Consider the following 71,692-nt stretch of genomic DNA (forward strand, 5'->3'; position numbering starts at 1 on the left):
GAGGCCGAACTGAATACTGCTGTCGCTGAGAGGACTGCGTATGAGGATTTCATCTGCGGACGCGGGGGAATGAGCATATCTGAAGTTCAGAATCAAGTTGATGAACTGTGGGAGGAGCTTCATGTACTCCGGAGGAACAATGCGCTGGAGAGCTCGGCTTGCCAACAAGTTGTGAAATCATTGCGGCGCTGGGCTTCTCGGTACGACATCGTTCTTTCCCGGCGTCCTTCAATCGAGAGATTCCTTAGGCATTTCCCGCCAACAGATGCTCATACTCCAGCTCAAACCTCTGATCCACTTGCTCAAAATCCTACTCCAAATCAGCAACGAACTCAAGAGCAACCGGAAACGTCAAGACGAGAACGGACTCAGGAGCAACCGGAAACGTCAAGACAAGGACGGACTGAAGTTCGTAGAGGAGCTGTGATTATGAGTGAGCAAGATCAACAAATGCTTCGTGAAGAGACTCTTCGCCGCCGAGGTGCCAGTACTTCCCGGACTCAAGGAAGAGGCGGTAGGTTGATCAGAGCATCTCGTCGACCTGCTTATTCTTCAGCTGCCCGGAACGCCCGAACTCGGCTTCACGAGGATTTTGTGAATAGATGGCTCAACTTTAGCAACCATGGACAGTAGAATAGTCCTTTGTAATGGCGTAACGCCTTCTCGTAGGGCAGCAGAATTATATGCCGAACAAGATTTAATAAATGAAATCTTCATTTCGCTTCTATCACTGCGTATTTACAGCTCAGCGAAAAAATTTCATCGTGCTCGTCCTCGGTCTTATGAAGTAAACTTCTTTGACCGGACTCGTCCTCGGTCTTATGAAGTAAGCTTCTTTGACCGGACTCGTCTTTGGTTTTATGAAGTAAACTTCTTTGACCGGACTTGGTCCTCGGTCTTATGAAATAAACTTCTTTGACCGGACTCGTCTTTGGTCTTATGAAGTAAACTTCTTTGACCGGACTCGTCTTTGGTCTTATGAAGTAAATTTCTTTGACCGGACTAAGCTTGTGTCCTAATTTGGCGAGTTTTATCGCTCGGATCGGACTTTCCCTTGTCCTAATTTGGCGAGTTTTATCGCGTGGATCGGACTTTCCCTTGTCCTAATTCGGCGAGTTTTATCGCGTGGATCGGACTTTCCCTTGTCCTAATTCGGCGAGTTTTATCGCGTGGATCGGACTTTCCCTTTGTTGCAGTTCGTTTCAGACGGACTGCTTGTTTCTTAAGCTGAATTGTGGTCTTGTATCCTCCTTAGAAGCTTGGACTCACAATCGTTGGCTTATATATGTTCTAAAAAGGGGATCAGCCTTCGAAGAACAAAATACCTCAGTAACATTTGTAAGAGACGACACGCACATAGACAGACAAAACGCACATAGACAAACATGAAAAACAAGTAAAAAACAAAGAAAGCACATACCCCTAGGACCGAACTAGACACAAGACTGACTGACCGGACTGTCTGTTACAAATGGAACTTTTTGAGGTTGGAAATGTACCATGTTCGGGGTACTTGTTCTCCTGACATGTGAGTCAATTTGTAAGACCCTTTGCCGAGGACTTCTGACACCCGATATGGACCTTCCCATGTGGGTTCGAGTTTGCCCAGCTTTTCTGCTCGGCTTACTTCGTTGTTTCTCAAGACGAGATCTCCCACTTGAAATTGCAGCTTTTTCACCCTTTGGTTATAATACCGGGCTACTTGCTCCTTGTACTTGGCTGCTTTTATGCAGGCCAATTCTCTTCTTTCTTCGGCCAGATCTAGTTCGGCTCTCAGTCCGTCATCACTCATTTCTGAGGAGAAATTTAGAGTTCGGGGACTGGGTACGCCGATCTCAACCGGAATCACGGCGGGCGGGCGGCTTCTCAGGATTGAGACGTGGCCCCAATCGGTCTTGCACCGGAGTCCTTTGAATCCTTTCAAAAGGAGTTCGGCGAGGATGTCCCTGATCGCCAAAAGGAGTTCGGCGAGGATGTCCCTGATTGCTATGATCGGGCTTCCTCCCGTCTCCTCGGGATGAGCTGTCTAAAGACCGTTTGCGACGGTCTGCCTCATCGGCACGGGAGAACTGGTCCGCAATGTCCCACATCTCTTGAGCTGTTTGCGGACTGCATTCCACGAGCTTTCTGTAGAGAGCTCCGGGCAGGATTCCATTTTGGAATGCCGAAATGATAAGTAGATCATTGAGATCATCTACTTGTAGGCATTCCTTGTGGAACCTCGTCATAAAGTCGCTGATCTTTTCGTCGCGACCTTGACGTGTAGAAAGCAGCTGAGCCGAAGTGATTCGGGCTTCCGCTTTCTGAAAGAACCTCCTGTGGAAAGCATCCATTAGATCTCGGTAAGATCTAATGCTGCCTTGGGGGAGGCTATCGAACCACCTTCTTGCGTTCCCGATAAGCAGCTCGGGAAACAGCTTGCACATATGGACCTCATTGAGACCCTGGTTCGCCATGTTATACTGATAGCGTCCCAGGAAGTCATGAGGATTCACTAACCCGTCATAAGTCATCGACGGAGTTCGGTAGTTCTGTGGCAAGGGAGTTCGGGTGATATCGTCCGAGAACGGAGTCTTCAATGCTCCGTACATGGCGAACCCGACATCTCTTCGGTATGGAGGAGATGGAGTTCTCCTGTGATTCCGGTACCGAGGAGGAACAGGAACATGTCGGGGTTGAGGATTCTTCTTCTTGGATGACACGGCACTACTGCGGTAGTGACTTTCATGTCTGGATGAGGAGGGAGAATCCACCGTTTTCGTCTCCGGCTTTTGGCCCTTTTGCAGGAAAATTAAGAACTCTTCCTGCTTCTCGGCCAAAAACAACTTGACAGCCTCGTTCAAATCGGGCTGCTGGGAAGACTCGGTGCGATGAGTCTTTGAGCGGCTTGTTCCTTCTCCGTGAGAACTGGAAGTAGATTTCTCTCGAGGCTGTTTTCTAGACCTGCGGGCTGGACTAGCTTCCTTATGGTTATCACGGACGGAAGCACGGGTATTACGTGATCTGGTATGCATTTTTTTGGTGGAAGAGGATCAAAAACTCGCTTTTATCACAGATTTGGTTCTCTGTTTCCCACAGACGGCGCCAGTGATGGTTGGGCGAATTTTTGATGGTAGTAAATGCAGGTAAAAGAAAATATAGATCACGACACAAGGAATTACGTGGTTCGATTTACTGAGGTAAATCTACATCCACGGGAAGAAAGGAGGGCAAGATTGTATTGCTTGATCTGGTTTACAGCTTACAAATACAGACTTGCTATATGATATTTGATGTCTAGAGAGCTCTCTTTCTCTTCCCTAGTCTATCTGATCTAAGTTCTATTTATACATTGAACTAAGATCGTGGCTTGCATCACCACTAACTAGGTCGTGGCTTACATCATCACTAATTAGGTCGTGGCTTACATCATCACTAATTAGATCGTGGATGTCGTGGAGGTCATGAGATCCTACATGGGTCCACCACTAAATAGATCGTGTAGTGGAGGTCGTGGAGGTTCTGCATGAGTCCACTATCTCCCAGTTCGGTTGAAAACTGAGACCGAACTGCTGAACTATTGCCGAGCAGCTTTTGCCGATCTGAGAGTAGAGCTTGATTGGTTGGCTTTTACCGAGCTGTAGGCTGGGGCCGAACTCTTTGGTAATGCCGAACTGATACTCTTCCTTGGGCTTTGGGCTGATGGGCCGTCACTGCTATTGGGCTTGTTTAGTACGTACCCCATCAATCAGTTTTAACACAGAATTTTCGGCAATGTAGCTTATCCTACGTGGAAATTTGTATTCCGTACTAGAACATACTAGTATTTGTAATGTGTGTTTGATAGGTGGTTTTCCTCTTTCTTTAGTTCTGTAATAAATAAATAAATAAAAAATAATCGAAACTCAGAAATTTGTGTATATATATTTTGAAGGACAGTTGTCACTATAAGAACAGGAAACGTGGCAAGTTGTCACGGGGTTGGAAGCTGAGCTGGAAAACATGCAGAAAGACACGTATAAAAAGGCGCGTCCTTTTTAACAAATCTACATACTCCATGTTACTGTTACTTCCTTCCCCATAAATAATTGAAAGTTAAGAGTATTTAAATTTTACAAAAGGAAGAATTGAAGTTACGTTAATCCTTTCTTTCCATCTATCTATAGGTATGTAATGAGAGTCATGGATTGGAATTATTGTCATGTAAACCTACCAAGAAAGCAACTTGGAGTTGAATGTTGCTATAGTTGTAGCCTGGGACGGATCCAATTAAGGACAAGGGGTACAATTGCATCCCCAAAATTGTGAGTAGCCTAGTGGTAAAACTTTCATTTCCCTAGCGTTAGACCCGAGTTCAAATCCCCTTGTGCGCTATTTTTTAACTATGCATACTTATATTTATGATTTGTGTGATTGGCTATAATCAGTTAAGTAGCTAGTACTCCTATTATTTATGTTTCTAACTAATGTATCATTAAATATAATAATTTATTATTGTCTTTTTATTTATTTCAGTTTTTTTAAGTATGAATATATTATATAGGCCGTAATCATTCAAGTATTATTTATGTGTCTAACTAATATATATATTAAATATAATAGTAATATATTATTTGGCTTTTCATTAAACGGGGTTGGATATAATCTTTACTACTATTTACGTTTTTTAATTATGATCATATACGATGCATTCTGTTTTATTCAAAAATTTTAAAAACTTTTCCTGAACTTCTAAAATAAATTCTCCATTATATAATAATAATAATAATAATAATAATAATAATAATAATAATAATAATCTATTTCTCCATTATATAATAATAATAATAATAATCAATTTTTTAAATAGTGAAAATTTTCAAGTAATAAAACACAAAAAAATTATGTTTTATACTATATAATAATTTAACTCACTTGAAAATAAATAATTGAGGTAATAGAAAAAAATAATAATTAAGATAATAGGAAAAAACGTTTGAATATTAATTCTCTAACTTAATGTAATTATTTATCGCATAAAATTTCTTGATCCGTCACTGGTTGTAGCTGGATTGCCTTTTGTTTCTGTGGGATCTTGGACATGCTTCGCTGTGATGCTGCACTTTTGTCCAAATTTAATATAACTACTAGTATTACTGAAATATTGGAAAGAATACATCTTTGAAAGTCAAATAATTTACTGCATTTTCTAAATTGCTAACTATCATCTTATGTGGGCCAATTGAATGTTCTAAACTATTCCACCGTCCTCCAAGTTTCATTCCGGTTATTATATATGGACCCTCTTTTTATTGTGAATCCATATAAAATTATTTAATCTACTTCTAATTTTACTAAACTAAAACAAAAAATAAGCTATAATTTAGGATTCGAATCTAAGTCAATTTCATTATTTTTAAATTTAATAAATATTACTGAGATTGATTACTAACCTCTCTGCGTTCTTAGTTGAGTTTCTACATGCAACCCTCTTTCACTGTAGTATTAAAAGCCCCTAAATTTCACATTCTTCTTTAACATCTTGAACCTGAAATACATATACTACTCCAACTACTTAGCAAAAAGAACGTGTATGAATTCTAATGTACAATTAATTTATCCTTTGGTTAGGGTTCATCAATCTCTAATTACAACTAATTAACCCCCAGTTAGATTGGATGCACGGAATTGGAAATATGCCTCTTTCAGAATGTAAATATTTAAAAATTAAATTCAACCCAGAGGCCAAAACCGATTTTAACTATACAATTGGTATTCCATAGGCGAGGGATGGATGGATCTCTGGAATCTTCTCATTAGAACAAAAAATTCAGTCAACTGTTTCGGTGTTGTCATTTTATCAGAAATATTCCAAGTAATGTAACTTAAAATGTAGTTTAATCAATAGAAAAATCGTTTAAAATTGGTAATGATATAAGCCGACGTGGATTCACTGTCTTAACTAATCATCCCCAACTAATATACATAAGTTAATCAAGCAAACGGAGAAAATTATTTAGGACAGCACTTGGATCTATTAATGCTAACTAATAAGACCTTTTAATTAGATATTGACGGAGAAGTATATACACATATTAAATAATTTAAAATGAAAAAATGTAATTTTTGCCTGGGCAGAAGAGGACACGATCTAATGTGGGTCGCAGTCGCATACATGCATGCACGTGTGCTCCATCCATGAGTTGTCCATTGAGAAACTAGAATGTCCATCTCATATTTATTCAAAGTTCAAACCCATTGGCCCAAACATTTGCTGCATTCGTGTTTAATAGTATATTATTACTAATATTTTAGTCTTCTTTCCCACACCACCACACAAATTTTATAAAATAGTAGTAGTTGAGAAATATTAATGACTTTGTTGCATTAAATGTAGTTTGATACGATGGTATTTTGGGAAGCCTCACCAACCGGCAACCTCCATTTCCCAACAATAATGCAGTAAGACTTCATCTTCTTCTTCTACTTCAAATTCAATTTTAATATGGAAAGATTGTTTATTTTGTTTGGGATCTGATGGATCCGCGAATTTTTGATGTTAGCAAATGCTGGTTGATGAAGCTGCGAATTTTTGATGTTTGTAAATGCAGGAAATAAATGAAGATCAACACAGGGATTTTACGTGGTTCGATTTACTGATGTAAATCTACGTCCACGGGGAGAAATGGGGGCAGGTTTGTATTGCTTGATCTGCGAATTACAGCTTACAACACTGGCCTGCTTTATGATATTCTCTCTAGAGAGCTTTTTAGAATTTTACAGAAGCAGTTATCTATCTGACCTAGGTTCTATTTATACAGTGAACCAAGATCGTGGCATGCAGCATTTATTAGGTAGTGGATGTCGTGGAGATCGTGGCGACCTTGCATGGGTCCACTATCCTGCATGAGTTAATGACTGCTTGACACCACTAAATAGATCGTCGGTGTAGTGGAGGTGGAAATCTTGCATGAGTCCACTATCTCCTAGTTCGGTCGAATACTGAGACCGAACTGCTGAATTATTGCCGAGCAGCTTTTGCCGATCTGAGAGTAGAGCTTGATGCCGACCTGAGAGCAGAGCTTGATGAGTTGGCTTTCACCGAGCTGTAGGCTGGGGCCGAACTCTTTGGTTGTGCCGAACTGAACTCTTTAGTCACGCCGGACTGATACTCTTTAGTCATGCCGAACTGATACTCTGTCTTGGGCTTTACTGCTGTTGGGCTTGTTTAGTACGTACTCCATCACTACCCCCCCCGAAAAGAGAAGTGAATCACTTCGGCATTCTGGATAAAAGTATGGGGTAAGTTGATGTTTGTCCACGGTCTCATGAAGTGAACTCTTCTTTGACCGGACTTGGTTTGTGTCCTAATTTGGCGAGTTTTATCGCTCGGATCGAACTTTCCGTTGTCCTAATTTGGGGATCGGACTTTCCCTTGTCCTAATTTGGGGATCGGACTTTCCCTTGTCCTAATTCGGCGAGTTTTATCGCGTGGATCGGACTTTCCCTAGTCCTAATTCAGGCAAGTTTTATCGCGAGAATTGGACTTTTGTTGCAGTTCGTTTCAGACGAAGTGCTTGTTTAAGCTGAATTGTGGTCTTGTATCCTCTTTAGAAGCTTTGACGCACAATCGTGGGCTTGTTGCAGCTCGTTTCAGACGAACTGCTTGTTTAAGCTGAATTGTGGTCTTGTATCTTCTGTAGAAGCTTTGACTTACAATCGTTGGCTTGTTGCAGCTCGTTTCGGACGAACTGCTTGTTTAAGCTGAATTGTGGTCTTGTATCTTCTGTAGAAGCTTTGACTTACAATCGTTGGCTTGTTGCAGCTCGTTTCGGACGAACTGCTTGTTTAAGCTGAATTGTGGTCTTGTATCTTCTGTAGAAGCTTTGACTTACAATCGTTGGCTTGTTGCAGCTCGTTTCGGACGAACTGCTTGTTTAAGCTGAATTGTAGTCTTGTATCTTCTGTAGAAGCTTTGACTCACAATCGTTTAGCTTGTATATGTTCTAAGAAGGGGATCAGCCTTCGAAGAACAAGATGCCTCAGTAACATTTGTAAGAGACGACACGCACAGAGACAGACGAAACAGACAGACAAAAACGCACAGAGACAAAAAAAGACCAAGTAAGCCAAATAAAGCACAGAGACAAAAAACGCACATAACCTTAGGACCGAACTAGACACAAGACAGACTGACCGGACTGTCTCTTACAAATGGAACTTTTTGAGGTTGGAAATGTGCCATGTTCGGGGTACCTGTTCTCCTGACATGTGAGCCAATTTGTAAGACCCTTTGCCGAGGACTTCTGACACCCGATACGGACCTTCCCATGTGGGTTCGAGCTTGCCCAGCTTTTCTGCTCGGCTTACTTCGTTGTTTCTCAGGACGAGATCTCCCACTTGAATTTGCAGCTTCTTCACCCTTTGGTTGTAATACCGGGCTACTTGCTCCTTGTACTTGGCTGCTTTTATGCATGCCAATTCTCTTCTTTCTTCGGCAAGATCTAGCTCGGCTCTCAGTCCGTCGTCATTCATTTCTGAGGAGAAATTTAGAGTTCGGGGACTGGGTACGCCGATCTCCACCGGAATCACAGCTTCAGTGCCGTATACCAGACTGTACGGAGTTTCACCGTTGGAGGTTGTGGGTGTAGTTCGGTAGGACCATAGGACTTGAGGGAGATTTTCTACCCATTGTCCTTTGGCTTGTTCTAACCGAGCTTTTAACCCTTTCACCAGGATACGATTTGTTACCTCCGTTTGTCCGTTTGCTTGTGGATGAGAGACCGAAGTGAACCGCTGTTGAATATTCAGCTCTTGGCACCAATTCTTGAACGTCTTGTCGGTGAACTGAGTCCCGTTATCCGAGATGAGGATGTGGGGTATGCCAAATCGGCACACTATGTTCTTCCAGACGAAATCCAATGCCTTCGAACTCGTTATCGTAGCTAATGGTTCAGCTTCCACCCACTTCGTAAAGTAGTCCACGGCAACGATTAGGAATTTCATTTGCCGAGGAGCTTGAGGAAGTGGTCCCACTATGTCTATGCCCCATTGCATGAAAGGCCAAGGGCTCTGCATAGTGGATAGATCGGTTTGCGGCATCCTTGGGATATTTGCATGGATTTGGCACTTCGGGCAGGTCTTGACGAGCTGCACTGCTTCTTGTACCAAGGTTGGCCAATAATATCCCCATCTTAGAACTTTTTTAGCTAAAGCTCTAGCTCCGATGTGGCTGCCGCACGATCCTTCATGAACTTCTCTGAGGATGTAGTCCGTCTCTTCTGGTCCTACGCACCGCAATAACGGCTGGAGGTAAGACTTTCTAAAGAGGACTCCTTCATGAAGTTCGTACCGAAGTGCTCGGCACGTGATCTTCCGAGCTTCTCTCTTATCCTCGGGCAATTGTCCTTGATCCAGATACTGCAAGATCGGCGTCATCCAGTTCGGCGAGCTGAATACTGAATGCACCTCGGCTTCATCAATGCTTCGATGCATTAATTCTTCCGCCTTTGAGCTCGGATCTGAGGCCAACTTACTTAAGGTATCTGCTCGGCTATTTTCCGCTCTGGGAACGCGGATTATCCGAAAATAGGAGAAACTTCGGCTGATGCTTTGCGCTTTGTCCAAATACTTCTTCATTCTCTCGTCACGAGCTTCACTTGTACTCAACATGTGATTTACTATGACTTGTGAATCACAATGGACTTTGAGAGATTTGACGAGCAGACTTTGCGCTAACTGGAGTCCGGCAAGGAGGGCTTCGTACTCGGCTTCATTATTAGTAGTGGGGAATAGGAACCGAAGTGAGTAGGTTACCTCGTGTCCGTCGGGAGCGACGAGTAAAATACCAGCTCCACTTCCCATCTTGTTTGAAGCTCCATCTACGAATCCGCTCCAGCAGTCTGGCGGCTCTACTTCGGATTTCAAGGGCTGTGCTAGTTCGGTATTGGCAGACTTTTTCTGTTCGGCAATGACAGGGATTGCTTGATCGAACTTGGCCTCTGTAAGAAAATCTGCCAAGGCTTGTCCCTTGATGGCTTTCCGAGGTAGGTACTCGATTGAGTGTTCTCCCAACTCTATGGCCCATTTGGCGATTCTGCCTGATGCTTCTGGCTTGGTCAAAACTTGCCGAAGAGGCAGATCGGTTAAGACGCATACCTTGTGAGCATAGAAGTATGGCCGCAGTCTCCTTGCTGCATTTACTAACGCCAGAGCAATTTTTTCCAGAGGTTGATACCTTGTTTCTGGACCTCTTAATGCTCGGCTTGTAAAGTAGATGGGAAGCTGCTTTAGGCCTTCTTCTCGTACAAGCACCGCGCTGATGGTTTGATCTGATGCCGCTAAGTATAAAAATATTACTTCGGCTTCGGTTGGAGCAGAGAGAATAGGAAGCTCGGCTAGATAACTTTTGAGCTCGTCAAAGGCCTTTTTCTGCTCGGCTCCCCACTCGAACTTTGGTGCCTGACTCGTGCTAATTTAGTATTCAAAAGCGTCACCCGCAAGTGTACGAGTTAAGTAGCACGTGGTAAGCTAAATTATCGATCCACGGAGACTAAAAGCCGGTTTGAATACTATGATGTAACTTTGAACACTATCTAGACTAATAAAAGGGGTTTTTGGTTTTCTTAACTAAGATCAAAGAACAAATAAGCTAGTAAGACAATTAACTAAGAAAAATAAACAAACAAAGATAGGTTTTCACACAAATTGGGAAAGTATAGGGAAATGGATCCGTTAGAATGGATCAAGGATTTCATCTATGGGTCATGCTCATCTATTGGGCCTCAAATGCGGTTAGGAAAGTCGGGATAATCGGTTAGACCCCCTCTCGGGTGCATCTAACACGTGGGTCAATCTCTAGTGTAGGAGTCTCGTCCATACAATTCGAGATTGACTCCAAAGCACAACGGACCCAAGCCCTCTCTCTAGCTTATGCATCTCTCGATTACATATAATGCACGGAGTTGTTGATTACACATCTATCCTAATCTTGTATTTCTCAATAACATCAATTAGGTACAAGATTTATCTAATTGGTAGCTAAGCAATTAGATATTAAAAGACCAAGGTTCAACAAAACCAACAAAAGAGATAGATACGCATTCAACCATAGATTCAATCCATACAATCCATTCAAACTTCACCAAATCCCTACTAAAAGCTTAGCTACTCATAGTCAAAGCTAACATAAAAGCAAAAACAAGGAAAACAAAGCTACACATAATAGAAATGATACTAGAACTCCCTATGGTGGAATTGATGGTGGGGGGTCTCCTTCCTCCAATCTCTTGGAAATGGGAAGCTCCTTGACTTCAAATCCTCTCAAAACCTTACTTTCTTGCTAAGATTCGTGGTGTGGGAGTTAGGGTTTGGAAATGAGTGAGAACCATTTTATATCCGGAGTAAGAAAGAGGCAAAGGTGGCAACAGCGACAAATCGCCCGGTCGGGCGATCTGTAAGTCGGAATATGCCCGGTCGGGCGATCTGGGTAAATCGCGATGAGGCTTCAAACGCCCGGTCGGGCGTTTTGTTGGATGAAAAACGCCCGGTCGGGCGAACTTTCTGTTTTCTTCGGCTTGCGCCCGACCGGGCGTTTTTTATATGAAATTCGCCCGGTCGGGCGAACATTCTGTGGTCAGCCCGTTCGCTCCGTTTTGCCCGTTTTAGACCTGTTCTTGCATCAAAACTCCGACAAACTTGTTAACTCTAAAAAATAGCTGAAAAGTGGGTGAAACATATACTTTATACCTCAAAAGATTCAACAACATGTGTTAATCACCCATCTAAACATCCTAAACTATGAGTTTGTCAACTCCCCCAAACTTAAACATTTGTTAGTCCTCGAACAAGAAGAAAGAAACAAGATATACAAACTCATGCAAGGATGTGGAGTGTCATCATTGCCTCAATAGAAATAAAATACGACAAGTATCAATGGCCTCGGATGCATGTAAAGTATTATGAAATATAGCTTCAAGTTACTATCATGTACTCAACCTTGCCAATTTGCCCTCTCAAGGAGAAAATGCAATGTGCATTTTAGAAATTTCACTCACTCTCAAAGTATATAAACTCTTGACATAACTCTCAAATCATCAAAACATGCATAGTTTACCATAGGCTTGCTCGAAATTTACACTCTCCTCTACTATGGTGTGATTAAAGATATAAGGTCCGAAAGGTCTTTTCAATAGGTTGTAATGTAGGCTCTTTGGATAGGTGAGGCAATTTTCGGCTAAAGTGACTTTAATTCCCAATATCTTGCTCAACTTCACCAACTTTCTTCCCCAATCTAGCTAGTTCTAGGCTTCCCTAGACTCTTCTCATCTACCAACATTCCACTTTTGTTCTTCACCTCTTTTTCAACCTTCACACACCCTTTTCAATAAATGCCAATTATTAACTATTTCTCACTTTCAATTTTCTTTTCTTTTCTCTCTCTTTTTTTTTTTCTATTTCTTTTCTTTCTTTTTCTCCATGCTTTGCATGGTAACATCACTATTCTTTCTTTCTTTTTCTTTTGTTTTTCTACCTCAATAAGCTTCTATTTCATTTGCTAATTCCCCCTTTCAAACTTTCATTTCCTTTTGATTTTTCAAAAATAGAACACAAGAAATCCAACCCCATGGTTTGTCAAGGAAAGGTTATTGGCTCAAAGTGGGCTAACAAAGATTATTAACATGATAACGGGTAAAAGTAGAATTTGGCTAACAAGGATGGCCTAACGTCCTCCCTTATCTCTATGATCACTATGTAGACTCAAAGAAATCGCGAGCAAGTTCTAGAAACATACGACATGTTTGAGATAAATCACACATTTAGAAACAATATAGGCTCAATTCTCACAAGGTCATTTTGGCAAAAGACAAGGCACCATGTAATTCACTTTAGGCAATTTGAAATGAAAAATCACATGTTCTTTAGCCATATCAACAAGGTTTTCGAAAGTTTTTGCACAAAATCATCATTGGCAACTCCTCCATCATGTCTCACACTCGTTCAAATTTCAATTTTTCTCAACCCTACTATCATCCTAGCCAAGGGAGATAATTCAACACAAAAGGAAACAAGAAAAACAAACCTAAAAAGAAAAACAAAGACACAAACACAAGTGGAACAAGGAAACAAAACCACATAAGTTTACATGCCCACATATCATCATCAAATATCATCAAAAGAATAGGGGTACAGGCCGGGGTATCATTATCAAATAAAGAGGGAGAGAGGTAAAAGAGGGAATCCACTAGACACCCCCCAAACTTATTCCAAGCAAAGCTAGGATAAGTTTGAAAGAGAGTGGATCTCCCATGGACCTTCACTGCGGAGGAGGAGGCGGATGCTGCCACTGGCCACGGAATTCATCGAATCGGGCATTGATGTTGGCCCATTGTGCATTGTTGAAATCAGTGAATTGGGTCCAGTTGGTTTCGAACTGGTCCCATCGCGCTTCATTCTGGACCCAATATTCCTGCTGACGCAACTCCATCCGTGTCAACCTCTCATTGATCGAGCTGTAGTCCTCCTCTTGTCTCTCTTGTCGGCTTCGTGTCCTCTGCGTGCTTGTCCCGGCTTCATCTCCCCCTTGGTAGGTCGGTTGATCCTCACCTTCCTCCTCATTTTCTTCTTCATTCTGCTCGTCCCCCATCTCGATCTCGGGAAAGCCCATGTGGGGCGCTTCATCAACACTCGAGCTCGGGCTCACATCCCTAAATTGCAAGTTCCGCGGATTCACCGCCGTGACTTGTTCGTGGACCGCAGCCTTCATCTTCCAGTTTTCCTTGTGGAAAGGACCGTTCACATAGGTGTTGACGGTGTCCGGGAGGGGGTAATGATCTGCTGCCCTCTGTATCAAATATATCTGCCCTCGTTGGTCCACTCCGACCAGCCTTGTTCTTCTCAGAAAGCCGAAGTCCATCAAGTTGTCACCAATGTCGGCGACCAAGCCCCTCGTCGACACTCCCAGATGGAGTGCAATAGCTGACACAACTGCACCGACACAGAGTGTGCCGGTTTTCTTCTTCGAAGCCCTCTCAAGATGTTTGATCATGAAGTGGCCCAAATTCAAGGGAGCCTCCTTGTGCAAAATAGTCCATAACAGGAAGAGCTCGTCTCTCTGCACACTCCCATGCTCATGACGAGCGAAGGGGTAACATACACACGCCTTCTGGAGTAAGCGCAAGGCTGGGTTCCTAATGAGAGAACCCTTTGCCCTGTTGGCGGCGAAGTTGTCATCAACGGTAGTGATGGCCTTCCAGAAGTCATTCGCATTGTGACTGAAGTTAAACGGCTCTCTATACACCTCCCCTGAAAATCCAAAGATCTCCTTGAATTGTGCCATCGTCACTGTGTACTCAGCATTCCTCATACGAAACTTGATGGCAACTATCTCCCTCCTGTTCATGATTACCTCAAGGGTAGACAAGAACTCCAGTGTAAGCCTCTGATAGGAGGGGTTCCTCTGTGCCATGAAGAGCCCATTTAGTTGCCCCTCTTCACATAGCTCATTGAAGCACTGCTCAATGCCCAACCGTCGGATTGTGATAGGGCATGGATATCTAGCTACCCGGTAGGGTAGTTGTGAGAGTTCGGCCCATTTCTTCTTCTCTTCGGCATTCAAATTAACTCCAGAGTGGTTGGGCGCCATCGTTCACTACCTAAAAATTGAGAGTATTAGATCAATTCGACAAGAAACCACAAAGATGCATTAATGTAGACACTCTCCCCCAAACATACTCTATACTAAAAGAACTTCTCATTCATACATTTATCGAGACTAGAATCAACCCCCCATTGTGTCACACAATGTCTCTTCCACAACAATAAACCTCAATCATGCTTAACTCAAACATTCCACCAACATGCATCACTTATCTAACATTGCATCTATGTAGACATCAACAAATCAAAGCATGCTAGTTCCCCACACTCAATAACCACAAACCCATGAAGGAAATTGCACAATTCATGCTCAAAGCAACCATTCAAACCAAATTCATCCTCTAACTAGCAATTAGTCAAGAAATCTCCAAACAAACGAAAGACATGCTAGTTTCCAACCCTCGATTCACCAATAATCATCTAAACACCGACATAAGTAAGAGAAGAATGAAAAAAATCATACCTTTAGGGCTTAGAGTGATAGAAAACGGATTTCTCTCCTTTTTGCTTGTTCTTGAGTAAATCAACCGATTAATCGGTTCAACCCTTGAATTAGATGGATTGGGAGGATGGTATGTGTGTGAAATCAGTGTAAGTGGAAGATTTGAAGGTGGAGGGGCGAGAGAGAGTAGAGAGGAACGAGAGAGAAATGGGGGTAGGGTTTTGAAAGTGTAAAAACTGACCTGGTTTGCGTCTTTAAATCGCGCGAAGAAATCGCCCGGTCGGGCGATTTGCACTTTGAAAATCGCCCGGTCGGGCGAACTTTCTGGACAATCCCGATTTCATCAAACGCCCGGTCGGGCGATTTGCACTTTGCAAAACGCCCGGTCGGGCAAACTTTCTGGACAATCTCGATTTCTGTAAACGCCCGGTCGGGCGATTTGCACTTTGCAAAACGCCCGGTCGGGCGAACTTTCTGGATTCCAAGTCCATTTCGCCATTTCTCCAGTTTTTTGTCCGCTTTTCACCCATCAAAGCCTATCTCCTGTTCCACTTAAAACACACAAAACACACCAAAAACAAGAACAAAATAAAAACACACCAAAAACACAAAAGCTATAAATTTTACCTACTAGGGGTTGCCTCCCCCATAGCGCAATTGTTTAACGTCATTTGCCCGACGCTTTGCAAGCTCCACTACTCAATCAAGGCAACCACAAAGACCTCGTCTTGTTGCTCCTTGGTAAAGAACCTCTTGAGATTTTGACCATTTGCCTTGAACGTGCTTCCATCGGGTCCTTTGAGCTCCATTGTGCCATTGCTCATGACCTCCTTGATAGTGAAGGGTCCCGACCACTTAGATTTTAGCTTGCCCGGAAAGAGTCTCAACTTGTGGTTGAAAAGCAACACGGCATCCCCCTTGTGGAATTCACGCCTCTCAATCATCTTGTCGTGATACGTCTTCATCCTCTCCTTGTAGATTGAGGAATTAGCATAAGCTTCATTCCTAAATTCATCAAGTAAATTGAGGTGAAGCTTCCTTTCCTTGCCGGCCTTGGTGAAGTCCATGTTCATTTGCCTCACCGCCCAATATGATGAGTGCTTCAATTCAACCGGGAGATGGCATGATTTCCCAAAGACCAATTGATAAGGTGACATCCCGATTGGCGTCTTGTAAGCCGTCCTATACGCCCATAGAGCATCGTCAAGCTTGAGAGCCCAATCTCTACGGTTAGCATTGACACTCTTTTGCAATATTTGTTTGATCTCTCTATTGGCCAACTCGGTTTGACCATTAGCTTGTGGATGATAAGGAGTTGTCACCCGATGCTTCACTCCATGCCTTGCTAAGACCGCCTCTAGCCACCTATTGCGAAAATGAGACCCTCCATCACTTATGATAGCCCGAGGTGCGCCGAATCGCGTGAATATGTTCTTTTGAACGAATTTAATCACCACCTTTGAATCATTAGTTTGGGTAGGAATGGCTTCCACCCACCTTGATACATAGTCAACGGCTAGTAGAATGTATTGGAACCCACTAGATGGAGGAAAGGGCCCCATGAAGTCAATGCCCCACACATCAAACAACTCGACTTCAACAATTGTCGTCAATGGCATCTCCTTCTTCTTAGAAACACCCCCCATTCTCTGGCACTCGTTGCATCTTCTCACGTAGTCCTGGCAGTCTTTGGTGATGGTTGGCCAAAATAGACCACTTTGGAGCACTTTCATAGCAGTCCGGTTAGCTCCAAAATGCCCCCCACTAGGTGCGGTGTGGCAATGCATAATAACGGACTCCCACTCCTCTTGAGGGACACATCTTCTAATCACCATGTCGGCACATCTTCTAAAAAGACAAGGCTCGTCCCAAAAATAGAACTTCACGTCGTGGAAGAACTTCTTCTTTTGATAGTCCTCAAGTCCTTCGGGAATCACCTTAGCAACAAGATAGTTCACAATATTGGCATACCATGCCACTTGACCCTTGGCCACATAAAACAAATGCTCATCCGGGAATTCTTCATTGATGACCAACTTCAATTTTTCCTCTTCACTAGCATGCTCCAATCTTGAGAGATGATCCGCCACCACATTCTCACACCCTTTTCTATCTCGGATCTCCAAATCAAATTCTTGAAGGAGCAAGATCCACCTTATAAGCCTTGGTTTTGCATCTTGCTTAACAAATAGATGGCGGATGGCGGCATGGTCAGTAAAGACAATAGTTTTGGCCCCAATAAGGTAAGGGCGGAACTTGTCAAAAGAGTAGACCACCGCAAGCATTTCCTTCTCGGTAGTGGTGTAGTTAGCTTGAGCCGAATCCAATGTCCTACTAGCATAATATATCACCCGGAATATCTTGTCTCTCTTTTGTCCCAAAGCCGAGCCTACCGCCACATCACTTGCATCACACATGATCTCGAAAGGTTGAGACCAATCGGGGGAGATCAAGATTGGGGCACTCACCAACGCCGCCTTGAGCTTCTCAAATGCCTGCGCACATTCAAGAGTGAAATCAAATTTTACATCTTTAGCTAGTAAATGGCAAAGGGGTCTAGCAATATGTGAAAAATCTTTGATGAAACGCCTATAGAACCCCGCATGGCCTAGGAAGCTCCTCACGGCCTTCTCACTACAAGGATGTGGCAATTGCTCAATGGCAACTATCTTGGCTCTATCCACTTCAAGTCCTCCGGCTGAAATTTTGTGTCCCAACACGATCCCATCACGGACCATAAAATGACATTTCTCCCAATTGAGTACTAGATTGGTCTCCTCACATCTCTGCAAAACTTTGGTTAGATTATCCAAGCAACTATCAAATGTCATACCAAAAACAGAGAAGTCATCCATGAAAACCTCCATAATATTCTCAACCATATCATGAAAAATGGACATCATACATCTCTGAAAAGTAGCCGGGGCATTACAAAGCCCAAAAGACATTCTCCTAAATGCATAGACACCATAAGGACACACAAAAGCCGTCTTATGTTGATCCTCGGGAGCTATCAAAATTTGGTTATATCCCGAATAACCGTCGAGAAAACAATAATACTCATGTCCGGCTAACCTATCCAACATTTGATCAATAAATGGAAGGGGGAAGTGATCTTTCCTAGTGGCCAAATTTAAAGCGCGATAATCAATGCAAACTCTCCACCCGGACACCACTCTAGTAGCTATCAACTCATCATTTTTCCCTTTCACCACAGTGGTGCCCCCCTTTTTAGACACCACTTGAGTAGGACTCACCCACTCACTGTCGGATATAGCATATATCATACCGGCATCTAACCATTTCAACACTTCTTTTCTAACCACATCTTGCATAATAGGGTTTAGTCGCCTTTGGTTTTGTACCTTAGGCTTATACCCCTCGTCTAAATGAATTCTATGCATGCAAACGGTTGGGCTTATTCCCTTAATGTCCGATATGGACCACCCAATGGCTCTCTTATGCTTCCTAAGAACTCTCAACAATTTATCCAACTCGAAACTAGAGAGAGAAGATGATACAATTACCGGAAAAGTGTCATTCCCTCCAAGAAAGGCATATCGCAAGTGTAGTGGAAGTGGCTTCAACTCAAGCTTCTTGTTTTCCCCATCTTTATTGCTATCTTCACTTCCACTCCTAAGAGGTAGAAATTGTGGACGAAGTGATCTAGGGATTTCTTTAGCCGAGTCCAAAGCACCTACAAATTCCAACAACTCGGGGTTAGCATCCAAAACATCAAAAGAATGAGAAGAATACATGGAATGAGAAATGCATCTCTCTAATTGATCATCCAAGTAAGAGGTCGGTGCCACTCCTCCAACACACTCATCCATCACGGTCACAACATTGCAATGTTGTAGGCTTCCTCCCGGTTCCGCATCATGCCTCTTTAAGGCCTCATATATCGAAAATGTCACGCTCTCATCATTGAGGCGAAGTGTAAGCTCCCCTTTTGAAACATCGATCATGGCCTTCCCGGTGGCAAGGAACGGTCTTCCCAAAATAAGAGGTACAATTCTATCCTCTTCCATGTCCAACACCACGAAGTCAACGGGGAATATGAACTCATTCACCCTCACCAATATATCTTCTGCTATGCCCGAGGGATATGCCACCGATCTATCCGCCATTTGCAAAGTAATGCTAGTCGATCTCAATTTACCAATATTCAACTTGTTGAAGAAGGACAATGGCATAAGATTAATGCTAGCCCCTAGATCGCACAAGGCATTCCCCACAAAGCAATTTCCAATAGTGCACTCAATAGTGAAGCTTCCCGGATCTTGCATTTTGGCCGGCAACTTCCTTTGAATAATTGCACTGCAACTCTCCGTCAAGTTGACCGTCTCATAGTGCCCCCATTTCCTTTTTTGTGATACCACATCCTTGAGGAACTTTGCATAACTTGGCATTTGTTGAAGTGCTTCAACAAGAGGGATGTTAATTTGAACTTTCCTAAAGATATCCAAAAATCTTGAAAATTGTTCATCCTTCTTTTTCTTTGCATCATTTGAGGGAAAGGAAGTTTAACTTCCGTGGGCTTAGGAGGAACTATTGTCTCGGCTTGATCTTTTGGTGGGCTCTTCGTTGATGCCTCCACTTCTATTGTCTCTTCTTCTTCGGGTTGCACAATAGCTTCCTTTTCGGGCATAGGGGGGCTCTTATAGCTTGTTCCACTCCTCAAATTGATAGCCTTGCAATCCTTTGTGTTAGGAATGGTGTTGCTTGGGAATTGCCCCGGTTGATGAAGTTGGCCCACGGCTTGGGCAATTTGACTCATTTGATGTTCCAAAGCCCCCATTCTCGTGGTGACCTCCACTACCGCCGTCTCAACCTTATCAATTCTCTTAGTAGATTGTGTCATGATTCCATCGGTCTTCTCCATTAGAGCTTTCAGAAGCTCATGGGTGACATCATCACTTGAAGGTTTAGAATTGGTGGGCACATTAGCGGCCCCACTTGTCGACCCACTAGGTGTAGGGAAACGAGGTGGTGGAGGTGGTTGGATAGCATTGTTTGGATTGCCATAAGAAAGGTTTGGATGTGCATTGAAGGGTGAGCGATAGCCTTGGTAATTACCACCCCCATTGTTAGGGCGATAGTTGTAGAAGTTCCTTTGATTCCCTCCTTGATGCACATAATTGACATCTTCCACGGTATGTAAAGGCTCTCCCATAGGTGCCACTCCCAAACTAAGGCCATCCACCTTTTGATTCAACAACATCATTTGTTGGTTGAGAAGATTGAATGCATCCGAATCCACAACCGAAGCCACCGGCATTGAACTATCTCGGCCCGAGCTCCAACCCTTGCTAGTATAGGCAAGCCTTTGAAGCATCTTCTTGCACTCCTCGACCCCCTTGTCCAAGAATGAACCCCCCGAACCAAAGTCTAATTGACTCTTGATAAACTCCGAGCATCCATTGTAGAAGAGGCTCACTTGATGGCCCGGAGATAACCCATGGTTGGGGCATTTCTTTAGCAAGGCGTTGAATCTCTCCCAAGCCTCGAACATAGACTCTTGGCCCTTCATTTTAAAGTGGGAGATCTCTGCTTGGAGGTTGAGAGTGGAGCTTAGAGGGAAGAATCGATCCAAAAACTTTTGGGCTAAGTCGTCCCAACTTGTAACCGAGCCCGGCTCAAGGTTATCAAACCAATCTCTAGCATATCCCGACAATGAGAATGGAAATAGCCTAAGTTTGATTGTATCGTCGGGAACCCCATTAAGCTTAGTTGTATTGGCAATCTCTAAGAATTTAGATAAGTGCCTATTAGGATCCTCCGTGGGCCTTCCCGAGAAAACACGTTGCTCCACAAATTGAATCAATCCTGTCTTCAACTCAAAATTGTTGGCATTCACCCTTGTATCATAGGGTGGATGTGGGATATTGACGTTCCCAAATGCGTCTCTAACCGGAGCCTCTCGCCTCCTTTCCTCCTCTCTTTCCCTTCTCATCTCCGCCATTTCTTGTTGTAGTTGGAGAATGATTTGGTCTTGATTTAATGGAGGTGGAGGTGGAGGGGGAATTCCCTCATTGTTCCCATGTGGATTTTCCATTGGCTCAACTTGATGTTGAGCTCTTGCTCTTCTCCTTCGTCCTCCTCTTCTTCTATTGGCGGCTTCTATCTCTAAATTAATCGGCTCAAGGGGTAAACGACTTGAGCGCGTGAGCATAAAAACCTACACAACACAAGAGAGGAAACAAAGTCAAAATAGAGCTAAACTAGAAAACTAAACTAAATAATTAAAGCAAGTAAAATGTCTAAACTAGTATTCTCTATCTTTTCACAATATCAAACACAAAAGCAAATTTAGTCCCCGGCAACGGCGCCAAAAACTTGACTCGTGCTAATTTAGTATTCAAAAGCGTCACCCGCAAGTGTACGAGTTAAGTAGCACGTGGTAAGCTAAATTATCGATCCACGGAGACTAAAAGCCGGTTTGAATACTATGATGTAACTTTGAACACTATCTAGACTAATAAAAGGGGTTTTTGGTTTTCTTAACTAAGATCAAAGAACAAATAAGCTAGTAAGACAATTAACTAAGAAAAATAAACAAACAAAGATAGGTTTTCACACAAATTGGGAAAGTATAGGGAAATGGATCCGTTAGAATGGATCAAGGATTTCATCTATGGGTCATGCTCATCTATTGGGCCTCAAATGCGGTTAGGAAAGTCGGGATAATCGGTTAGACCCCCTCTCGGGTGCATCTAACACGTGGGTCAATCTCTAGTGTAGGAGTCTCGTCCATACAATTCGAGATTGACTCCAAAGCACAACGGACCCAAGCCCTCTCTCTAGCTTATGCATCTCTCGATTACATATAATGCACGGAGTTGTTGATTACACATCTATCCTAATCTTGTATTTCTCAATAACATCAATTAGGTACAAGATTTATCTAATTGGTAGCTAAGCAATTAGATATTAAAAGACCAAGGTTCAACAAAACCAACAAAAGAGATAGATACGCATTCAACCATAGATTCAATCCATACAATCCATTCAAACTTCACCAAATCCCTACTAAAAGCTTAGCTACTCATAGTCAAAGCTAACATAAAAGCAAAAACAAGGAAAACAAAGCTACACATAATAGAAATGATACTAGAACTCCCTATGGTGGAATTGATGGTGGGGGGTCTCCTTCCTCCAATCTCTTGGAAATGGGAAGCTCCTTGACTTCAAATCCTCTCAAAACCTTACTTTCTTGCTAAGATTCGTGGTGTGGGAGTTAGGGTTTGGAAATGAGTGAGAACCATTTTATATCCGGAGTAAGAAAGAGGCAAAGGTGGCAACAGCGACAAATCGCCCGGTCGGGCGATCTGTAAGTCGGAATATGCCCGGTCGGGCGATCTGGGTAAATCGCGATGAGGCTTCAAACGCCCGGTCGGGCGTTTTGTTGGATGAAAAACGCCCGGTCGGGCGAACTTTCTGTTTTCTTCGGCTTGCGCCCGACCGGGCGTTTTTTATATGAAATTCGCCCGGTCGGGCGAACATTCTGTGGTCAGCCCGTTCGCTCCGTTTTGCCCGTTTTAGACCTGTTCTTGCATCAAAACTCCGACAAACTTGTTAACTCTAAAAAATAGCTGAAAAGTGGGTGAAACATATACTTTATACCTCAAAAGATTCAACAACATGTGTTAATCACCCATCTAAACATCCTAAACTATGAGTTTGTCAGTGCCTTTTTCAACACCTTGAAGAATGGCAGTTGCTTTTCGGCTGCTTGGGAAAGGAATCGATTCAGTGCGGCTAGACATCCGGTTAGCCTTTGCACGTCATGTATGGACTTCGGCATTGCCATGTGCTGAACGACTTGAACTTTTGAGGGATTTGCCTTGAGTCCGTCCTTTGAAACCCAACAACCCAGAAACTTTCCCGAATCTACCAAAAAGGTACATTTTTGGGGGTTGAGTTTGAGGTTGGCTTTTCGGAGCACGTTGAGAGTGGATTTGAGGTTGTCTTCGTACTCCGAAGTGCTTTTGCTTTTGACAACTATGTCGTCGACATACACTTCAACCTGTTTCCCGATTAGGTGCCGAAAAAGCTTGTCTACCATCCTTTGATAAGTGGCTCCGGCATTCTTTAAACCGAATGGCATCTTTTTATAAGCGAAAATGCCGAAATCGGTAATGAAAGCTGTTTTCGGAGCGTCACTCTCATCCATCAACACTTGGTGATATCCTTTGTATAAATCAAGAAAACAGAAAATTTCGAAGCCGATCAAAGCTTCTACTTTTTTATCTATATTCGGAAGGGGATAGCAATCTTTTGGACAGTGCTTGTTTAGATCGGTAAAATCTATGCACATCCGCCATCCTCCTCCTTTTTTCTTGATCATCACAGGATTGGCCACCCAAGAAGGATATTTCACCTCGAATAGTACATCCGCTTTTAGTAATTGGCGGACTTCGTCATGGATGACTTGGCTTCTTTCTGCCGCAAAGAGTCTTTGCTTCTGTTTTACTGGCCGGATTGAAGGATCAATATTTAACCGATGAGTGATTACCTCGGGGGGCACTCCGGTCATGTCCAACGGAGACCATGCAAAGACATCTTTGTACTCCTTGAGGAGCTGAATGGTCTTTTCCCGGAGTAGAGGCGTTCCTGCGAAGCCGACGTTGACCGTTCTGGATGGATCATCTTCGTATAACTGAACGGTCATTGAGTTCGGCTCTGAAGTGACTTCGGTCATCTCGCTTGCCTCCGACTCCGGTTGCTGTGATTGCTATGCTTGATGGTGCCGAACTGATTGCTCGGCACTTTTAAGCGCAATCTGCAGACATTCTTTTGCTCTCTTTTGATCACCTCGGATGACCGCTATCCCACCTTTAGTGGGGATCTTGATGGTGAGGTGATAAGTAGAGCAAACGGCCCGAACTGTGTTGAGCCAGTCCCTCCCCAGGATGACGTTGTACGGAGACCGAGCTTTCACCACAAAGAACTCGATCATCGTATTGGAGCTTGTAGGCGCTTTTCCCACCGTGATCGGAAGGCTGATAATACCTTCAGGGCGGGTGTCCTCCTGGGCGAAACTTTTCAGAGGAAGTGGAGCCGGACTGAGCCGATCTGGATCCACTTCCATTTTATCGAAACATTCTTTAAAAAGAATGCTGACTGACGCTCCTGTATCCACAAATACTCTGTGGACCAGTTTGTTTGCCACCCCGGCTTGAATGACAATAGCGTCTTGGTGAGGAGAGATGGCTGGGACGGGATCGGCATCTGAAAATGTAATCACTTCGTCTTTCTTCAGCCTTTTATGTGTTGGTTCCTCTTGATTGGAACCTCTGCGTTCTGCTTTTAGGGACGACTTAGTCTTCCCGGCAGGGAGAGCATCAATAGTCATGATTACTCCATCATATTGCGGCTCGTCGTCGTCTTCGGGATCCTCATGCCTTTTCGGATCCTGAGGATTGCAGTTCGCACCTCTCTGCTTTTTGTTCTTTTTCGGCTGCTTGCTTTGGTATTTTTTTAACGTTCCTGTTTTCACAAGAACATCAATACCTGCAGCCAAATCTCGGCACTCCTCGGTATCGTGACCGTGGGTGTGATGGAAGGAGCAATATTGATCCTGAGGTCGCCGCGCGGCTGATTTCGTCATCCGCTTTGGTCTTTCGAACATATCGGAATGTAGTTCGAAAATTTCCGCTCTTGACTTGTTCAGCGGTACGAACTGAGCGGGCGGCTTCTCGGGGTTGAGACGTGGTCCCAATCTGCCTTGTACCGGTGCCCTTTGAATTCTTTCAAAAGGAGTTCGGCGAGGAAGCCTCTGATCGCTATGATCGGGCTTCTTTTCGTCTCCTCGGGATGAGCTGTCTAAAGACCGTTTTCGACGGTCTGCCTCATCCGCACGGGAAAACTGGTCCGCAATGTCCCACATTTCTTGAGCTGTTTGCGGACCGCACTCCACGAGCTTTCTGTAGAGAGCTCCGGGCAGGATTCCATTTTGGAATGCCGAGATGACAAGTAGATCATTGAGATTATCTACTTGTAGGCATTCCTTATGGAATCTCATCAGGAAGTCGCTGATCTTTTCGTCGCGACCTTGACGTATAGAAAGCAGCTGAGCCGAAGTGATTCGGGCTTCTGCTTTCTGAAAGAACCTCCTGTGGAAAGCATCCATTAGATCTCGGTAGGATCTAATGCTGCCTTGAGGAAGGCTGTCGAACCACCTTCTGGCGTTCCCGATGAGCAGCTCGGGGAACAGTTTGCACATATGGACCTCATTGAGACCCTGGTTCGCCATATTATATTGATAGCGTCCCAAGAAGTCATGAGGATCCTCTAGCCCGTCATAAGTCATTGACGGTGTCCGGTAGTTCCGCGGCAAAGGAGTTCGGGTGATGTCGTCCGAGAACGGAGTCTTTAATGCTCCGTACATGGCGAACCCGACATCTCTTCGGTACGGAGGAGATGGAGTTCTCCTGTGGTTCCGGTACCGAGGAGGAGCAGGAGCATGTTGAGGTTGAGGATTCTTTCTCCTGGAAGACACGTCACTACTGCGGTAGTGACTTTCATGTCTGGATGAGGAGGGAGAATCCGCCGTTGTCTTCTCCGGCTGTTGGCTCTTCTGCAGGAAGGTTAAGAACTCCTCCTGCTTCTCGGCCAAGAACAGCTTGACAGCTTCATTTAAATTGTGCTGCTGGGAAGACTCGGTGCGATGACTCCTGGAGTGGCTTGCTCCTTCTTCGTGAGAACCGGAGGTAGATGTCTCCCGAGGCCGTTTTTCAGACCTGCGAGCTGGACTAGCTTCCTCACGGTTATCACGAACGGTATTATGAGTGTTATGTGATCTGGTATGCATTTTTTTGGGGTGGAAAAAGGGTCAAAAATTCGCTTTATCACAAATTTTGTTCTCTGTTTCCCACAGACGGCGCCAGTGATGAAGCTGCGAATTTTTGATGTTTGTAAATGCAGGAAATAAATGAAGATCAACACAGGGATTTTACGTGGTTCGATTTACTGATGTAAATCTACGTCCACGGGGAGAAATGGGGGCAGGTTTGTATTGCTTGATCTGCGAATTACAGCTTACAACACTGGCCTGCTTTATGATATTCTCTCTAGAGAGCTTTTTAGAATTTTACAGAAGCAGTTATCTATCTGACCTAGGTTCTATTTATACAGTGAACCAAGATCGTGGCATGCAGCATTTATTAGGTAGTGGATGTCGTGGAGATCGTGGCGACCTTGCATGGGTCCACTATCCTGCATGAGTTAATGACTGCTTGACACCACTAAATAGATCGTCGGTGTAGTGGAGGTGGAAATCTTGCATGAGTCCACTATCTCCTAGTTCGGTCGAATACTGAGACCGAACTGCTGAATTATTGCCGAGCAGCTTTTGCCGATCTGAGAGTAGAGCTTGATGCCGACCTGAGAGCAGAGCTTGATGAGTTGGCTTTCACCGAGCTGTAGGCTGGGGCCGAACTCTTTGGTTGTGCCGAACTGAACTCTTTAGTCACGCCGGACTGATACTCTTTAGTCATGCCGAACTGATACTCTGTCTTGGGCTTTACTGCTGTTGGGCTTGTTTAGTACGTACTCCATCACTGGTAGAGAATGAAAATGCAGACACAAGGAATTTACGTGGTTCGATTTACTGAAGTAAATCTACGTCCACGGGAAGAAGGGAGGGCAAGATTGTATTGCTTGATCTGTTTTCTACAGCTTACAAATACAAACTTGCTATTTGCTATATGGTATTTTATCTCTAGAGAGCTTAACCCTCTCATATCAGATCTAAGTTCTATTTATATCTTGGACTAAGATCGTGGCTTGCATCACCACCCTAAGTCGTGGATGTCGTGTAGGTCATGGCCTAAGATCGTGGATGTAGCGTAGGTCATGGCCTACGATCGTGGCCTGAGTTGACACCACGTGGTAGTGGGTGTGTTGGACATCCTGTATGGGTCCACTAACTCCTTGTTCGGTCGAATACTGAGACCGAACTGCTTTGGTTGCCGATCTGAGAGTAGAGCTTGATGCCGACCTGAGAGCAGAGCTTGATTGGTTGGCTTTTACCGAGCTGTAGACTGAGGCCGAACTCTTTGGTAATGCCGAACTCATACTCCTGCTTTGGTTGCCGATCTGAGAGTAGAGCTTGATGCCGACCTGAGAGCAGAGCTTGATAGGTTGGCTTTTACCGAGCTGTAGGCTGAGGCCGAACTCTTTGGTAATGCCGAACTCATACTCTTCCTTGGGCTTTGGGCTGATGGTAATGCCGAACTCATACTCTTCCTTGGGCTTTGGGCTGATGGGTCGTCATTGCTGTTGGGCTTGTTTAGTACGCACCCCATCACTACCCCCCCCCGAAAAGCGAAGTGAATCACTTCGGCGAAGCGAGTCACTTCGGCATTCTGGAAAAGGGTACGGGGGAGGCTGAAGTCAGGGGACGTGCCCTGCGCGTGACTGCATTAAATGCGGCATTAAATGCGACAGTAAAATCCGGCCGTCGAATCCTGAAAAGGTGGGATATGAAACGGTGCGATGATTTGAAATCTTTTCCAAATCTGATAAATACCGCCTTTCTTCATCATTTGAACACCTTTGCTATTGGCTTCTTCTGCACTCTCTATCTTTTGCGTGAAAAATTTCCTTCCGCTTTCAAAAATTTCCTCAGGATTTCTTCAAACTTTCAAAAGAGTAAGAACCATGTCTGCTTCTTCTTCGACTGAGTCTGGTAGCGGTAGAAAAGGGGGTAAGGGGTCTTCTAGCCGGAAAGAATCCGGGGAGAAGACCGTAGAGTATTTTCACAGTATCTTGAGCAAGGAAACTGTGATATCCCTTTACGAAAAATACTCTTTTCCTGGGGGGAAGGCGGTGGTTCCCGACGATGATCATAGGGCTAACGACCCGCCGGAGGGTTATGCCACCGTTTACGAAGCCTGCTTAGAATGCGGGCTTCGTTTCCCTCTTCCCCCACCTTTTGTAGAGCTTCTTGATTTTTTTCAACTCCCTTTAGGTCAGGTGACTCCGAATTCTTGGAGGCACTTGTCGGCTTTTGCTGCCGAACTTCGTAGGTTAGATAAGGATCTGTCTCTGCGGGCAATCCTTAATTTTTTCCAATTTAAAAGGAAGGGATCTTGGTTTTACTTGATCCCCTTACAGCCTTTTAGGGCATTCTGCAAAACCAAGTGGCCGAAATGGCAAAACCGCTTCTTTTTTTATAATAGGACAGCGGCTCCGGGCTTTCCTTGGAGAAGGCCGAAGTCCGTGATTCCCCACCCTCGGTTAGAACCGTTGGCCGAGCTCGATGACGAGCTCAACAAGATTCCCATAGTTAGGAAACAATACACGGAGTCTGAGCTCGTCAAGGGCGACCTCGTGTTCGACATCTCGTCTTCGGACGAAGAGGCCGAGGGTGAGGATTTCTCTTTACCTTTATGTTCTACTGCTTTAACGAAGAAAACTAACCTTGTTTTCTTGCTTTTTGGCAGTGTTCATGCTGAACAAGGCTACCCGAAAATCTTCGGAGTCCAAGGAGCCGGAGAGGCCGAAAACCACCAGCTCGGCGTCTGATGCCGAGAGGACTCCGAAAAGGCAAAAAACCTCTTCGGATCCGAAGAAGCCGGAGTCAACTTCGGCAAAGGGGAGGGGGAAGGCCCAGAAGCCCCCGAGAGCGCCAGAGAAAGACGTGGTCTTGGCACCTCCTTCGGAACATATCTGTGAGCCGTTTTTATGGCCCACGGACTTCGCCGAGGTGAATTCTCTTCTTGATTTTCTGGCCTTGCTTTTTTTCTGTATTTTTTGTGGTCCCTTTGTTGACTTTTTTCTTTATTCATTTTCAGAGGAACGATATGCTCTCCAAGCTCGTCGCCGTCGAACTCTCCAAAGCGTCCAATGACTATGCCGAGATGCAGAGGAAGTTGGCGGCTGCTTGTCATCGGGCCGAACAGGCTGAGGCTAACTTTGAGAAGGCCAGAGCTGCTAGGATTTCGGCCCAGGATGAAGCTCAGTTTGCCAAAAACCAGCTCGTCATCCAGCGAGAGCAGGCGAAGCGGAGCGATGCTGCTGCCGTGGTTGCCCAAGGGGAGGCTCTCCGTGTTTACACGGAGAAACTCTTTTTGAGCAGCCAGTTCTCGGCCTTTGTCGGTAGTCTGGTAAGGCTAATTGCCGATAAGGGCGAGCAGGGGGCCGACGTCGTGCTGCCTCTGTACAGCCGAGAGATAGCAGCTCGGCTTCAGAATCTGCCGCTCCTTGAGGAGCTCGCTTCATCTTCGGTCCTGCTTTCTGCAGACCGAGTCCGGAGTTGTCGAGCTGATCGGGACGAGAACCTGGAGGCTATCTTTGCCTCCGTGGGACCCGTTTCACCCGCTTCGACTTACCACGGAGAGGGTGAGGCCGAGCCGCTGGAGCGGGAGGCCGAAGTCGATCAGGCCGGGCATCCGGAGAAGGAAGCCGATCAGGAGGCGGAGGCGAGGCCGGCAGGAGGCGAGGCTGAGGCTGAGGTAGCCCAGGAGAAAGAAGCTGTACCAGACCGAGGAGCCGGAGACGAAGCTGGCGGAGTATGATTTCGTCTCCCTTCTCTTAGTCTAGTTTCTTCCTTGTAAAATGGCCTTGAAGCCCTAGTGTAAAAAATTTTCCTTGTGAATGAAAAATTCTCTACACTTGTCTTCGTATAGCTTTTCGTACTCGCCTTTATTCCTGTTGTATTTTACTATCTGCTCGGTACAGCTGCCGAACTAATATAGCTGCTTTGTACCCAAGGAGATGGAGATACTTCACTGGAAACGGCTGTACTCTTCGGCTTTGGACGAAGCTGAGAGAAGAGCTATAGCCGATCAGACGAAGAATGACGAGCTTCTGGCTCGTTTAGTGAAGCTGGATGCCGATATCAAGGACTTAGAGTCCGATAAGAAAGATCTGGAGGCCGAGCTGAATACGGCCATTGCTGAGAGGACTGCGTATGAGGATTACATCCGTGTGCGCGGGGGAATGACCATATCAGATGTTCAGAGTCGAGTTGACGAACTGTGGGAGGAATATCATGTACTCCGTATGAACAATGTGCTGGAGAGCCCGGCTTGCCAACAAGTTGTGACATCACTGCGGCGTTGGGCTTCTCGGTACAACATTGTTCTTTCTCGGCGCCCCTCCATAGAAAGATTCCTTCGGCATATCGCGCCAACAGATGCTCGCACTCCAGATCAAACCTCTGGTTCCCTTGTTCAAAATCCTACTCCCAGCCAACAACGAACTCCGGAACAGCCGGAAACGTCAAGACGAGAACGGGCTCAGGAGCAACCGGAATCGTCAAGACAGGGACGGACTGAAATTCGCCGAGGAGTTGTGACTATGAGCGAGCAAGATCAGCAGATGCTTATTGCAGAGACTCTTCATCGCCGAGGTGTTAGGACTTCTCGGGCTCGGGGAAGAGGCGTTGGGTCGAGGATAGCATCTCGTCGACCTGCTTATTCTTCATCTGCTCGGAACAACCGAACTCGGCTTCCAGAGGATTTTGCAGATAGGTGGCTTAACTTCAGCAACCCTGGACAGTAGAATAGTCCTTTGTAATAGCGTAACGCCATTTTGTAGGGTAGCGGAGTTGTATGCCGAACAAGATTTGAAAAATGAAATTTTGTTTTCGCTTCTAACACTGTATTTACAGCTTAGCGAAAAAATTTCATCGTACTTGTCCTCGGTCTTATGAAGTAAACTTCTTTGACCGGACTTGGTCCTTGGTCTTATGAAGTAAACTTCTTTGACCGGACTCGTCTTTGGTCTGATGAAATAAACATCTTTGACCGGACTCGTCTTTGGTCTGATGAAACAAACATCTTTGACCGGACTCGTCTTTGGTCTGATGAAATAAACATCTTTGACCGGACTCGTCTTTGGTCTGATGAAATAAACATCTTTGACCGGACTTTGTTCTTGGTCTGATGAAATAAACATCTTTGACCGGACTCGTCTTTGGTCTGATGAAATAAACATCTTTGACCGGACTCGTCTTTGGTCCGATGAAATAAACACCTTTGACCGGACTTGGTTTGTGTTCTAATTTGGCGATTTTTGTCGCCGGGATCGAACTTTCCCTTGTCCTAATTCGGCGAGTTTTATCGCGTGGATCGGACTTTCCCAGTTAACCGAAGTGGTCTTATGCAGTAAACCTCTTTGACTAGACGTGGTCGTCCCCGGTCTTATGAGGTAAACTTCTTTGACCGAACTTGGTCGTCCTAATTCGGCGAGGTTTATCGCGTGGATCGGACTTTCCCTTATTGCAGTTCGTTTCAGACGAAGTGCTTGTTAAGCTGAATTGCGGTCTTGTATCCTCCTTGGAAGCTTGGACTCACAATCGTTTGCTTATTGCAGTTCGTTTCAGACGGACTGCTTGTTAAGCTGAATTGTGGTCTTATATCCTCCTTAGAAGCTTGGACTCACAATAGTCTTTAATAATCGATCTAAAAAGGGGATCAGTCTTTAAAGAACGATATACCTTGGTACCATTTGTAAGAGACGACAAGCACATAGAGACAAAACACATAGAGAAAAAATGAAAAAGACGAAGGAAAAAAACTTTAAACCTTTTTTTTTAAAACGACAAGTAAACGGTACAAGTAAAAAATAAACAAATAAAAACACATACCCCTATGACCGAACTAGACACGAGACGGACTGACCGGACTTGTCTCTTACAAGTGGAACTTCTTGAGGTTGGAGACGTGCCATGTTCGGGGTACTTGTTCTCCTGACATGTGAGTCAATTTATAAGACCCTTTGCCGAGGACTTCTGACACCCGATATGGACCCTCCCATGTGGGTTCGAGTTTGCCCAGCTTTTCTGCTCGGCTTACTTCGTTGTTTCTCAAGACGAGATCTCCCACTTGAAATTGAAGCTTTTTCACCCTTTGGTTATAATACCGGGCTACTTGCTCCTTATACTTGGCTGCTTTTATGCACGCCAATTCTCTTCTTTCTTCGGCGAGATCCAGTTCTGCTCTCAGTCCGTCGTCATTCATTTCTGAGGAGAAATTCAGAGTTCGGGGACTGGGTACGCCGATCTCCACCGGAATTACGGCTTCAGTGCCGTACACCAGACTATACGGAGTTTCACCGTTGGAGGTTTTGGGTGTAGTTCGGTAGGACCACAGGACTTGAGGGAGATTTTCTACCCATTGTCCTTTGGCTTGTTCTAACCGAGCTTTTAACCCTTTCACCAGAATCCGGTTCGTTACTTCCGTTTGTCCGTTTGCTTGGGGATGGGAGACCGAAGTGAACCGCTGTTGAATGTTCAGCTCTTGGCACCAATTCTTGAACGTCTTGTCGGTGAACTGAGTCCCATTATCCGAGATGAGGATGTGGGGTATGCCAAATCGGCACACTATGTTCTTCCAGACGAAGTCCAATGCCTTTGAGCTCGTTATCGTAGCTAATGGTTCCGCCTCCACCCACTTCGTGAAGTAGTCCACGGCAACGATAAGGAATTTCATTTGCCGAGGAGCTTGAGGAAGTGGTCCCACTATGTCTATGCCCCATTGCATGAAAGGCCAAGGGCTTTGCATAGTGTACAGATCGGTCTGCGGCATCCTTGGGACATTTGCATGAATTTGGCACTTCGTACACTTCTTGACGAGCTGCACTGCCTCTTGTACCATGGTTGGCCAATAATATCCCCATCTCAGAACTTTTTTAGCTAAAGCTCTGGCTCCGATGTGGCTACCGCACGATCCTTCATGAACTTCTCTGAGGATGTAGTCCGTCTCTTCTGGTCCTACGCACCGCAATAACGGCTGGAGGTAAGACTTTCTAAAGAGGATCCCTTCATGAAGTTCGTACCGAAGTGCTCGGCACGTGATCTTCCGAGCTTCTCTCTTATCCTCGGGCAATTGTCCTTGATCCAGATACTGCAAGATCGGCGTCATCCAGTTCGGCGAGCTGGATACTGAATGTACCTCGGCTTCATCAATGCTTCGATGCATTAATTCTTCCGCCTTTGAGCTCGGATCTGAGGCCAACTTACTTAAGGCATCTGCTCGGCTATTTTCCGCTCTGGGGATGCGGATTATCCGAAAATAGGAGAAACTTCGGCTGATGCTTTGCGCTTTGTCCAAATACTTCTTCATTCTCTCGTCACGAGCTTCACTTGTACCCAACATGTGATTTACTATGACTTGTGAATCACAATGGACTTTGAGAGATTTGACGAGCAGACTTTGCGCTAACTGGAGTCCGGCCAGGAGGGCTTCGTACTCGGCTTCATTATTAGTAGTGGGGAATAGGAAACGAAGTGAGTAGGTTACCTCGTGTCCGTCGGGAGCGACAAGTAAAATACCAGCTCCACTTCCCATCTTGTTTGAAGCTCCATCTACGAATCCGCTCCAGCAGTCCGGCGGCTCTACTTCGGATTCCAAGGGCTGTGCTAGTTCGGCATTGGCAGAATTCTTCTGTTCGGCAATAACAGGAATTGCTTGATCGAACTTCGCTTCTGCAAGAAAATCTGCCAAGGCTTGTCCCTTGATGGCTTTCCGAGGTAGATATTCAATTGTGTGCTCTCCCAACTCTATAGCCCACTTGGCGATTCTGCCTGATGCTTCTGGCTTGGTCAAAACTTGCCGAAGAGGTAGATCGGTTAAGACGCATACCTTGTGAGCATAGAAGTATGGCCGCAGTCTCCTTGCTGCATTTACTAACGCCAGAGCAATTTTTTCCAGAGGTTGATACCTTGTTTCTGGACCTCTTAATGCTCGGCTTGTAAAGTAGATGGGAAACTGCTTTAGGCCTTCTTCTCGTACAAGCACCGCGCTGATGGTTTGATCCGATGCCGCTAAGTATAAGAATAGTACTTCGGCTTCGGCTGGAGCAGAGAGAATAGGAAGCTCGGCTAGATAACTTTTGAGCTCGTCAAAGGCCTTTTTCTGCTCGGCTCCCCACTCGAACTTTGGTGCCTTTTTCAACACCTTGAAGAACGGCAGTTGCTTTTCGGCTGCTTGGGAAAGGAATCGACTCAGTGCGGCTAGACATCCGGTTAGCCTTTGCACGTCATGTATGGACTTCGGCATTGCCATGTTCTGAACGACTTGAACTTTTGAGGGGTTTGCCTTGAGTCCGTCTTTTGAAACCCAACAACCCAGAAACTTTCCCGAATCTACCAAAAAGGTACACTTTTGGGGATTAAGTTTGAGGTTGGCTTTCTTGAGCACGTTGAGAGTGGACTTGAGGTTGTGCTCGTACTCCGAGGTGCTTTTGCTCTTGACGACTATATCGTCAACATACACTTCGACCTCCTTTCCAATCAGGTGTCGAAAAAGCTTGTCTACCATCCTTTGATAAGTGGCTCCGGCATTCTTTAAACCGAATGGCATCTTTTTATAAGCGAAAATGCCGAAATCAGTAATGAAGGCTGTCTTTGAAGCGTCAATCTCATCCATTAAAACCTGATGGTATCCTTTGTATAGATCAAGAAAACAAAAAATTTCAAAGCCTATCAGAGCTTCTACTTTTTTATCTATGTTCGGAAGGGGATAGCAATCTTTGGGACAGTGCTTATTTAGATCGGTGAAATCTATGCACATCCGCCATCCTCCTTCCTTTTTCTTGATCATGACAGGATTGGCCACCCACGAAGGGTACTTCACTTCGAATAACACATCCGCCTTCAATAATTGACGGACTTCGTCATGGATGACTTGACTTCGTTCTGCCGCAAAGAGTCTTTGCTTCTGTTTTATCGGCCGGACCGAAGGATCAATATTTAAACGATGAGTGATTACCTCGGGGGGCACTCCGGTCATGTCCAACGGAGACCATGCAAAGACGTCTTTGTACTCCTTGAGGAGCTGGATGGTTTTTTCCCGAAGTAGAGGCGTTCCCGCGAAGCCGATCTTAACCGTTCTGGATGGATCGTCTTCGTACAGCTGAACTGTCATCGAGTTCGGCTCATGTATGACTTCGGTCATCGCCTCTGACTCCGGCTGCTGTGATTGCTATGCTTGGTGGTGCCGATCTGACTGCTCGGCACTTCTAAGCGCAATTTGCAGACATTCCTTTGCTCTCTTTTGGTCACCTCGGATGACCGCTATCCCTCCTTTAGTAGGGATCTTGATGGTGAGGTGATAAGTGGAGCAAATGGCCCGAACTGTGTTGAGCCAGTCTCTTCCCAGGATGACGTTGTACGGGGACCGAGCTTTCACCACGAAAAACTCAATCATCGTACTGGAGCTAGTAGGCGCTTTCCCCACCGTGATCGGAAGGCTGATAATACCTTCAGGGCGGGTGTCCTCCTGGGCGAAGCTCTTCAGGGGAAGCGGAGCCGGACTGAGCCGAGCTGGGTCCACTTCTAGTTTGTCGAAGCACTCTTTAAAAAGAATGCTGACTGACGCTCCTGTATCCACAAACACCCTGTGGATCAGTTTGTTTGCCACTCCGGCTTGGATGACAATGGCGTCTTGGTGAGGAGAGATGGCCGGGACGGGATCAGCATCCGAGAACGTAATCACTTCGTCCTGCTTCAGCCTTTTATGCGTTGGCTCCTCTCGATTGGAGCCTCTGCGCTCTGACTTCAGGGACGACTTGGTCTTCCCGGCAGGGAGAGCGTCAATAGTCAGGATTACTCCATCATATTGCGGCTCGTCATCGTCTTCGGGATCCGGCTGCTTTTTCGGATCCTGAGGGGCGCAGTTCGCACCTCTCTGCTTCTTATTCTTCTTTGACTGCTTGCTTTGGTATTTTTTCAATGTCCCTGCCCTCACAAGAACATCGATACCTGCAGCCAAGTTTCTGCACTCCTCGGTATCGTGACCGTGGTCTTGATGGTAGGAGCAGTAGTTATCCTGGGGTCGGCGCGCGGCTGATTTCGTCATCCGCTTTGGCTTTTCGAACAGGTCAGAGTGCAGTTCGAAAATTTCCGCTCTTGGCTTGTTCAGCGGTACGAACTGAGCGGGCGGCTTCTCGGGATTGAGACGGGGTCCCAATCTGTCTTGCACCGGAGTCCTTTGAATCCTTTCAAAAGGAGTTCGGCGAGGATGTCCCTGATCGCCAAAAGGAGTTCGGCGAGGATGTCCCTGATCGCTATGATCGGGCTTCCTCCTGTCTCCTCGGGACGATGAGCTGTCTAACGACCGTTTGCGACGGTCTGCCTCATCGGCCCGGGAGTACTGGTCCGCAATGTCCCACATTTCCTGAGCTGTCTGCGGACCGCACTCCACGAGCTTTCTGTAGAGCGCTCCGGGCAGGATTCCATTTTGGAATGCCGAGATGACAAGCAGATCGTTGAGATCGTCTACTTGCAAGCATTCCTTGTGGAATCTTGTCATAAAGTCGCTGATTTTTTCGTCGCGACCTTGACGAATGGAAAGCAGCTGAGCCGAAGTGATTCGGGCTTCCGCTTTCTGAAAGAACCTCCTGTGGAAGGCATCCATTAGATCTCGGTAAGATCTGATGCTGCCCTGGGGGAGGCTATCGAACCACCTTCTCGCGTTCCCGATGAGCAGCTCGGGAAACAGCTTGCACATGTGGACCTCGTTGAGACCCTGGTTCGCCATGTTATATTGATAGCGCCCCAAGAAATCGTGAGGGTCCATGAGCCCGTCGTAAGTCATCGACGGAGTTCGGTAGTTCTGTGGTAGGGGAGTTCGGGTGATGTCGTCCGAGAACGGAGTCTTCAGTGCTCCGTACACGGCGAATCCGATATCTCGTCGGTATGGAGGAGATTGAGTTCTCCTGTGATTCCGGTACCGAGGAGGAACAGGAATATGTCGGGGTTGAGGATTCTTCTTCCTGGAAGACACGGCACTACTGCGGTAGTGACTTTCATGTCTGGATGAAGAAGGAGAATCCTCCGTTTTCGTCTTCGGCTCTTGGCTCTTTTGCAGGAAGGCTAAGAACTCATCCTGCTTCTCAGCCAAGAACAGCTTGACAGCCTCATTCAAATCAGGCTGCTGGGAAGACTCAGTGGGACGATTTTTGGAGCGGCCTGTTCCTTCGCCATGAGAACTGGTGGTGGATTTATCCCTAGGCTGTTTTCCAGACCTATGGGATGGATTGGCTTCCTCCGGGTTTTCACGGGCAGGAATGCGGGTATTCTGCGATCTGGTATGCATTTTTTTGGGTGGAAAAAATGGATCAAAAATTCGCTTTATCACAAATTTTGTTCTTCGCTTCCCACAGACGGCGCCAGTGATGGATCCGCGAATTTTTGATGTTAGCAAATGCTGGTAGAGAATGAAAATGCAGACACAAGGAATTTACGTGGTTCGATTTACTGAAGTAAATCTACGTCCACGGGAAGAAGGGAGGGCAAGATTGTATTGCTTGATCTGTTTTCTACAGCTTACAAATACAAACTTGCTATTTGCTATATGGTATTTTATCTCTAGAGAGCTTAACCCTCTCATATCAGATCTAAGTTCTATTTATATCTTGGACTAAGATCGTGGCTTGCATCACCACCCTAAGTCGTGGATGTCGTGTAGGTCATGGCCTAAGATCGTGGATGTAGCGTAGGTCATGGCCTACGATCGTGGCCTGAGTTGACACCACGTGGTAGTGGGTGTGTTGGACATCCTGTATGGGTCCACTAACTCCTTGTTCGGTCGAATACTGAGACCGAACTGCTTTGGTTGCCGATCTGAGAGTAGAGCTTGATGCCGACCTGAGAGCAGAGCTTGATTGGTTGGCTTTTACCGAGCTGTAGACTGAGGCCGAACTCTTTGGTAATGCCGAACTCATACTCCTGCTTTGGTTGCCGATCTGAGAGTAGAGCTTGATGCCGACCTGAGAGCAGAGCTTGATAGGTTGGCTTTTACCGAGCTGTAGGCTGAGGCCGAACTCTTTGGTAATGCCGAACTCATACTCTTCCTTGGGCTTTGGGCTGATGGTAATGCCGAACTCATACTCTTCCTTGGGCTTTGGGCTGATGGGTCGTCATTGCTGTTGGGCTTGTTTAGTACGCACCCCATCAGGATCGGCCCGAGCTTGAACAAAAATGAATATGATCTCATCTCATCTCATCTGGAAATTTTAAATTTTCGAATCGTTTTAGTTTAATTTGTTTATGAATATTTTATTTCATTTTGTATATGGGGGTACAAAAAAATATACAGTATTTAAGTTACGAACTCAGTTGGTACTGGGCTGAGGCCCAACTTCAACATTCCATTATACTACTAAAACAAAATTATGCGGAAATGAGGTCCAAACTCAGATTCTATCTTTAAATTATGTTACCATATTCAAAGAGGTTGTAGGCCCAACATATGCGGGCAAATATTTTCTCTTTGTTTAAGTGGTAAGTTATCAAATAGGTATGAATCAAATAAATGTCCGTACTTTTATGTGATAAGATATGGAGTAATATACAAATAGTCCCATTTAAAAATGAAATTTCTTTTATATTTTACTCACTTTTTGTTTCTTTCCCTTTTCTACTTTATTTGCTTTCTCTCAATTCTTTTATTTTACCATCTTTTATTAAAACTCGTCATCCATAAATGAGACTATTTTTCGTTGACGTATAGAGTAATTTTTATTTTTTTAAGTATAATTTGTCTACCACTCACTGAGAGCTATTACGATCATTTCTTCATGGAGTATAGTTCAGTGACATCAATATCCAAAGATTAAGTTTGCAAACGTTGTTTTGACTAGGGAATAACATGTTTTTTCTATAAGAACATCTAAAAAAAAGTAAATTAAAAAAAATATACTCGTATTTCTTACTTACCTTCTCATAAAGGTAAATATAACTTCTTAAAAAAATAATGAATTTCAAAAGAAGAAGGTAAATTTAAAAGGACAAACAAAAAACATTTTACCTTTTTATGCGAAGAAATGTAAAAATACTTAATTCAAAATTAAAGAATGAATTTTAAAGATAAAATACCCTTATTATATCTTCTCAAATATTCTTCCCATTACAAAATATATAACTATCTATTTTACCTTTCTATTTACCTCTTCACTTAGATAAGCTCACTTGCAGTCCAAATAAATAAATGAAATGCCATTTCCTTTCGTATGGTTACTGAATCTATTCGCTCATTCGAACTAGTCACTTCTAGAAAATGACTTTTTAGGGTAAGTGCAGTTTGTTAAAACCTCAAACAAAAAACAGCACAAGTATGAACAGCTTAAAACAAAGAGCTAATCAACCAATTAATTAATAAAATAATCTGCCGACGTCCAATTCGTATTACCAAATTAAAGTGAGATTGACATATGGCCATCATTTCAATATCAACCATTATTACCAAACAAGACAAAAACGTCAACATGGGCCTATCTATTGCTGCCCATGTTTTTCGAAGGGACAAAAGTGAAGTCCTAGAATAGTAGCAGTAAGGCTATCCACAATGGCGCCTAGCGCACCGCCTAGCCGAGCGCTGGCGCTAGGCGGTCGCTAGGCGAACCATTGCAGCTTCCGAAAACCGCCGAGCGGTTTTTCGGAATTAAAAATCGCCTAGCGCTAGGCGGTCGACGGGCGCTGGGCGATCCGCTCGGCGCCATTGCAGCGTCGGGATCGCCCAGCGCATCGCCCAGCGGTTTTTTTGTTTTGTTTTTTTTAAAATTTTTGAGATCGTCGGTGGTGACGGAGACGGCGGTGACGGTGGCGACGGAGACGGCGGTGACGGTGGCGACGGCGGTGACGGTGGCGACGGCGACGGCGACGAAGACGACGGAATCGAGGGAGCCACCGAGTGATTTTTTTTAAGTAATGTACTTTTTTTTAATGTAATTTTTATTATTAATGTACTTTTTTAAAATTTTAGTACTTTTTTTAATTTATTGTACTTTTTTTAAAATTAAAATAGTATTATTAATGTTTCCCGTATATGTCTCGTAAATTAAATTCCGTATATTGTGTTATTAGTGATGTGGCTATTGATGTGGCTGAGCTATTTATGATATGGCTAGGCTATGGCTGGGCTATTTTTGATGTGGCAGGAGGATTTTTAGTATTTAGTATTGATGATGTGGCAGGAGGAGTTTGTGGCTGGGCTATGGCTGGGCTATCACCACTGTGTATACCCTAATGAAGAATTACCACTTGCTTCATGTGTGTTCCTGCATTTTAACGCAAAGCTTGCTGACAATTCTGCTTTCCAATCAAAGTTACATAATTCCACTCTCTTTATTACAAAAACCATATATCTGTACAGTTGCAACACTACAATGAACAATACTACCAACTGGGATCAAGTATAGAAAACAAAATCTTGTAGGAAATGTCCCATTTTCATCTGTACATATATTCATATATGTGATGCGTGTGGATGAATTAGAGAGATGGAAGGAGCCATAGATTGAAGAGTGAAGAAGATAAGGATAGGAACCATGCTAAGAAGGCCATAGCTGCGGATAGTTGATATCTCGTGCATAACTTTACGCCGCAGAATCCTCCAGAAGCAAGCAGCAGACTAGTCACGCTTGCAGTTGAACAAGATGCAGCCAACGACAGAAACGAAAGCACCTACGAAACAACATTATTATTCGATATAATTGAATACGATGAAGTTGTATCACACACTGAGATGCTTACCCAATCACCTATGACGACAATTGAGAGAATCCCGGGCTGACGAGCTGGGCGTTTACCAAAAACTGAAAACACATCCACCACTGCCAATGTCAAGCTCCACGGGATTACCAACCCCATAATTGTTACCAAGAAGCTGCAACCAGAATTTAGACAATTAAAATACAGATATATATGGGAGCAACATTTCAATCAATAAAACTAACAGAAATCATGCTTTCAAGTGAACTTGAATAGACTCAATTACAATCAAATCCAGTGCCACCACAGTTTCACTGATAAGTTTGACTACAGTTTTATTACTAGAGCAGAGTTCAGCTACAAAAGTCCATCTTGGCGAGTTAACGGTCTACTAGAACTAATTGCTTTCTCTTAGTTGCTCTCCTTCATGGAATAGACTCATTATTCAATTAATCTATCAAAACCATGCTGCCACAGCTTCTTGTTGGACAATTGAATCAACTAAAGTTACTGCTGAAGCCCACTTTTCTCTAGCCACAAAGCAGAGAAAAGGGGCAAACCACACTTAAAAATATCTACATATTGAGGGGTTCGAACTCCATAACATAGCCAAAATTCTCACTCATTCCATCCTTAAACAACCTAAAAGTGGTAGGTATATTGCACCATGTGTTACTGTTTTGATGACCAGAGAAACCATCAGCCACTACCAAGGTGCATACATATATATAGTGTATAAACACAGTGATGAATCTGATGATCATAGTTCATAAATAAGAAAAATGTTTCCAACAAAAGTAGCAAAGCAGGGATAAAAAGGAACATTCCCCCTATGCCCTAAAGTTTGGTTTTCCTATCTTTTGGCCCTATGTGGAACAACCATTACCATCGATTTCCACTCTCAATAATGCCTCACAAAAATGTCCAAACGATAGCTGTCAGCCAATTAATCGCCACCGACACAAAAGGGGCAGAGAGAGACCAAAATTAAGACGATGTTCGTCGAGAATTGGAAACACCAAATCCCTAAGCTGCAATTCTCATCAATTAACACAATCGAAGAAATCAGATAACTTATTAAGCCACACCATCCAAACAACACAATTGCGACGTGAGATAATCATTAAAACCAAAACCAGAAGAAACAGGGAAACAGAGAAACAGTGAAAGAAACAAAAAAAAAGTGCTTGTAGAATCTAGAGAAAAATCGAGAGAATTACCAGAAGGCAGTGTAACTGTAGAACTCGACATCCAAACACATGAAAAGCAAGGAGGCAATAGCGAAAACGGCCTGCCCCAATCTCAGAGCCAAACTGGCGCTGGTGCCCACCGCCCCCGGCAATTCTTCCATACATAAACCCCTCGCTCTTCTTTACTTCAATTTACAGATAATTAGATATGACTCCTCTCTCGTTCTCTCTCTATAAATACAGTAATTCCTCGTAGCCATTCAATTCTCCGCCCGCGCCATGAGCCGTTTCTCATCAAATTTGATGGAAAAAGGAGGAGGAAATAGTGGAGAGGTAAAAGGATTTATGGGAGTTGAGAATTATGATCGATAAGCGTTTTATTCAGTTTCTAAAATAATTCGAAATTCAAAGTTAATTATAAATTCATCAAAGTGGGAAATGGAGATTGGATGAGATTGAGAGGAGCAGCAATTGGTGTCGTGCAGTTATGGCCTTTTCCAAAGCCATTTTCTCTCCAAATAAATTAATTCATACTATCATAATTAATTACTATTAATTAATTTGACTTGCCCATACACTTGTATATCAAATTCAATATTACATAAATTTGGGCTTGGTCTTGGTCATATATAATCATTATTTTATTATTCATTTGACACATTTGTTGTGACTAATCAAATTAACTTTTTGCAGAAGATTGTGATATTATTAATACTTTACGCATTAAACAAATACTGTAATCAAGTTTGATTTAGTAATATCTGGCATCATTTACAACCTCAAACCATAAACCTAAGTATTCCTTAATTATTCACTTTCCATAACAGTACTTACTATTGATGCTGATGCATATTGTAAATGAAACCACCAGCAATAATTGAGAAATTTTGGTTAATGAATGTTTGTGTCATGGTAAAGGAATGTTTCTATCATTGAAATGAACATAATAATCAAATAAACATAGTAAAGGATTTGAAAGGGACACACTGCCACACTGACACAAAATTCATATTTACCAACTTTTTCCTTTTCTACACTTAATCAGGATGATGTTTGTTTTTCACGGAATTCTTTTAAATTCAATTTTTTTATTCCATTAAAAATAATATATTTTCCTTTATGTGTTGTTCCATTAAAAATAAAATATTAAAATAATAGAAAGAACATTATCTTGTTTTGTTGTGCAGTATGAAATAGGAAGATAATATTCATATACACCACAAGTGAAGTAATGAAGTAGTACTACAATAATATGAAAGGAGAATCTTTTTAGTGGTTTAAATTTGTAGGAAGCAACTATTTAATATAGACCGTAGCTTTTTTTTTATTTTGGAGGATATATACCCTACATACCCTAAAGGTTGAAATTATTTGTATATATATATTTAGTTTACTAGTTTAGTGGCGCATTGTTACTAATGCTATTGCTAGATTCGTTTATCAATTACAAAGTTGAAATTGGGTTTAATTCTAAGCCTATTCAATTACATTCACCAAATAGTACTTTATATATTGAAAAACGAAAGCTATATGGTGTTAGGGATCGGCTTAAAGATAGAGTAGTGTTATTAAGGGATGTTCGGCCGTCAAGCGTTTAGTTTTAGTATTTCAAATATAGTTTTTCTTGTTTTCTAAAACTTTATTTTTATTTTAACTAGACACAATATTATACTCCTATTAAATATGTATAAATATTCTGTATGAAATCACATATATACTTTGCAAAACTGCCTTTTAATAATACTTACCTTAGTGCTACTTATGAATTTGGTCATTCTCTTTAGCCTCGCATTTTAAGTTAATTTGACAATTGAATTGTTGGCCAATATTATATGGTTTCTTTTAAATTAAATTTGTTTAAAAAAAATTTATTGTACTCAACTCCAGGCTCCAACAGACAGCACACTAACTTTATTGGGCCTAAAGAAAAAAAAAGTACTAGTAGTATCTTGAAAAGCCCAACCAAAAACCACCAATTTTGGGCCATGGTCCACGTGTCATGAAATGAAAAAAGACATTCATGAAGTTGATCTCAATTGGCATTCAACCTGAGATGGGTTAGATCAATCTTGACGGGCGGCGCTTCTACTTCTTCTTCGCTCAATGTTGGCAATAAAATGCTCGGAAAAGTACCCACTGGTCTCCCGTTACATTTAAAATCGAAATTCATCAAGAAGTACATCAACTCGGGAGATTTAGCGCGTGCGCGCCAACTGGTCGGCGGAATATCCGAACCAGATGTGCAGTCTTGGACATTATTGATTTCAGCGTCTACCAAGACTGGCCGAAGTAGAGACACAACCAAGCTTTGCACTAAAGTGAGAAACAGTGGAAAGATAAGTCTTGATAAGTTTGTTATCTTAGCTGCTGCCAAGGCTTGCGCCATTTCAGGGGATTTGTCAAAGGCGAAAGAAGTCCACTTTGATGCTTTGAAGTATAAGTTTAGCTCGGATTTGCTTATAGGGAATGCTCTGATTGATATGTATGGTAAATGCAAGTACTTTACGGGTGGGGAGCAAGTATTTGGAGATTTGAGAATCAAGGATGTCATTACTTGGACATCGTTTTGCTCGTGCTGTGTCAACTGTGGGCTTCCGAAGGTGGCGCTTCATGCTTTCCGTGATATGGTTGTGGGTGGAGTTAGGCCGAATTCGATGACATTGTCCTCTGTGGTTCCTGCTTGCTCGCGCTTGAAGTATTTGCGTTCGGGTCGAGAGATACATGGTTTTGCTCTCAAGAATGGGATGGGAGAGAATCAGTTTGTGAGTAGTGCTCTTGTCGATATGTATTCGAGTTGCTCGAGCATCAAGTAAGCTGAATCAGTGTTTACAAACATGCCACAACCTGATGTTGCGTCCTGGAATGCTATTGTGTCAGCGTATTTTGCAAATGGTGAGGGTGAGAAAGCACTCGATACATTTCAACGCATGAGAAGCCGAGGAGTCAAGCTTGATCGTGTTTCCTGGAACTCACTGATTTCTGGCTGTGCTGATAATGGAAAAGCAGAAGAAGCGCTTGAGGTGCTTAGAGACATGCAACGACTAGGGTGCAAACCTAATCAAATCACAGTTACAAGTGCCTTAACTGCTTGTACTGTTTTAGAAGCATGGAGAGGAGGATATGAGGTGCATGGATATATAACTAGACATTGTTTTATGGAGGATCTGGCAGCCAGTACTGCTCTAGGTGCTATTATATGCCAAGGGTGGTGATGTAGAAGCCTCGAAACTTTTTAGTATGATGCCATCGAGGGATACTGTTGCGTGGAACACAATTATTATTGCAAACTCGATGCACGGGAGAGGAGAGAAAGCTATATCACTCTTTAATGATATGGTGGGTTCAGGAGTGAAGCCAAATTCTGTTACTTTCACAGGGGTTCTATCTGTTTGTAGCCACGCACAGATGGTAGACGAGGGACTATCAATTTTCATTCAATGATGAAGGACCATAAAGTTGAACCTGATGCAGAACACTATTCTTGCATGGTTGATGTTCTCACTCGTGGTGGTCGCTTAGATCAGGCGCATAACTTCATCCAACAAATGCCCGTAGAACCATCTGCAGCCGACTGGGGTGCTTTGGTTGGAGCATGCCGAATATATAAGAATGTCGAACTAGGGCGTCTTGCTGCTCGAAGACTGTTTGAGATAGAACCAAACAACCCCGGAAATTATGTATTACTCTTCAACATCCTTGTTACTGCCAAAGAGTGGGGTGAAGCCTCCGAGATTAGGAGATTGATGAGAGACAGAGGAATCAGGAAAGTGCCTGGTGCAGCTGGATTCGAGTAAACAATAGGGTGCACACATTTGTTGTTGGTGATAAAAATAACGATAAGATCACTGACATCTATAAGTTTTTCGATGATGTATGCGTGAAAATGAAATTCGCAGGATTATATCCTAATACGGAATTTGTTCTACAAGATTTGGATAGAGAAGAACAGGAGGATAGTTTGTGTAATCATAGTGAAAAGCTGGCTATTGCTTTTGGAATACTCAATTTGAGAGGTCAATCATCCATTAGGGTCTTCAAGAACTTGAGGATCTGTGGAGATTGTCATAACACCATTAAGTTTATACCAAAATTCATGGGTATTCAAATCATTGTAAGGGATTCCTTAAGGTTTCACCATTTTGAAGGGGGCCTATGTTCCTGTGGAGACTTTTGGTAAATGATCAAGTGAAGAGAAGTTATGAGTTTAGACAGAGGGCAAGAGGTGAACGAATGTGCAAATACGATGAAACTAGTAAATGCGCAAATGCTTCATCATCTTGCATTAAGCCGGCACATCCGTTATGCTAATGACTTGTTCATTCTCTTCAAAAATTATATCTAAACTGGATGTTGCATTCAGTGCACAGCTCTTAAGATTTTAGCTGAGAATTCTGCAAAAGGTTTTCCAGTTGGTGCAGTAGTGTACAAGCATGATATGATGATTCTCCACCACTGTAATGATGTTTATGCAATTTAACAACTCATCCAAAGGACCTACAGGCGCTATGAACTGATCGGAGCTGCATGCTCAACCTTGGTTGTGGAGGCTGCCTCAACTGAGTTGGTGGGATCGTCGGCATCAAAAGACCGGAAGATGAGAAAGCAGAGGATGCAGGTATATGGTTGCAATTGACTACTATGTGTGTCCTTTGTATTGTTTCTCTTGGTTGGCAACTGTGCTACCAAAATGTGACCTCAAATCAAGTTTCAATCTTTGTAGTGAGCTCTACTTCTTGATATTTTAAACTTTGTGAGATTTATGTAAGCTTTTAATGTTAACTATACAGATTAGAGTGTTCAGTTTGTTGTTGGTGTCCTGTGAAAACGAGAGAAGAGAGTGATAAAAATATATGCATCAGCAAATAGAACTACTGAAAGACATGTTGTGAAGGAAAAGAATGTTGATGTTTGTAGAATATGCTTCCACTAAGAAGGTGCAAGTTACTGTTCATAATGTTTCTCTTTAGATGCATGGGCCCTTCTTTTCAATGTCAACTCTAAATTAAAGCATTCAATCAATTAATTGTTCATATGTACCTGCACCCTCTGAATCATTGCAACCTGGTTTTCAAAGGACACATTTTCTCCATTCTCGATATTCTTTAGCAGTGAAACCTCCACATATAGTACATCTACAAAATACCAATTCATCCGTCCCATAAAAATAGGGATATTCAAAATGACACAAGAATTAATGCATAATTGATAATGTAAAAAAAAATATGAAATAGCTATTACTACTATGAGGCAGACGAAAAGGGAAAGTTATCCTATTTGTATATAACGACTAGTATTACCTCATTTACGAAAAAAAGTTCTATTTTTCCATTTTGGTTTGTATATCAAAATTATATACACCATCCGTTCCGTTCCATAGTAGTAGAATCATTTTGGTATGTTCCATAACAACAGAGCCATTTTTTAAGAAAAAATTTAACACATTTCTTCTTACTTAATTTCCTCTGATTTACTTTATTCTCTCTTCATCCATGTACCTATTTCATTTACAACTTAATCCTTTTTTTACTTAACTAAGCTAAACACAATTTTTTTATATCATACCTCCACTACAGCAAAATGGAGGAAGTAGTATTTTTATGCATGGTAATATTATCAATAAGTAGCCAGTCCCTTTTTAATTATTATTAATATTAAATAAGTAAAAAATATGTGCACTTAATTGTGACAATACATTGTTTATGAAATTGTGCACTTAAATGTGACAATACAATTACATGTGCATTTAATAAGTCTTTTACTTAAATAATGTAAATTATAATACTCCATGAGAGACATGGGTAGAGACATGGCGAATAGTGATGATGGTGTAACGAAAACTTAAAAAAATTAATAATCTCTGCTCTCCGTCTCAAGTTACTTGAGTCATATTTTTTTTATTGTCCCAAATTACTTGAGTCATTTCCTTTTTTAACTCAATAAACACAACTTTCTTAAATTCCATACTGAAAAGAAACGTCTAAGGTAACATGGGATAAATTCCATACTGAAAAGAAACATCTAAGGTAACATGGGATAGATGGAGTATAATAGAGGCATAACAAATGATCCTATTACAAATAAATGAATAATGTCAATAACAAATGTGATATTATATGTATATAATTAACAGTTATTATAACAGAAGTTAAAATACGTTCTAAATGACTCTGTAGATATCTTTATTATTGAAATACACGCAATTTATAACTAAATAATTTTATTATAATTGCATGATGGTAAAAGCAATTTTGGCTAAAATCATTAAAGCTATCATCGAATAGGGTGATATCTAATTTAAACATGACATAGTAAAATTATGACAACGATCTATATTACACTATCTAAATTTCACTATATAATCTATACTATGCATCTAATAATTCTTAATTAGTAGTACTATAATGAAATTTATACGATTAATGAGAGAGACTCTATTTACTCGAAGGGCAACACTCAATTTTATCTCTTAAAATATCAAAAAAACATTTTAATATATAAAAATAACAATATATGTAAAAAATGTGATATCCATGAAAATTCTTACATAAAGTACAGAGTATCATTTTCTTTAAGTAACTCAATTATTGCTCTAGCGTTTTCGGTTTTTAGAAACCAATTTATTTCAATCAACTTGGGCAATAAAGTGAACTTTGTGATTTTCTTAAAATTTCTAAATAATTGATATTGATAATCATTTTTATTTAACTAATGTTACGACACATGCTATGCACGGTACAAGATTTTCAAATATATTAACCACCAAGTAGATTAATATAAAGAATAAAGAATAAATAATATAAAAATATATTTTTAGTTAAGAATATAAATTAATAAAATAGGTATTCTTAACAATACACACAACAAAAACATTATAAACAACAATAAAAGACAAAAGGTACTTCTTTCAACCCTTTATTAATAAAACACTTAATATTCAAGAAAATGATTTTAACCAATTTTAAAATCTTATAGTTTGGTACTAATATAACTGAAATAACAAAAGATGATACGAGTGTAATAATATAAAATAATATGCATACCCATTACAAATAAAACACTTAATATTCAGGAAAATGATTTTAACCAATTTTAAAATAAGAGAAATGACAAAAGATGATACGAGTGTAATAATATAAAATAACAGAAATAATAATAGATGAGTTGTGTGGATGAAGTAAAATAAGAATTTACAAATAAAGAAAAATGTACTAAAAATATAAGGAAAAAAAGCATATTATTGGAACAAAATAATAGTTCTTCAATTTTGATCAACAAATCATAGGGTATTCATAAATGCAAAGAAAAACTTAGAAAAACAACGATTTAACTAATAAATGATAAAATATCATCAAAACAGTAAAAAAAGAAATAAAATCCAGAAACAAAATCCAGAAAATCAAAAATTTAGTTAAGAGAGATTTTAAGTGCAAATTAATGAACTATGTAAACATACAAAGTCGTCCCGTCAAGAGAGATTGACTCAAAAATGAATTAAGAATACCGGACCATTCAGAATATATTTATAAATTAAGGGACTAATTTCAATAGTAAGAGTATTAAAAATGTTGATTGTGAAGAATAAGAAAATGTTGTGCCCAGATGTAGCTCAGGAACCATAAGGTCTGATTAAAGAGCAACGATGAACACTTTATTATACCAAAAAATTAAACGGTCTAAGCACACAATGAAGCATTAAACACCTGCCAATTTCTGGTGATTTATAAAAATTGTAAAGAAGATACCAATAACAGATATTAAAAAAAGAATCTAAGTAAAACAATGTTGAGTTCAGATGAAGCTCGGATGGTCATGGTATTTGATCATCAAGCAACGATGATCACCTACAAGAGAAAGTATAATGATAGATGGGAAACCCATCCACCATCTACCTTCTCTATCTTCGCTTTCCCAGAAATGTAACAGCATTCAACAACAAAAACTAATGAACACTTGCCTAACATCTGGTGATAATTAATTTAATCGAAAAAAAGATATAAATTGACCATGGCTCAAAAGTGCTTGAAAAATAATCACAGTTACCTCCCAATCCCAAACAAAATGAGAAGGATTACAGAGAGCATCTCAAGCTAATAGTATTATGAGTTTCTAATCGTTGCCAAAATTTACAAAAACGAATTTGAAATAATTAGAGGGTTAACCTCTATAAAATTACAAAATTAGAAGTATAGAATTAATTTTGAAACAGGATTCGAATAGACATCATTACAATTTTGGGTCGAGTACAAGACAAGCCATAACACTGGCCAATGGTGGCCTGCATATACTGGAGTACCTTTTTTCAAACGTGGAATAATGAGAAACAAATAAACTAAATTATTATTCAAAAATAATGAAATTTCGATTTAAATTGAACGGGGGCATTCAGAATGAGTAGGAGGTTATATATCAATCAACCAAACTTCAGACTAATAAGAAATCCTCGTTATGCCCCAAAAAGAAATAACTTCACCAAAAAATGAAAATGAATTGAAACAGAAAGATCGAAGGAAGAAGAGGGTGAAATGGAGGTTCTCTCAGACAAATGCCTCGTTTTGTCCTCACGATGTAATAACGAATGGATTTCGATCAGACTCGTCATCATAATTTGTTCATCACCGAGAAACATAATTCATCAAAAATTCGATTTATAAAGGGAAAAACGAAAAGGATTCAATAAAATAATGTGATGATGAAAACGATGGGAAAATTATAGAAAAACAAATATGATTGGGGAGAAAATCAGAGATTGAATTAAAGTCCTGAAACAGGAGATTATAGCATGAATCGGTGAATGATTGATGGCAGAGGGAAATGAGATGCAGGTACTATTTATAATGGCATTCCTTTTTGCCCTAATTCAGCTCTACTGGGCTTCGGCCCAATACTTGCATAAATCCTGCAAAGCGTGTTTTAGCTAATAAAAACTTTATTTACTTTTATTAATGAGAAAAAAAAACATTATTTATCTGGTAATTTTATTAATTACTCATTCCATCCCACAAGAATATGCACTATTTCCTTTTACTCCGTCCCATATGAATATGCACTTTTTAAATTTTAGAAACTCTTTTATCTCTAATAAGGGGGGACTCATTCTCCACTAACAATACTTTTTTAAGGTCATCACAGAGTGTTTATATTAATTATTCTCAATTAGATTAAATTTGCTTGATATGCATTAAATTTTTTAGTACTAGTACATATCTAAAAACAATCTGTTATTTTTAAGATCTTCAAGACAAAACATAAAAGTCTCTTCATACGACTAATTTTGATGACAAAACCATCGAGAGATTCATGCAACTATTAACAGTGGTAGAGCTAAAAAATTTCTTCTTCTTGGGCCCCACCACAAAATTCCTGGCTTCGCCACTGCTCGCCATATATTTTCAAGTGCTCCATCCGGTAATTCATAGAGGTGATATCCGTGATGGTATCCATCACTTGTTTACTACCATTCCAAAAATTAAGAAAATAAGCTTGTGTTTCATTGTCAAAAATGGAATTAAAAAATGTATGAATCTAAGATCTTAATCATGGAAATATATTATATTTACTTGTACTTATCGAAAATCATCAACCAACAATCAGTAATTAGAGAATAAACATTAAATTACAATATTAGGAATTTAGAACACATTTTGAACATTTGCCCTTCTTTTATCAATAAAAGATTCACAGTGAAATATGGTCAAATGGAAATGTAGTTGGACTGTTGGAGTAAGTAATATTGGACATGCCAATACAGTAGTACCTTTTCAAACGTGGCATCACAACAATGCAATCAAACAAGGTATAGATTATTTCTCAAAAAATAAAATTTCACTTCAATAGCTGTTTCGAAGCTTAATTTAGACCGTGAATACCTTATAATATATATATCGACGTATACAACCATAATTTACCTAAAAGTTATAATTTAAAATTCTATAAAACTTCGTAATTTATCATTTAAAACATAATTTGATTTTAACTAGTAATTTTATAAGCAATTAACTCCATTTTATAACAAATGGATCATACTCGTCGTCCTAATAAGTTCATCACCGACAGACAAAATTTGAATATAGTATAGTTGGTACAACATATAATAAAATTTTACTAATTCTAGTGATAAACGAGATAAGATTAAGACTATATGTTCTCCCAAAATTCAAAGAAATATAGGGCTCAATGAAATACGTTTACAAGCCATTCCGCCCATTCTAATAACAAATGGCATATGGGCCCATTTGTTTTTATAGGCACTTCTTCCGTACAACAAAATTTTAGGGAGTTCAAATTCAATAGAGAATAATTATTGATTCTTTTAAAAAACACAAATTGGGAATAATAATTTATCCTCCTCATTAAAAACAAAAGTCTTCACGTACATCCCTAATATTGAGCTACAATATGTATAGTAGTTCTAGTACATACAGTATTTAGGACGTACAGCTGTTTATTTAGAGCATCCACAATAGCGCCTAACGCACCGTCTAGCCGAGCGCCGGCGCTAGGCGGTGCGCTAGGCGAACTATTACAGCCGCCTAGCCGATTTCGCGGAAAAAAACCGCCTAGCGCGAATTTTTAAATTTTTTTTTATTCCGAAACACTATATATATGCGACTTGCCTGTCATTTTCATTCGCACCACTTGTATTAACGAGTACTCTCTCTATCTAAATTTCTGTACAAGATCAACAATTGCGGATCTCAAACTCCCCCGATCCCCGTGGGAGGTGGAAGGAGTCAGATGCACCCGAGTCAGATGCACCAATACTACAACATGTACCCGTGGCAGCAGATGATGCCCGGGATACCAGCGGGAGGGGAGTCCGCCGGGGGCGTTTCCGGCGATGTCGGGGTGGGCACTCAGTGTCCAGATGCCGGGGTGGGCACCCGGAATGCAGATGATGCCCGGGGGGGTACCGGCGACACAGGGGACGCCGGGGGACGTCTATCGCACCAGTGTTGATTTTTCGACTGGTTCGTCACACACATCGACGCCAACGGAGGCTGCGCCTCCGGCCCAGTTTGACACTTTCTCCTTCGATGACTTCGGGATAGATCTTTCCGGTATTCCGGATGCTCCCGTTCAAACGGGGGGCGCAGGGCGGGGTCGGGCGCCCCAAAGAAGAAAGGCAAGGGGAAAAGGGTCGGCGATTCCTCGCAGCCGGGTGAGGACGACAACGCGGTACGAAGGAGGTGGACGGACGCGGAGAACGTCGCGCTGTCCAAGGCGTGGGTGAGTGTTTGCGACGATCCTCTCGTTTCGAACAACCAGAGGATCGTCAACTTGTGGGGCAAGATAGCAGCAGCCTACTAGAGGTTTTGCCCGGAGGGGAGGCCACGCAATGGGGAGGATTGCCGGAAGGCGTGGGACCGAATCAGGGTTGCGGTCTTCCGATTTTCGGGCTTGTACACCAACGCCCTCCGCATGATGAGCAGTGGGCAAACTGAGGACGACTGCAGGAGGATAGCGGAGAAAGCCTTCCCCCTAAAGGGGGTGTACAAGGACTTCACCTACTGGAACTGCTATCTTGTGCTGAACGACTCCGAGAAGTTCCGAGTAGGTGTCGACTCTGGCTGGCCGAAGAAGCAACGGCTGAACTATTCCGGTGATTTCAGCGGCAGTAGCGGTGGTTCCCACGACCTCCCTGAGACGGCCCAGGAGGTCCCGACCCCTCGTTCGTTTGCTCGCCGTACTCGCCCGGTTGGGCACAGGCGGGCTCAACGGGAGGAAATGGGGGTCGCCGGGGGTTCACAGGAGGTCCATTCGGCATCCCCCCTTGGCCAATCCACAGCGGATCTCAAATTCTTCGCGCGTCAACAAACGCGCGCTCAGATGGTCAAGACGATGGCCGAATGGCGGGCGGCGGTGGACCCCGTGGAGAAGAGTTTGCTTCAAACATTGCTCCTGAGCATGCAGGAGGATTTGGAGGCGGCACGGAGGGAAGCTGCCGGGAGTAGAGGCGACGGCGACGGAGGCGGAGGCGATGGTGGCGACAGCGACGGAGGAGACGACGACGGCGACGAGGAGTGAATTATTGTATTTTTTTTTAATTATTGTACTTTTTTTAATTATTGTAATATTTTTAAATTATTGTACTTTTTAAATTTTTAATCGTATTATTAATGTTTCCCGTATATGTCTCGTAAATTAAATTATGTATATTGTGTGATTGTTAATTATGTCATTTTATATAATTGTTATTAGTGATGTGGCTATTGATGTGGTTGGGCTATTTATGATGTGGTTAGGCTATGGCTGGGCTATTTATGATGTGGCAGGAGGATTTTTAGTACTGATAATGTGGCAGTGGCTAGGCTATGGCTGGGCTATTGTTGGGCTATTCCTATCGTGGATGACCTTATAGTAGTGATTTTTTTTGGCTCAATTTGGATATGACCGAAGACATACTATCAGAGTAAAACACAATCTTTTCAGTAGTGGAGCTGTAGTTTTGCTTCAATCAGGGCCAAAAGCTGATAGCAAAGTTTTCATGTTCCCTTAATGCGTGGATGATGTTCCAAAAAGAATTTCAATTGTTTGACATAAAACTTAATTCTTGTTAGAGATTGCACCAATTTTCAAAGTGGTTATATTTTTGTAAGTTTTTCTCAATTTCTTACAAATTGAACTCACTTCTGATTGTGATAATAGTACCCAAAAAATGAAATTTACACCAATCATTTAAGTTGTGTGAACTAACACAAATGTCAGCTTACCCAAGTAGAGGAATGTAGGCCAAAACATGGAGCTCTTGCCATGAGAAAATAACATGTCAACAACCATCCAAATTTGCAAGCACACATTTTAAAATAAACAGAGGTACACTCCCACTATATGCTGCTTTATCTTTTGAACTGGAAAACACATCTCAAAAGCAGTAGTGACATATCTATTTTTCTACTACCAGCCAAACTCATTCCTTCATGCATCACACTTTGTAACAAACTTTAACAAATCACTTATTCAATCAAAATCAAAATAACACATTCATAAATTACTTGTATTCACAAAAAAAACAGAGAGAGAGAGAGAGAGCTGTCAAGAATAAAAACTAGTTTCAATAATAAAGTGAAGAATTTAAGGTTTATTGTTCCCGGCGGTGAGCCCTGGGCTTTCTAGTGTCGACCACGGTGGGCTCGTGTGAATCGCAGACTTGGGTCTTGAACTTGCACCCGAACTTGGCCCGCCAACCACCTTTCTCCACGTGTCCTCCTTCCCCCACCTTGTCTATCTTCTCTATCGCCTTCTTCATGTTGGTGCACTCCCTCTCCAGCTCGTGCACCCGCGTCCGCATCGTATCCATGTCCGATTGCAGCACCTCGTTCTCCCTCGCGGCCGCTATCCACGTCCCCCTACCCTCCGGCGTCCGTGCCACCAGCGCCACTGCCCTCTCGTTCTGCTCCTCGTAATCCTCTTCCTCCTCCCCAGCGCCACTGACCTCTGCTCCTCCTCCTCCATCGGCGGATATCAGAGTCCCCACGATGGCGTGGCGGAGCTGAAGCTGCTCGAAGAAGAGCACCTGCACCACCGCCCTCAGCGGCAGCCGCTCGTTCTGAGCAGCGTGAGTGCATGCCTCTAGCGTCAGCTTCTGGCAATCCAGAACTCCGCAGATCTTCTCCCTCTCTGCCTCTGGAATCCATGAATGCGCCTGAAACAGTTTGCATTACAACGATATTAAATCACTGAACATTTATATTTCAATCACAAATTTTGAATTAATTACCTTAAGATAAACATCAACGGCTCGATAGAGGCCGTCGTCGAAGAGCCTAGCGTGATCCGGCAATGCAACGGCGAGCTCATAGAACTTTTCCGACTTCAAATTGGCGTCGGAAGCGATTTCCGATAAGTATCCGTCGATCAATTTTCCGACGAGCATCAGCGCCGCAGATCTGGCGCTGGTATTCTCTTCTCCGGCTTCAACTGCAGATCTGTCTTCCATTCCTTCCAGAAAATAGCTCAAAATCCTCTGCACGCAGTCCACATCGTACAGAGTTTCATTCAAATACGAGTAGCTCGGAATCAACAGATCATCTAGCGTCGCCTGCTCTAACTGCAACCCGATCTTCTTCTCCAATGTTATTCTGCAGGCCTCAGAAGCATTCAAAATATACGCAGTTCTTAGCAATCCAAACAAAAACCTCGTTGCGGTGGAAGCAGATCGCGACGCTTTCTCCTTCGGAAGATAAGCGATAACCGTTTCCAGCAGCTCTCTCTGGTCGTTCTCTGTCGGCGCAATGCCAGATGATGAAGACGACGACGGAGGCGGCGGCTTCCGATTCGTCCGCGAAATTCCAGGAATGTACTTCTTCGCGTAGTGAATCAAGCAGCTCTCGATGATCTCCCCACTCACATCCAACGCTCTCATGGCGAAAATCAAGCTCTTGAAAAACGGCAAGCTCAAAAAACCTAATTCATCCAACCACGACTCCGCCGCCGCCGCAGCTCCACCTCTCGTAGTTCTTCGTGGATTAGCTTCACTTTTGTTATTCGTAACTCCGTCATTAATCGGCCAGCCAAACAGCGTCGGATCCGAAGCGGCGGCTTTGGTTGCAATGGCTTCGATGCATCTCTGAGCAATCCCCAAATTCTCCGCCGTGGGGAGCAGCCCTTCGCAGGAGGTGAGTGTTTTGAGTGAGAGTTTGATATTCTTGAGGACTGACTGAGAGAGGAATTTTTCTGTTTTTGAAATCAGATTCTCTTCCGAGTACTCCTCCGTCATCTCCAGATACTCGGCGGCGCAGCGGAGAGGGGCGACGTTGGCGGCGGAGAGGTCGATTTTGACGCCGTAACAGAATTTCGCGGCGGTCTCGAAAGAGTCGGAGCCGCCCGGGAAATCTGGGAGCGTGATGTGACAGTGGGCGTCGTCGTCTTCTTCCTCGATTTCTTGTTTCTCTGCAATGTCGTTGTCGGAGTTGCGGTCGGGTTCAGAGGAGCCTCTGATTCTTGCTAATTTTAGAGCTTCTTGGCTGTTTTCTTGCTCTGTAATCATCTCGTGAAGCTTTCGGCTTTTCGACATCAGAGGAAACTGCAGAAACCAACAATGGTCATTCATTCATAATCATAACAGAGAATAAAAAGAAGAAGAAGACAAAAACACACTGAATCTAACCTTGTGGAGATGAAAAGTCATGTCATCAACTTCAATTATCACATCACTCGGTAATCCTGTGGTGCAGAACCTGAAAAGTATGCACAGAAATATAATCAAACAGATGGAATGCAAGAGATTGAAATTTCGGGGGTTTGAACTCAGCTCACCATGCTTGCCCTTTGGAGATTGGTTTTTCAGCAGCCATTGTTTTCTTCAATGGAAACAACCAAAAAAGGGGGAAATGGAATGATGAATCAAGCGAGATTCATGGAGCTGAAAAAAGGGGTGAAAATGGAAGCTAAAAATGAGCTCAACTTTTTGAGTTTCTGAGTCTAATGGAATGATTATGTTTGCTGTGGAAGTCTAAAAGGGGTGATTGAAGGTGGAGTTAGGTAGTGGAGAAAAAATAAATGAAATGAAGACAATTGACAAATGAGGGTTGTATGAGCAGAAATCGATAAAGGCGAAGTTTGAAGATGATGGATGATTTGGGATTGTATTGACTGAATTTTTGCTCCTTTTGCTTTCTCCCTCTTTTGCCCTTTTCTCCTTGAATCAGATCAGAATCTTCCCTCACTTTATTGTTAGTGGGGGAAGAAGAAGAAAAAAGAAGAGTGACTTTGAATTTCCGCTTTCTTCTTTTCTCTCAGCAGCCAGCTATGTTGTTTATGGTGAAGATGGTGATGATTTATTCGCAAAGCAACAGAAATTTTGCATTGCTTGCTGATGATTTAGCGAATTTTTGATGGGAATAAATGCAAGTAATAAATGAAGATCACAACACTGAAAATTACGTGGTTCGATTTACTGAGGTAAATCTACGTCCACGGGAAGAATAGAGGGCAAATTTGTATTGCTTGATCTCGCTTACAGATTACAATACTGATTTGCTATATGAGATTCAGGATCTAGAGAACTTAACCCTGGTCTATCTGATCTAAGTTCTATTTATACATTCGAACTAAGATCGTGGTTTGCAGCCCTGGTAGGGGGGTTGATAACTGCTTAATACCACTAAATAGATCGTGGGTGTAATGGAGGTCGTGGAGATCCTGCATGGGTCCACTATCTCCTTGTTCGGTCGAATACTGAGACCGAACTGCTGAACTTTGCCGATCAGCTTTTGCCGATCTGAGAGTTGAGCTCGATTGGTCGGCTTTTACCGAGCTATAGGCTGTGACCGAACTCTTTGGTTGTGCCGAACTCATACTACCGAGCTATAGGCTGTGACCGAACTCTTTGGTTGTGCCGAACTGATACTCTTTCTTGGGTTTTGGGCTGATGGGCCGTCATTGCTATTGGGCTCGCAATTATTGTTTAGTTGTTTAGTTCGTATCCCATCACCACCCCCCCCGAAAAGCGAAGTGAATCACTTCGGCATTTTGGATAAGTGTAAGGGGGAGGCTGACGTCGGGGGACGTGCTCTGCACGTGTCTGCATTAAATGTGACAGCAAATCCGGCCAGAGAATCCAGAAAAAGTGGGATTTGAAACGGTGCGACGAATTTGAAATGCCTCTGCGAATCTGATAAATATTTCCTTTCTTCATCATTGGAACACTTTTGCGATTATTTCTTCTGCATTCTCTCTCTTTTTCGTAAAATTTTCTTCCGCTTCTTCAAGAATTTCTTCAGAGACTTTCGACCATCAAAGAGTAAGAATCATGTCTTCTTCTTCTGAAACTGTTTCTGAATCAGGTAGTGGTAGGAAGGGGGGTAAGGGATCTTCTGGCCGGAAAAAGTCCGGGGAGAAGACGGTAGAATATTTTCACAGCATTTTGAGTAAGGATACTGTGATATCCTTACACAGAAAATATTTTCTTCCTGGGGGGTTAGTGGTGATTCCCGACGACACTCATAGGGCTAACTCGCCGCCGGAGGGTTATGCCACCGTTTACGAAGCCTGCTTAGAATGCGGGCTTCGTTTCCCTCTTCCCCCCGCCTTTGTAGAGCTTCTTGATTTTTTCCAACTTCCTTTAGGTCAGGTGACTCCAAATTCTTGGAGGCACTTATCGGCCTTTGCTGCCGAGCTGCGTAGACTAGAAAAGGATCTGTCTCTGAGGGCAATCCTTAATTTCTTTCAGTTTAAGAGAAAGGGATCCTGGTTTTACTTGATCCCTTTACAGCCCTTTAGAGCCTTCTGTAAAACCAAATGGCCGATGTGGAAAAATCGCTTCTTTTTTTACAATAGGACAGCGGCTCCGGACTTTTCCTGGAGAGGGCCGAAGTCCGTAATTCCTCATCCTCGGGTAGAACCGTTGGACGAGCTCGAGGGCGGGCTCAATAAGATTCCCATGATTAGGAAACAGTATTTGGAATCTGAGCTCGTCAAGGGTGACTTCGTGTTCGACTCCTCGTCTTCGGACGAAGAGACTGAGGGTGAGGATTTCTTTTTTATGCTTTACTGCTTTAGCGGCGAAAACTAACTTTGTTTTCTTGCTTTTTGGCAGTGAACATGCTAAGCAGGCTTGGTCGCAAATCCTCCGAATCAAAGGAGCCGGAGAAACAGAAAACCACCAGCTCGGCGTCTGATGCCGAGAAGAATCCGAAGAGGCAGAAGACCTCTTCGAGTCAGTCTTCGGATCCAAAAAAGCCGGGATCGACCTCGGCAAGGGGGAAGGCGAAGACTCAGAAACCCCCGAAAGCGCCAGAGAGAGACATTGTCCAGGGGGGTTATGGATCAGGAGTGGTTACGGCCACTTCGGAACATATCTCTGAGCCCTTTTTATGGCCAAAGGACTTTGTAGAGGTGAATTTTCTTCTTGATTTTCTGGCTTTGCTTCTTTCCTATATTTTTTTTTGTGGCCCCTCTGTTGACTTTTTCCTTTTTCCATTTTCAGAGGAACAATATGCTCTGCAAACTCGTCACAGTTGAACTCTCTAAAGCGTCCAGCGATTATGATGAGATGCAGAGGAATTTGAATGCTGCTCGTCACCAGGCCGAACAGGCTCGGGCAGACTTTGAGAGGGCAAGGGCCGCTATGATCTCGGCTCAGGATGAAGCCCAGCGTGCCAAAGACCAGCTCGTCATCCAGAGAGAGCGGTCGAAACAGAGGGAGGCGGCTGCCGTGGTGGCTCAGGGGGAGGCTCTCCGTGTTTACACGGAGAAACTCTTTTTGAGCAATCAATTTTCGGCCCTTATCGGTGATCTGCTGAAATTGATGACCGATAATGTTGAGCAGGAACCCGAAGTCGTCTTGCCGCTGTATGGCCGAGAGATTGCAGCGCGTCTCCAGAGTCTGCCGCTCCTTGAGGAGCTTGCGTCTTCATCGGTCCTGCTTTCTGCTGAACGAGTCCGTAATTGCCGTGCTGACCGTGACGAGAACATGGAGGCCATCTTTGCCTCCTTGGGGCCTGTTTCACCCGCTTCAATTTTCAAAGAAGAGGGTGAGCAGGAAAATGAGGCCGGCAAGGAGACCGAGCAGAAGGATGAGCAGACCGGCGACGGGCACGCCGAGCAAGAGGTGCAGCAGATCGGCGATGGGGGCGCCGAGCAGGAGGGAGGGAGGAGGGAGGCCGAGGCTGAGACCGAGGTCGACAAGGAGAAAGAAGCTGAAACCCACAGGGAAGCCGGAGACGAAACTGGCGAAGTATGATTTCGTCTCCCTTCTCTTAGTTTAGTTTCTTTCTTTCTATTTGTAAAATGGCCTTGAAGCCCTCCTTGTGTAAATTTTTTCTTGTGAATGAAAAAAATTCTTCTTTCTACACTCGTGTCTTCCTTATAGCTCTTCTTAATCTCTTTTACTCCTATTGTGGTTTACTGCCTGCTCGGTAAACTGAAATGCCGAACTGACATAGCTGCTTCGTATTCTTAACTCTAAGGAGCTGGAGGTACTTCACTGGAAGCGGCTATACTCTTTGGCTTTAAATGAAGCTGAGAAAAAAGCTATAGATGACCAGATGAAGTATGATGAACTCTTGGCTCGTTTAGTGGAGCTGGAGTCCAACAATAAGGACTTAGAGTCCATAAAGAAAGATCTGGAGGCCGAGCTGAATACTGTCATCGCTGAGAGGACTGCATATGAAGATTTCATCTGCGGGCGCGGGGGAATGACTATATCTGAAGTTCAGAATCAAGTTGATGAACAGTGGGAGAAGCTTCATGTACTCCGGAAGAACAATGTGCTGGAGAGCTCGGCTTGCCAACAAGTTGTGAAATCATTGCGGCGCTTGGCTTCTCTGTACGACATCATTCTTTCCCGGCGTCCCTCAATCGAGAGATTCCTTAGCCGTTTCCCGCTAACAGATGCTCACACTCCAACTCAAACCTCTAATCCACTTACTCAAATTTCTACTCCAAATCAGCAACGGACTCAGGAGCAACCGGAAACGTCAAGACAAGAACTCCCTGAAGTTCGTAGAGGAGTTGTGAATATGAGTGAGCAAGATCAGCGAATGCTTCGTGAAGAGACTCTTCGCCGCCGAGGTGCTAGAACTTCCCGGACTCAGGGAAGAGGCGATAGGTCGATCAGAGCATCTCGTCCACCTACTTATTCTTCAACTGCTCGGAACGCCCGAACTCAGCATCATGAGGATTTTTCGGATAGGTGGCTCAACTTTAGCAATCGTAGACAGTAGAATAGTCCTTTGTAATGGTGTAACGCATTCTCGTAGGGCAGCGGAATTGTATGCCCAACAAGACTTAGTAAATGAAATTTTTTCATTTCGCTTCTATCACTGCGTATTTACAGTTCAGCGATTTTTTATTTCATTTATTGTACTCGTCCTCGGTCTTATGAAGTAAACTCTACTTTGACCGGACTGAGTTAGTGTCCTTATTTGGCGAGTTTTATCGCTTGGATTGGACTTTCCCTGTACTCGTCCTCGGTCTTATGAAGTAAACTCTTCTTTGACCGGACTTAGTTAGTGTCCTTATTTGGCGAGTTTTATCGCTTGGATTGGACTTTCCCTAGTTAACCGGAGTGGTTTTCGGCTTATTGCAGTTCGTTTCAGACGAATTGCTTGTTTCTTAAGCTGAATTGTGGAATCTTGTATCTTCCTTAGAAGCTTGGACTCACAATTGTCTTTAATACATGATCTAAAAAAATGGGATCAGCCTTTAAGGAGCAATATACCTCAGTAACATTTATAAGAGACAAAACGCACATAGAGAGACAAATAAAAAGGACGAAAAAGATTTTAATCTTTTAAAAAAACGAACAACAACCCTAGGACCGAACTAGACACAATAAAAATATGAAAGCACATAACCCTAGGACCGAACTAGACACAAGACTGACCGGACCTTGTCTCTTACAAATAAAACTTCTTGAGGTTGGAAATATGCCATGTTCGGGGTACTTGTTCTCCTGACATGTGGGTTAATTTATAAGACCCTTTTCCCAGGACTTCTGACACCCGATACGGACCTTCCCATGTGGGTTCAAGTTTGCCCAGCTTTTCTGCTCGGCTTACTTCATTGTTTCTCAATACGAGATCTCCCACTTGAAACTGCAGCTTTTTCACCCTTTGGTTATAATACCGGGTTACTTGCTCCTTGTACTTGGCTTCTTTTATGAAGGCCAATTCTCTTCTTTCTTCGGCAAGATCTAGTTCGGCTCTCAGTCCGTCGTCATTCAGTTCTGTTGAGAAATTAAGAGTTCGGGGGCTGGGTATGCCGATCTCAACCGGAATTACGGCTTCAGTGCCGTACACTAGACTGTACGGAGTTTCACCGTTGGAGGTTTTTGGCGTAGTTCGGTAAGACCATAGGACTTGAGGAAGATTTTCTACCCATTGTCCTTTGGCTTGTTCTAACTGAGTTTTTAATCCTTTCACCAAAGTACGGTTTGTTACTTCCGTTTGTCCGTTTGCTTGTGGGTGAGAGACTGAAGTGAACCGCTGTTGAATATTCAACTCTTGGCACCAATTCTTGAATGTTTTGTCAGTAAACTGAGTCCCATTATCTGAAATGAGGATATGGGGTATGCCAAATCGGCAAACTATGTTCTTCCAGACAAAATCTAATGCCTTTGAGCTTGTTATCGTAGCTAATGGTTCAGCCTCCACCCACTTTGTGAAGTAATCCACGGCAACGATCAAGAATTTCATTTGCCGGGGAGCTTGTGGTAGTGGTCCTACTATGTCTATGCCCCATTGCATAAAAGGCCAAGGGCTTTGCATAGCACATAGATCAGTCTGCGGCGTCCTTGGGATATTTGCATGGATTTGGCATTTCGTACATTTCTTAACTAGCTGTACTGCTTCTTGCACCAAAGTTGGCCAATAATATCCCCATCTCAGAACTTTTTTAGCTAATGCTCTAGCTCCGATGTGGCTACCGCAACATCCTTCATGAACTTCTCTAAGGATGTAATCCGTCTCTTCTGGTCCTACACATCGCAATAACGGTTGAAGGTAGGACTTTCTATATAGGACTCCTTCATGAAGTTCATACCGACGTGCTCGGCATGTGATTTTCCTTGCTTCTCTCTTATCCTCGGGCAGTTGTCCTTGATCTAGATACTTTAATATTGGCGTCATCCAGTTTGGTGAACTGGTTACTGAGTGTACTTCAGCTTCATCAATGCTTCTGTGCGGTAATTCCTCCACCTTTGAGCTCGGATATGAGGCCAACTTACTTAAAGTATCTGCTCGGCTGTTTCCCGCTCTGGGAATGCGGATTATCCGAAAATAAGAGAAATTTCGGCTAACACTTTGCGCTTTGTCCAAGTATGTTTTCATCCTTTCATCACGGGCTTCACTTGTACCCAGCATGTGATTCACTATGACTTGTGAATCATAATGAATTTTGAGAGATTTGACAAGTAGACGTTGCGCTAACTGAAGTCCGGCAAGAAGGGCTTCGTATTCGGCTTCGTTATTAGTGGTTGGGAATAAGAACCGAAGTGAATAAGTTACTTCGTGTCCGTCGGGAGCGATAAGTAGAATACCAGCTCCACTTCCTGTCTTATTCGAAGCTCCATCTACGAATCCAATCCAACAGTCCGGCGGCTCTACTTCGGGTTTCTGGGGCTGTGTTAGTTCATCATTGGTAGGATTTTTCTGTTCGGCAATAATAGGGATTGCCTGATCGAACTTTGCCTCTACAAGAAAATCTGCCAAGGCTTGTCCCTTGATGGCTTTCCGAGGTAGATATTCTATTGAATGTTCTCCCAACTCTATGGCCCACTTGGCAATTCTGCCTGATGCTTCTGGCTTAGTCAAAACTTGCCGAAGTGGAAGATCGGTTAAGACGCATACTTTGTGAGCATAGAAATATGGCCGCAGTCTCCTTGCTGCATTTACTAATGCCAGAGCAATTTTTTCCAGAGGTTGATACCTTGTTTCGGGACCTCTTAATGCTCGGCTTGTAAAGTAGATAGAACGCTGTTTTAGGCCTTCTTCTCGTACAAGCACCGCGCTAATGGTTTGATCTGATGCTGCTAAATATAAGAATATCACTTCGGCATCTGTTGGAGCAGAGAGAATAGGAAGTTCGGTTAAATAACTTTTGAGTTCGTCAAAAGCCTTTTCCTGTTCGGCTCCCCACTCAAACTTAGGTGCCTTCTTCAAAACATTGAAGAACGGCATTTGCTTTTCGGCTGCTTGGGAAAGGAATCTATTCAGTGCGGCTAGACATCCAGTTAGCCTTTGCACATCATGTATGGACTTCGGCATTGCCATGTTCTGAACAACTTGAACCTTTAGGGGATTTGCCTTGAGTCCTTCCTTTGAAACCCAACAACCCAGAAATTTTCCCGAATCTACCAAAAAGGTACATTTTTGGGGATTGAGTTTGAGGTTGGCTTTTTTGAGCACGTCGAGAGTGGATTTGAGATTGTTTTCGTACTCCGAAGTGCTTCTGCTTTTAACAACTATGTCGTCAACATATACTTCAACCTCTTTTCCGATCAGGTGCCGAAATAGCTTATCTACCATCCTTTGATATGTGGCTCCAGCATTCTTTAAACCAAATGGCATCTTTTTATAAGCAAAAATACCGAAGTCAGTAATGAAAGCCGTTTTTGAAGCATCATTCTCATCCATTAAAACTTGGTGGTATCCTTTATACAAATCAAGAAAACAGAAAATTTCGAAGCCTATCAGAGCTTCTACTTTTTTATCTATGTTGGGAAGGGGGGTAGCAATCTTTAGGACAGTGCTTATTTAGATCCGTAAAATCTATGCACATCCGCCATCCTCCTTCTTTTTTCTTGATCATCACAGGATTGGCCACCCAAGAAGGATATTTTACTTCAAATAATACATCCGCTTTCAGTAATTGGCGGACTTCGTCATGGATGACTTGATTTCTTTCTGCCGCAAAGAGTCTTTGCTTCTGTTTTATAGGCCGGACTGAAGGATCAATATTTAACCGATGTGTAATTACCTCGGGAGACACTCCAGTCATGTCCAACGGAGACCACGCAAAGACATCTTTGTACTCTTTGAGGAGCTGGATGGTCTTTTCCCGGAGTAGAGGTGTTCCCGCGAAACCGATCTTGACCGTTCTGGATGGATCATCTTCGTATAACTGAACTTTCATCGAGTTCGGCTCCGGTGTGACTTCGTTCATTTCGCCTGCCTCTGACTCCGGCTGCTGTGATTGCAATGCTTGATGGTGCCGATCTGATTGTTCGGCACTTTTAAGCGCAACCTGCAAACATTCTTTTGCTCTCTTTTGATCACCTCGGATGACTGCTATCCCTCCTTTAGTGGGGATCTTGATTGTGAGGTGATAAGTAGAGCAAATGGCCCGAACTGTGTTGAGCCAGTCTCTTCCCAGTATAATGTTATACGGGGATCGAGCTTTTACCACAAAAAACTCGATCACCGTACTGGAGCTAGTAGGCGCTCTTCCTACCGTAATCGGAAGGCTGATAATACCTTCAGGGCGGGTGTCCTCCTGGGCGAAACTTTTCAGAGGAAGTGGGGCCGGACTGAGCCGAGCTGGATCCACTTCCAGTTTATCAAAACATTCTTTAAAAAGAATGCTAACCGACGCTCCTGTATCCACAAACACTCTGTGGATCAGTTTGTTTGCCACTCCAGCTTGAATGACAATAGCGTCTTGATGAGGAGAAATGGCCGGGACGGGATCTGCATCTGAAAATGTAATTACTTCCTCCTTCTTCAGCCTTTTATGTGTTGGCTCCTCTCGATTGAAGCCTCTGCGCTCTGATTTTAGAGACGATTTAGTCTTCCCGGCTGGGAGAGCGTCAATAGTCTGGATTACTCCATCATATTGCGGCTCGTCATCGTCTTCGGGATCCTGTTGCCTTTTAGGATCCTGAGGAGCGTAGTTCGCACTTCTCTGTTTCTTATTCTTTTTCGGCGGCTTGCTTTGGTATTTTTTTAACGTCCCTGCTTTCACAAGAACATCAACATCTGCTGCCAAATTTCGGCACTCCTCGGTATCGTGACCGTGGTCTTGATGGAAGGAGCAATATTTATCCTGACTTCGGCGCGTGGCCGATTTCGTCATCGGCTTTGGTTTTTCGAACATATCAGAATGCAGTTCGAAAATTTCCGCTCTCGACTTGTTCAATGGTACGAACTGAGCGGGTGGTTTCTCAGGATTGAGACGTGGTCCCAATCTGTCTTGTACCGGTGCCCTTTGAATTCTTTCAAAAGGAGTTCGGCGAGGATGTCTCTGATCGCTATGATCGGGCTTCCTCTTGTCTCCTCTGGAAGAGCTGTCTAAAGACCGTTTTCGACGGTCTGCCTCATCAGCACGAGAAAACTGGTCCGCAATGTCCCACATCTCTTGAGCTGTTTGCGGACTGCATTCAACGAGCTTTCTGTAGAGAGCTCCTGGCAGAATTCCATTTTGGAATGCCGAAATGACAAGTAGATCATTGAGATCATCTACTTGTAGGCATTCCTTGTGGAATCTTGTCATGAAGTCGCTAATCTTTTCATCGCGACCTTGACGTATAGAAAGCAGCTGAGCCGAAGTGATTCGGGTTTCAGCTTTCTGGAAGAACCTCCTATGAAAAGCATCCATTAGATCTCTGTAAGATCTAATGCTGCCTTGAGGGAGGCTATCAAACCACCTTCTTGCGTTCCCGATGAGCAGCTCGGGAAACAGCTTACACATATGAACCTCATTGAGACCTTGGTTCGCCATATTATACTGATAGCGTCCCAGGAAATCATGAGGATCCACTAACCCGTCATAAGTCACTGACGGAGTTCGGTAATTCTGTGGCAACGGAGTTCTGGTGATATCATCCGAAAATGGAGTCTTCAGCGCTCCATACATAGCGAATCCGACATCTCTACGGTATGGTGGAGATGGAGTTCTCCTGTGATTTCGGTAACAAGGAGGAGAAGGAACATATCGGTGGTGAGGATTCTTTCTCCTGGAAGATACGACACTACTGCGGTAGTGACTTTCATGTCTGGAGGGGGAGGGAGAATCCGCCGTTTTCTTCTCCGGCTTCTGGCTCTTTTGCAGGAATGTTAAGAACTCATCCTGCTTCTCAGCCAAGAACAACTTGACAGCCTCATTCAAATCGAGCTGCTGGGGAGACTCGGTGTGATGACTTTTTGAGTGGTTTGTTCTTTCACCGTGAGAACTGGAGGCAGATTTCTCCCGAGGCTGTTTTCCAGACCTACGGGCTGGACTAGCTTCCTCACGTTCATCACGGACGGAAGTATGGGTATTATGTGATCTGGTACGCATTTTTTGGTGGAAGAGGATCAAAAACTCGCTTTTATCACAGTTTTGATTTTCTGTTTTCCCACAGACGGCGCCAGTGATGATTTAGCGAATTTTTGATGGGAATAAATGCAAGTAATAAATGAAGATCACAACACTGAAAATTACGTGGTTCGATTTACTGAGGTAAATCTACGTCCACGGGAAGAATAGAGGGCAAATTTGTATTGCTTGATCTCGCTTACAGATTACAATACTGATTTGCTATATGAGATTCAGGATCTAGAGAACTTAACCCTGGTCTATCTGATCTAAGTTCTATTTATACATTCGAACTAAGATCGTGGTTTGCAGCCCTGGTAGGGGGGTTGATAACTGCTTAATACCACTAAATAGATCGTGGGTGTAATGGAGGTCGTGGAGATCCTGCATGGGTCCACTATCTCCTTGTTCGGTCGAATACTGAGACCGAACTGCTGAACTTTGCCGATCAGCTTTTGCCGATCTGAGAGTTGAGCTCGATTGGTCGGCTTTTACCGAGCTATAGGCTGTGACCGAACTCTTTGGTTGTGCCGAACTGATACTACCGAGCTATAGGCTGTGACCGAACTCTTTGGTTGTGCCGAACTGATACTCTTTCTTGGGTTTTGGGCTAATGGGCCGTCACTGCTATTGGGCTCGCAATTATTGTTTAGTTGTTTAGTTCGTATCCCATCACTTGCCAACTGTAGGTTTCTCTCTCCATATAATCAATCTCCCTCTCTTGCTCTTGTTATTTAACCAAAATAAGGTTTAAAAAATTAATAAATTGAAATCTGTTTTATTTTTCTCTTCATTTTAGGTGTCTTAGCAAACGATGTCGTATTTGTCTTTTTTCTCTTTGCATGGTCCGATAATGGAAAAAATGATAGTGCTGCCGTGATTGTTTGGAAATAAGGAATTAATATCAGGTGTAGAACTTAATTACGTGTCGGTCATTATCATGCTCTGATTATCACTGATTTTATAATAATTTTGGTTAATTCAATTTGACTGCGTTGAATTAGTTATTTGATATTGTTCCACTTTAATTCCATGTTAAGGAACTTCCCCCTAATATTGTAATGTTGGAAAGTTAACTGATGGAGTACGTACTAAACAAGCCCAACAGCAGTAAAGCCCATCAGCCTAAAGCCCAAGAAAGAGTATCAGTTCGGCATGACTAAAGAGTATCAGTCCGGCATGACTAAAGAGTTCAGTTCGGCACAACCAAAGAGTTCGGCCCCAGCCTACAGCTCGGTAAAAGCCAACCAATCAAACTCTGCTCTCAGGTCGGCATCAAGCTCTACCCTCAGATCGGCAAAAGCTGCTCGGCAATAATTCAGCAGTTCGGTCTCAGTATTCGACCGAACTAGGAGACAGTGGACTCATGCAGGATTTCCACCTCCACCACACCCACGATCTATTTAGTGGTGTCAAGCAGTCATTAACTCATGCAGGATAGTGGACCCATGCAAGATCGCCACGATCTCCACGACATCCACTACCTAGTAAATAGCTGCATGCCACGATCTTGGTCCTTTGTATAAATAGAACCTAGATCAGATAGATAGGGTTAAGTTCTAAATAGACTCTCTCGCTTTCTAGAGATAAAATACAAAATAGCAAGTCTGTATTGTAAGCTGTAGAAAACAGATCAAGCAATACAACTCTGCCCTCTTTTCTTCCCGTGGACGTAGATTTACCTCAGTAAATCGAACCACGTAAATTCTCTGTGTCGTGATCTGCGTTTTTCCTGCATTCATCACCATCAAAAATTCGCCGATTCATCACTGGCGCCGTCTGTGGGAAACAGAAAACCAAATTTGTGATAAAGCGAATTTTTGACCCTTTTTCCACCCCAAAAAAATGCATACCAGATCACACACTACCCGTAATACCGTTCGTGAAAACCATGAGGAAGCTAGTCCAGCTCGCAGGTCTGAAAAACGGCCTCGGGAGACATCTACCTCCGGTTCTCACGAAGGAACAAGCCACTCCAGGAGAGATCGCACCGAGTCTTCCCAGCAGCCCGATTTAAATGAAGCTGTCAAGCTGTTCTTGGCCGAGAAGCAGGAGGAGTTCTTAACCTTCCTGCAGAAGAGCCAACAGCCGGAGAAGACAACGGCGGATTCTCCCTCCTCATCCAGACATGAAAGTCACTACCGCAGTAGTGACGTGTCTTCCAGGAGAAAGAATCCTCAACCCCGACATGTTCCTGTTCCTCCTCGGTACCGGAACCACAGGAGAACTCCATCTCCTCCGTACCGAAGAGATGTCGGGTTCGCCATGTACGGAGCATTAAAGACTCCGTTCTCGGACGACATCACCCGAACTCCTTTGCTGCGGAACTACCGGACACCGTCAATGACTTATGACGGGCTAGAGGATCCTCATGACTTCTTGGGACGCTATCAATATAATATGGCGAACCAGGGTCTCAATGAGGTCCATATGTGCAAGCTGTTCCCCGAGCTGCTCATCGGGAACGCCAGAAGGTGGTTCGACAGCCTTCCTCAAGGCAGCATTAGATCCTACCGAGATCTAATGGATGCTTTCCACAGGAGGTTCTTTCAGAAAGCGGAAGCCCGGATCACTTCGGCTCAGCTGCTTTCTATACGTCAAGGTCGCGACGAAAAGATCAGCGACTTCCTGACGAGATTCCATAAGGAATGCCTACAAGTAGATAATCTCAATGATCTACTTGTCATTTCGGCATTCCAAAATGGAATCCTGCCCGGAGCTCTCTACAGAAAGCTCGTGGAGTGCGGTCCGCAAACAGCTCAAGAAATGTGGGACATTGCGGACCAGTTTTCCCGTGCGGATGAGGCAGACCGTCGAAAACGGTCTTTAGACAGCTCATCCCGAGGTGACGAAAAGAAGCCCGATCATAGCGATCAGAGGCTTCCTCGCCGAACTCCTTTTGAAAGAATTCAAAGGGCACCGGTACAAGGCAGATTGGGACCACGTCTCAATCCTGAGAAGCCGCCCGCTCAGTTCGTACCCTTAAACAAGTCAAGAGCGGAAATTTTCGAACTACATTCCGATATGTTCGAAAAACCAAGGCGGATGACGAAATCGGCCGCGCGGCGACCTCAGGATCAATATTGCTCCTTCCATCAAGCCCACGGACACGATACCGAGGAGTGCCGAGACTTGGCTGCAGGTATTGATGTTCTTGTGAAAACAGGAACGTTAAAAAAATACCAAAGCAAGCAGCCGAAAAAGAACAAAAGGCAGAGAGGTGCGAACTGCAATCCTCAGGATCCGAAAAGGCATGAGGATCCCGAAGACGACGACGAGCCGCAATATGATGGAGTAATCCTGACTATTGATGCTCTCCCTGCCGGGAAGACTAAGTCGTCCCTAAAAGCAGAACGCAGAGGTTCCAATCAAGAGGAGCCAACACATAAAAGGCTGAAGGAAGACGAAGTGATTACATTTTCAGACGCCGATCCCGTCCCAGCCATCTCTCCTCACCAAGACGCTATTGTCATTCAAGCCGGAGTGGCAAACAAACTGATCCACAGAGTATTTGTGGATACAGGAGCGTCAGTCAGCATTCTTTTTAAAGAATGTTTCGATAAAATGGAAGTGGATCCAGCTCGGCTCAGTCCGGCTCCACTTCCTCTGAAAAGTTTCGCCCAGGAGGACACCCGCCCTGAAGGTATTATCAGCCTTCCGATCACGGTGGGAAAAGCGCCTACAAGCTCCAATACGATGATCGAGTTCTTTGTGGTGAAAGCTCGGTCCCCGTACAACATCATCCTGGGGAGAGACTGGCTCAACACAGTTCGGGCCGTTTGCTCTACTTATCACCTCACCATCAAGATCCCCACTAAAGGTGGGATAGCGGTCATCCGAGGTGATCAAAAGAGAGCAAAAGAATGTCTGCAGATTGCGCTTAAAAGTGCCGAGCAATCAGTTCGGCACCATCAAGCATAGCAATCACAGCAACCGGAGTCAAAGGCAAGCGAGATGACCGAAGTCACTTCAGAGCCGAACTCAATGACCGTTCAGTTATACGAAGATGATCCATCCAGAACGATCAAGATCGGCTTCGCAGGAACGCCTCTACTCCGGGAAAAGACCATTCAGCTCCTCAAGGAGTACAAAGATGTCTTTGCATGGTCTCCGTTGGACATGACCGGAGTGCCCCCTGAGGTAATCACTCATCGGTTAAATATTGATCCTTCAATCCGGCCAGTAAAACAGAAGCAAAGACTCTTTGCGGCAGAAAGAAGCCAAGTCATCCATGACGAAGTCCGCCAATTACTAAAAGCGGAT

At 43.4% G+C, this 71,692-nt stretch overlaps 3 protein-coding genes, 2 non-coding genes and 1 pseudogene across 5 annotated transcripts; 2 read left to right on the plus strand and 4 right to left on the minus strand.

Annotated features, from left to right (window-relative positions):
- Positions 1-19,498: 19,498 nt before the first annotated feature.
- On the minus strand, positions 19,499-21,116 carry LOC121770094. The gene is made up of 2 exons (XM_042166897.1): positions 19,590-21,116; positions 19,499-19,513 (listed from the first exon to the last, which is right to left on the minus strand). The coding sequence occupies exons 1-2, from the start codon at positions 21,114-21,116 to the stop codon at positions 19,499-19,501; spliced, it is 1,542 nt and encodes a 513-aa protein (XP_042022831.1).
- On the plus strand, positions 20,515-20,621 carry LOC121773095. Its single transcript, XR_006044668.1, has one exon. It is a non-coding gene; the product is annotated as a small nucleolar RNA R71 (small nucleolar RNA).
- Positions 21,117-40,120: 19,004 nt separating the features above from the next.
- On the minus strand, positions 40,121-42,206 carry LOC121769930 (CASP-like protein 5C1). Its single transcript, XM_042166714.1, has 3 exons — positions 41,726-42,206; positions 40,548-40,680; positions 40,121-40,478 (listed from the first exon to the last, which is right to left on the minus strand). Exons 1-3 carry the CDS (start codon positions 41,854-41,856, stop codon positions 40,287-40,289), a joined length of 456 nt encoding a protein of 151 aa, XP_042022648.1. The 5' UTR covers positions 41,857-42,206; the 3' UTR covers positions 40,121-40,286.
- Positions 42,207-43,812: 1,606 nt separating this feature from the next.
- LOC121770887 lies at positions 43,813-46,520 on the plus strand (annotated as a pseudogene).
- Positions 46,521-50,224: 3,704 nt separating this feature from the next.
- LOC121773142 lies at positions 50,225-50,316 on the minus strand. Its single transcript, XR_006044713.1, has one exon. It is a non-coding gene; the product is annotated as a small nucleolar RNA SNOR75 (small nucleolar RNA).
- Positions 50,317-54,623: 4,307 nt separating this feature from the next.
- On the minus strand, positions 54,624-57,450 carry LOC121769770 (BTB/POZ domain-containing protein At5g66560-like). The gene is made up of 4 exons (XM_042166524.1): positions 56,951-57,450; positions 56,802-56,871; positions 55,413-56,717; positions 54,624-55,337 (listed from the first exon to the last, which is right to left on the minus strand). Exons 1-4 carry the CDS (start codon positions 56,986-56,988, stop codon positions 54,774-54,776), a joined length of 1,977 nt encoding a protein of 658 aa, XP_042022458.1. The 5' UTR covers positions 56,989-57,450; the 3' UTR covers positions 54,624-54,773.
- Between the last annotated feature and the right edge of the window lie 14,242 nt (positions 57,451-71,692).

The sequence above is a fragment of the Salvia splendens genome, chromosome 16 (genome assembly GCF_004379255.2).
Source record: "Salvia splendens isolate huo1 chromosome 16, SspV2, whole genome shotgun sequence".
Taxonomy (NCBI): domain Eukaryota; kingdom Viridiplantae; phylum Streptophyta; class Magnoliopsida; order Lamiales; family Lamiaceae; genus Salvia; species Salvia splendens.

Coding starts and splice junctions, on each gene's coding strand:
- LOC121769770 (XM_042166524.1), bottom strand. CDS start 56,988: ATGGCTGCTGAAAAACCAATCTCCAAAGGGCAAGCATG. Junction 56,718..56,801: donor TGACTTTTCATCTCCACAAG/GTTAGATTCAGT, acceptor TGGTTTCTGCAG/TTTCCTCTGATGTCGAAAAG. Junction 55,338..55,412: donor CCGTTGATGTTTATCTTAAG/GTAATTAATTCA, acceptor AAACTGTTTCAG/GCGCATTCATGGATTCCAGA.
- LOC121769930 (XM_042166714.1), bottom strand. CDS start 41,856: ATGGAAGAATTGCCGGGGGCGGTGGGCACCAGCGCCAGTTTGGCTCTG. Junction 40,681..41,725: donor TACAGTTACACTGCCTTCTG/GTAATTCTCTCG, acceptor TTCTGGTTGCAG/CTTCTTGGTAACAATTATGG. Junction 40,479..40,547: donor TTGTCGTCATAGGTGATTGG/GTAAGCATCTCA, acceptor GTTGTTTCGTAG/GTGCTTTCGTTTCTGTCGTT.
- LOC121770094 (XM_042166897.1), bottom strand. CDS start 21,116: ATGGAAAATCCACATGGGAACAATGAGGGAATTCCCCCTCCACCTCCA.